This window comes from Lactuca virosa, chromosome 7, assembly GCF_052849685.1.
Source record: "Lactuca virosa cultivar CGN04683 chromosome 7, Lactuca_virosa_CGN04683_v6, whole genome shotgun sequence".
NCBI lineage: Eukaryota > Viridiplantae > Streptophyta > Magnoliopsida > Asterales > Asteraceae > Lactuca > Lactuca virosa.
The window spans coordinates 203,031,852-203,094,570 of NC_136432.1; the positions used below are offsets into that span (position 1 = coordinate 203,031,852).

General features: G+C 34.6%; 1 protein-coding gene across 1 annotated transcript; it reads left to right on the top strand.

Annotated features, from left to right (window-relative positions):
- The first annotated feature begins 39,877 nt into the window (after nt 1-39,877).
- LOC145127470 (uncharacterized) lies at nt 39,878-40,711 on the top strand. The gene has a single exon (XM_079062661.1). The coding sequence runs from the start codon at nt 39,878-39,880 to the stop codon at nt 40,709-40,711; it is 834 nt and encodes a 277-aa protein (XP_078918787.1).
- The last annotated feature ends 22,008 nt before the right edge of the window (nt 40,712-62,719 follow it).

Sequence of the window (62,719 nt, forward strand, 5' to 3'; positions counted from 1 at the left end):
AATATTTATAGGAGAATTTTTTAATAACAATCATAAAAAAAAATGTTGTCAGAGGGTAATATAGTCATTTTGCACTATCAGTCCGATGCAAATTCAAACAACAAGTTTGAATCAGAAGTTTACTCAGTCAGATTTTCTAACTCAGATAGCTTCTAACCAGTCAGTTCTAACCCAGTTAGAAATTGTCAAACGACCCCTTAGATAGCCATGATTCTTTTTCTTCAGGTGGCCGCCACTTAAAAATCTGATATTTTTATAGGTACCAAAATGACCCTAATAGCCATGGTATCGCCGATACTACCCCATTTCCCCTAACGGTGTTGCCCATATTGCCCAAACTTTTTGTAGTGTTTTTATAGAAATTCACATGGAAGGAATGGTGACAATGAGATCCCAAACGAACCTAATTATGTAGTGTATGGAATATTAAATGCCTTTGGATAAAATAGTTATTTTGGTAAACAAGCCAAAAATGGGTCAAATGGTATAGTTGTTTTATTTGGTCATTTTTTTTCTATAACGATATTATATATGTAGGAAATTATTTACTTTAGAGATGTTTTATTTCTAACATAAAATTTATTAACATAATAAACAAATAGGTATACAAAGATAATTATTTGTTGTAATGTTTACCCAATTATATTTAGGTCTTGAATTCGTACCTTATTATTACGTATTACCTAGTAAATTGGCATGTGTGTGTAACGGGCAATGGTAAATTGTCACCAAATTATTAGTTACGTCTTCATACATAAAGAAAATCTATGGTATTTAGAGTAATCCAATACTAGAGTTATAGGTCTCACACACGACTTTGAAAGAAAGTTTGTGTATGAAAAGACGGTTTTTCAAACTCTTTTTCTCCAAAATGATTATGCTAGTTATAATCAACAATGTTATTTCTATTGATTTAACAAGTCATTTCCATCGAATCAATAGAGGTTAACAATAATTTAAATGTTTAATCTAGTAATACTTGTCCAATGGTCAATTTTTTCGATGCATGAGAAATTATACTTTAATATCCTTTCTCATATATATATATATATATATATATATATATATATATATATATATATATATATATATATATATATATATATATATATATATATATATATATATATATATATATATATATATATATATATGGAAAAGTTCAATAGAGAACCATAGTTATTGGTTCTTCAAGGAACCAAATCTTTTTTTCAATTTTTAGAGCTTATTTTTTATCGAAAAAAAAAATCTAAAAATATCTAAATTCATATATTAACATTGTGAATGTGAAAAATATTTTTCGGATTCACATTGTGAATTTTCAAAGATTCACATTGTGAATTTGACGTAAAAAAAAAAATCGAATTTGATATCATTTGAAAAAGGATAAAAAGTTATAAATTTTTGTATTTTTAGTTTTTTTTTTATAAAAAATAAGTTCCAAAACTTGAAAAAAAGATTGGTTCCTTGGTTAATTATGGTTCTATATTGAACCTCACCCTATATATATATATATATATATATATATATATATATATATATATATATATATATATATATATATATATATATATATATATATATATATATATATACACACACGGAAAAGTTCAATGGAGAACCATTATTAATTAAGGAACCAATCCAAAGCGTCGGATTTAAAGCGATCAACGGCAAAATGAAGGGTTGTAAACTTTTATAATGGACGCACATGTACTAGATTATAACAAAACCCACTTCTTTTTTTTCATTTAAAATTTTTTTTAGGCCAAATTTGTTATCGAAAATAAAACCGAATATACCGTTGTTCACGATTTTTCATCATCTTTCCATAGAGATCCATGATGATATATAAAAAACGAACTTTTTTTTTCGAAAAAAATTCACTTAATTTTCTTAGTTTTTTCAATATTTAAGTTTATTTTTATAAAAAAAAACTAATTATACCAAAAATATTAATTTTTTGTACTCTATTAATAAACATCAATACCGATTAAAAAAAAATCTCGAACAGTGTAGATTCACACTGTGAATCTAAACTGTAAATATTTCAATTTTTAACATTCACAATATGAAAAATCTCGAACAGTTTAGATTCACATTGTGAATCTGAATTACTATTATGCACACTGTGAATCTGAGAAGGTTCACAAAAAAAAAACCTCGATCAGTATAGATTCACACTATGAATCTAAACTGTAAATATTTCAAATTTTAACATTCACAATGTGAAAAAGCTTCGATCAGTTCAGATTCATACTGTGAATCTGAACAGGTTTACAATATGAATCTAGGTTCACAATGTGAATCTGAATTGAAATATCGTTTTTTTATTATTATTTTTTATTTTTTTTAACATGAATATGAATCTATGTTTAAAAAGTACAAAAATATGAATTTTGATATATTTATTAATTTTTTTTCTATAAAAAAATAGACCTTAACTTTTTTTATCAAAGAAAATGAAGTGAGTTTTTTTTCGAAAAAAAAAGTTCGTTTTTTATATATCATCATGGATCTCTATGGAAAGAGGACGAAAAATCGTGAACAACGGTATATTCGGTTTTTTTTTCGATAAAAAACATGGTCTAAAAAAATTTTAAACGAAAAAAAGTGGTGGATTTTTTTGTAAAGCGTGGATGTTTTGGTATAATCCGGTGTGTGTGCGTCCAATGTAAAAGTGTACATCTATTTCTTTGTTCGTTGATCGTTATGATTTCCAACGCTCACGATTGATTCATTGGTTCCTTAATTAATTATAGTTCTCTATTATATATATATATATATATATATATATATATATATATATATATATATATATATATATATATATATATATATATATATATATATATATATAGGAGGTCATTCAAATGAATATGGTTCAATACATGTCTCATTTTTACACCATATTCGTTTGAAACTCTCGCCTCTTCAATTTACTATAATTAACTGAAAATTTTAACCTACATAAGAACACTATATCACATCCATGGTAACTTATATTTTCATCTCTTCTTTTTCGAATTATTTTATATGAAATACATATAAACATAGAAGAATGTTGTTGTTATTATATGTTTAAAAGAAAATTTCGACGTTGAAATATGTGATGGGTGATATGCTCTTTTTTGGATATATCAAAGATTTGAGAGATAGGGATATCAAAGTTTCTAAACAAAATGAATGATATGGCTCATTGCATCAAGGTTTTTTTCTATATTTTATAATTTTATAATTTTTTTTGGATGATATTTATATGTTACAAACATTATTATTAGATACTATAATTGTTTTGTTATGCTCGATTGTAGGAGTGAAAGACCTTGGAGTAACCAACAATCAACATTGATATATATTTCATTATGTTAGATCATTCTTTAAATCTAAGAGTATTGTTTCATAATCAATAAAAGAATTGGTTAGTTGTAATATAATGTTATAATACTATAAAAAAAAGCTTGGAAAAGTTAGTGGCATTTGTATCATGAACCAATTGGTATTATTATAAATATACTCTGTTATTTAATATTAAATATATATCTTTTTTATTAAAAAGTTTAATATTGACTTCTACCATTTTCTATCATAATATAAATAAGTTAAATAAGTTGTTAAATATTAAGATATTAACATGAATACTAAATAGTTTTATTAACATGGATATCAAATGTTTTTTTTTTATATATATCAATAATCCTATAAAAATATATAAATAAATTGTAAAAAATTAAGGTATTGATATGAATATTATATGTTATTTTAAATACTTAATTAGCCATTTAATTGACATGAATATTAGATATTTTTTTAGGTATTTACATAACCCTTTTAAAAATCCTTATTTGGATCATTTGTATAAAAAGTTATTTTATGTTTTTTTTTGTTTTTTTGTTTTTTTGGTTTTTTGTTTTTTGTTTTTTTATGTTTTGTTTTTATGTTTTTTTTTTTGTATTTTTATGATAAAAACTATTGTGATTTGAAAATATTCTAAAAAAAACATATTGATATTTATATATAGATTTTATTGAAAATTTGTTTTTAATAAAAAGTTAAGTTTTGACACACACACAAAACACACACACTCACACACACACACACACATATATATATATATATATATATATATATATATATATGTATATATATATACCAACTTGATTGCACCATTTACATTTACAACTCTCATTTGAACTCAAAAGTATTTCTAGCCAATAATTAATTACTTATCTACCACTCAAGAGTTTTGTAACGTATGTATACATATGATTAGTTATGTGTAGTTATGATTTCCACTTTAAAATTATAATCACTGCAAATGAAGTGTTTTTTTTTAATTTATTGTCAGTAAATGGTAATTGTTATTTTTAATTGATTTATATAAATACATAAATAATCCACATATGTAGATGCGATTGTTATAGTTTAATGCATAAGTTGGAGAAAAAGAGGATTTGAGAACACTCAAGACTCTACATTATGGTGAATGTATTCATATTGAATGAGAAAGATGAACATGCAAGTTTGGAAGATGCAAATTAATATAAGCGAGATCTACTCAACATCCTCCATAGTAGTTTCCTTGAAAGTTACATTTGATAGGAATATAAGTCAAACAATAAATTATTTGGATCATATATATATATATATATATATATATATATATATATATATATATATATATATATATATATATATATATATATATTGTTTTTCATTTCTTATAGTTACCTTTTGGATTTTGTTCATATTGTTTATGAAACAAAATTTATGGTTATTTTGTTCTACTATAATGTAACATCCCGTTTGTTAAATAAATAAATAGATAAAAGTGACGAATGAATAGTAGCCCTTAAATCCATAATAATTTAGCAAGGCGTTGGTTTTGGGGGTTAAAAGTTATAATTGAGAGTTTGTTAGTTAAAATATAATTCCCGGATTAGTTTGTAAAATTTTTTGGAGGTTGGGGTGGTTTAGTAATTTCTGGATTTAAATTGAAATAAAATCTTGAAGGAATGTTGTGGGGAGGGACTAATATTGGATAAAGGAATTAAAGTTTGAATGGACACGTGATTAAACCCGATACCATCCTTCCCTCCCGTTCTCATAATTCAACCCTAACCCTAACATGTTTGATGCAGCCGCCACCACCAGGAGAGCCCTCCCAGCCGCCGCCTCTTTTCCTCGTCCGTTTTCCGATCAGTCAAGGCCGCCAAGCGGCTGTTTCGTCACCGAACCGCAACCCCTGCTGTCGGACGTCGTGGGTCGCCGGAAGGGCCACCGAGACCGGTAACAGAAGCTGTATTTACCGCTGAGGAGGTCATGCGTGACCTGAGGGTTCTCGGTAAGGATAGCCACCTGCCACCTCTTCTTTCCTCTCACCTGTTCGACGTCGTAATTGCCACCGGTGGCCTTTGTCCGCTGATCCCGTCATTTCCGGCGACGCCAGCCACTTGGGAGGTGGCCGGATGTTTAGGTGTTCGAGTATATATACCATTTATTGTGTTTTTGGAGTTATTTGCGCAATGTATGGCCGAAAAACCCACCACCGTAAGGTAGTGGCTGCCGCCTCCTGCCACCGCTTCGCTACCACCAGCCGGCGTATGGTGGTGGATGTTGTGTATGTTGTGATGTTATGAGTATGTTGAGTAGAATGAGACTTTTTTAAACATTTTTGGCGGAAGGATTGAAGGAAAAACCACCACCACCGCTGTAAGGTGGTGGTTGCCGCCGTCGACCACCACCGCCCGAGGTGAAAGTGGGTGGTGCTCGACCTAATGAAGCCCTAATTGACCTAAAAGTCTAACCGTTTGACTAATTGGCATATGCTTGGGTTAGAAACCCTAATTAGGGTTAGAAAACCCTAATTTTGCAATATATTAGTTTGGATTGTCGGGACCCGCGTTTGGACCAGTGACCATTGGATTGCCAAGTGTTTGGACCAGAATAAATGGTTGGGCCTTAAGATAAGACCATATGAGGGATTTGGGCCCAATTTGGAAAATTGGGCCATAGTTGGGCCTTGGTTGATTATTTGACTTTTGTGCCTTCAGAGTATGAGTTTGGGCCTTAATCTTGGACCAAGTTAGGTTAGGGTTAAAATGGTCCTTTTACCCCAAGTGTGGATTTATGGTTATGCATTGGAAACCCGAATGGTTAATTAGGTTTTGTTTTGATGTTGACAGTTTAAGGATATGTCAGCCAGCAGCCAGAGATTTATTCGCGGGACTTCAGCAGTGCGAGGTGAGTCTTTTCCTGTAGGAACGGGTCTAAGGCACCAAGGTCGGCCCGTTATATGTGTTAGCTCCGGACTAAGGTCCGATGTCGGGCGGGGCCCGATATAGGTTTATATGTTTCCGGGTTGCGACCTGATGTCGGGGCGGTACCCGATGAATGTTTGTATGCATGATGTCTTTGTGATTCTTGCATGTGTTTGTATTTGTCTGCTTTCCGGACTCCGGTCCGATGCCGGCGCGGTTCCTGAGGAATGTTAGTATGCTTTCCGGATTTCGATCTGATGGTGGGCGAGGCCCGAGAAATGCATTAATGATTGTGTTTAGATGATTATGCTTATGTTTATGTCTATTAGTAGATATGCTCATATGTATGTCGAGCTTTGGTCGATGCCGGGCGGGACCCGATGCCGGGCGGGACCCGATGTCGGGCGGGGCCCGATGCTAGGTAAGCCGATGTCGGGCAGGGCCCGATGCAGTGGGCTAGGCCCAAGTTATGTTTATGGAATATGCATTGATGATATGCTTATATGTATACCGGTTCTCGGTCCGATGCCGGGCGGGGCTCGATGTAGCAGGGTGGGCCCACGATATGTTGATATGTGTATGTTATGTGATTATGTTATATATATGGTTGACATGTTCATATGTATACCGGATGTTGGTCCGATGCCCGACGGGGCCCGATGCCGGCGGGGCCCAATGTCGGGCGTGGCCCAATGTCGGACTCCAGTCCGATGTCGGACGGGGCCTGATGTAGTGGGCAAGGCCCAAGTTATGTGATCATGTGTATGGTATGTGGTAGTTTAGGGAGACTCACTAAGCTTCGTGCTTACAGTTTTCAGTTTTGGTTTCAGGTACTTCGGTTTTTCAAAAGAGGAGCTCGGGATGATTGCAGTGCACACACCATTTGTTTAGCCTGGGATGTTTTCACTCTGATATTTTGACACATGATTTTGGTACAGTATTTTGTTATGATGATTTGAGATACATGACTTATGATATTTATTGTGATGTTTGATGAATTATGGTTTTCTTAAATGATTTCAAAACGAAATTTTTGAACCGTATTTTTGGGATGTTTCAAGTTGGTATCAGAGCCTTGGTTTGAGGGATTCGGGCACACTCTCGAGTGTGTCTGGACTCAAACCGAGGACGTGGTATGAAAATTTTCAAAAGAATTTTTATAAAAAGAATTTTGAAAAGACGAACTTTGAAAAGGGAAAAGGGTGTGGTGTATGCAATGACTCAAGCTCAAGTAAGTACTCCCAAATTACACATACAAGTTTATGTTATGATATGTTTATGAGAACTGCATGCTAGATTAGTGTAAGGGTTAAGATGTTGTAATTAGTCGAAATATATTTTGCCTATTCGAATGTTTTGTAATGTATTTTACTATCGCACTTTTATTCGAAACTTTAGTGTCTATGCCTTAGTATATTTTTTGTACGCTTTCTGTTCCCTATAAATAGGGATATTTACTAGAGTTAGATAAGAGTTTTTACAGACCTGTCTTTGTACTCTGTAAACATTCGAAAGCGTAGTAGAGCTGAAACAAGATCATATTTACATCTGGTGTTCAATCTCGAATTCTTAATTGATTTCATACTCTGATTCGTTTTATACTTGATTCTATGATTCATCAATTAGTATCAGAGCAGGAATCACATCTGTGATCTGATTTTCATCCATTCAAATAGTTTTTGAATCAAATTTTTGGTTCAAAAGTTTCCGCACTTTTTGATCGTGAAAAATTTGTCTAGATTTTAGTTTGTGATTTGATTCTGCATTTGAATTGTTGAATCGAGTGTTCTTCTTGCAATTCCGATTTGATTCAACTAGTTTGTTTTCAAATTTCCAAATCTTCTTAAAAATTTTCAAAATCAGCTTCCGTACAACAATGGCGAGTTTCAATCTCAATTTGATGACCTCGTTTTCTCATCTGTTAGGATCATCAACCAAAATTCCAATGCTAATCCCTGAATATTATGATCAGTGGGCTGATCGTATGCAGGATTATCTGAATGGTCTTGATGAAGAAATATGGTCATGTATCACTGGAAATGTCAATGTTCCAGTGAATGTTCAAGCAATTGGATCATCTTCTACAAGTTCTGGTGTTGATAATCAAACTGATCGTCTGAAGAAACTGGAGAAGAGGTGTATGAGAGAATTGCGAGGAGCTTTACCTCCAGTTGTGTACAATTATGTAAGAATTGCGAGGAGCTTTACCTCCAGTTCTGAAAGATAAGTTTGAAGGAAGTGAGAAGACGAAAATCAATTCAGTCAAACAGTGTTTGGTTGAGCTGAAAGATTTCAGACAAAAAGAAGGTGAAACAATTGAAGTCTACTATGATCGACTGAACGAGTTAATCTATCGTTATAATCGCTATGGAATTACCAGGACTTCAATGGAATTCAATCTCATCTTTGTGATGGGTCTTCGAAAAGAATGGTGAAGCGTAAGTATGATGGTGAAGAATCAGCAAAGTTTTGATACATCAACTCTTAATGATTTGTACAATCAGTTGAAGACACATGAAACTGAGGTAAATGAAATTGCTGAGGAAACAAAGCTAAATTTGGGAGGTCCATTGGCACTTGTGTCAAAGATATCTGAGAAAGAAGCTGAAAATGGTGATTCTGAGGAAGAAGAAGGATTCATCATGAATCCGGATGATGAGGCAATAGCTTTTTACTCGAATAATCGTGTTAAGAAGTTTTTCAAAAAGTCATTCAATCCGAAGACTAAGCTTGCTGAGGAAAAAGGAAGTGCTGTGAGTAAAACTGTTGTTGAGGAGAAAAAGAAAATTGAGAAGAAAGATTCGAAAATGTATGAAGGAAAGATCGAGAAAAAGGTGATGATGGTATAGATTGTCATTATTGCAACGGAGCTAATCATCTTGCGAATGATTGTATGCTTCGGAAGAAGGATGAGAGGAAGAATAAAGTTAAAGATGAGGCGTATTATGCAGAGAGGCTTGAGGAGGTTCGTGCGAAAGCCAAAAACTTTTCATTGGTTGCAAAAGGTGGACATGAGGATGAAGATGGAACGTATCAAATCTGGTCATCCGGATCAGACGATGAAGAAATGAGGAATCCAACACATGGAGCAATGTATGCGAAAATGGAGGAGGACTCAGATGACGAGGAATTCAAAGTAAAAGGACGATGCTTCGTATCCAAGACAACAGACAAATCTCCAATGACAACAAAGGAACGTAAAATTCTCGAATCTTTTAATATTCCTACACATGCTTATGATTCTGAACTAATATCTTTTGATGAGACGGTTACTTATTTTGATGCAATTGTTGTGTCTGCTAGCAATGAGGCCAACAAGTTGTCAATGGAGTTGTTAGAGACCAAAAAGCGATTAGACATGAAAAGAAGTAAAATTGATTGTTTGGAATTACAAATAACAAATATTATGTGTGATAGGGATACTTTATCAAGTGAAGTCAAACTTTTGCTAGCACAAAGAAACATTTATTGTAATTCTGCTAAAAGACTTTATGGAAAATTAACTGATTTACATCATTCATGTGAAATAAATAAAGAGCAACATAGAAAATTACTACCTTTTCTAGCATACGAAAGAGCTAAGGTAGATAATATTTCGTATGATTGTGAGCAAATAATAGCTGATTTTGACAAAGTTCCTGATGATAGATATAAATATGGAATTGTCAAAATTGATGAATGTCTATATGCGAATGAATTAGTTAACATAGTGAATGATACTTTGACTAAATCTGAACAAATTCAAATTTTGAAAAAGACTGAGAATTCAACATCTGATTCTCAATCTAATTTTGCTGATATTGAAGATAATTCTGACAATATTAGTGAAATTAGTGAACTTGAGGATGTTGATTGTTCCCAGTTGTCTGTTGTTAATGTTGCATCAACATTTAAAGGGAAAGAAAAAGTTAAGGATTTGATGGTTGAGAAAGAAACTGATATACCTTCAACTTCGAAATTTTGTGATATGAACTTCGTGGATCTCAAAGACAGTCAAACTGATGATAGCGATGATGAAGATGAAGAGGAAATTTCGAAGGGAAAGAAATCTTCAAAGGAAGAAGAAACTCCACGAATAGTGGTTGATCAAGTGTATGGTGATACACAAAAGTTCGAAAAAAGTAATGACTGAAACAGGTGAACATTACCTTGAAACGAATACTGTGGTTTATCCAAATTTCAAGTGTACAAATGATGTCATTTTTCCAAATCAAGTTTTCGTAACTACTGGAAATGTTGAGAATATCAAACCAGAATTAAAGAAGTTAGTTGAGGAGGATAATTCAAAAACAACTAATGAAGGTTTTTTCTCAAATCAAAGCACAGTTGAAAACAACTTAACAAAGAATTCATACGTGTTTTAATGTCAAAAATCACAAAGAAAATGGGTTGAAAAATCAAAAATTGAAAAAGAGAATTCAAAACAAGTTGTAAAGGAAAATGAAAAAGTTGTCAAACTAAACTCCAAGGAATTCAAAGATCAAATTGACAAATTTTCGAAGAAAAACAACATTTCAAAAAGACAAGCTAGGAAGAAAATATTTTGGCAGAATATTGAGTCTCAAAAGATGTCTGAATCACAATCACCCAAAAATGTTTTCAAAGCTAAAAATTCCTCTTTTTCAACAAAAACTCAACATTCATCACAATCAAATCATTTAAGGTCTGAAGTGAATAAACAACCAAGGTTTTCGAAAGTTTCAGAAACTAATATTCCAAGAAAATTTTCAAATAAATCAAATCCAAATCAAAAATTCTTTCAACGACAACATTTTAAATCAACAGTTGATACATCATATGCTCAATCTTTTCTAACAAATCCAAAAGTTGATTTTGTTCCTCAAAAGCCAAATTTTCCTAATCATACGAAGAAAGAAACTATGAAAATTTCACGTGAAAAAGAAATGACTTCAAGGAAGAGCATTGATCATTGGCTTGAAGGCAAAGGAAAGATGTATCAGTCGAATACATTTTCAAAGGAGCAAATTCACGAAGCATATGAGAAGTATGTGAATACTTCATCAAACGGCAGTTCATCTTCTAAGGATTCGAACATATTAGTCAAAGCTTGGAAAACAGTAATAAAAGCAAAGAATGTCCATTCACAAACTCAGAATTCGAAGGGTAATGTCAGTGAACATTCGAAACCATCAAAATCTTATGTTTCGGTTCCTTTAAATGAAGATGTGAACTTAATTGATAGTCTCAAAACCAAAGTTTGTGATTGGGTTAAAAGTTCTTCATTACATTCGAAATTGAAATCTAATTTCCAAGGACCCAAAAATCCTTGGGTACCTAAATTTTTCCACTGATTGTAGGTATTATGTGACGAGTAATATGATAATAAATGGTACATTGATAGTGGTTGCTCTCGTCACATGACTGGGAAGAAGGAGAATTTATGTGATTTTAGAAGCCTAAAAAATGTTGGAGTTGTGAAGTTTGGGAACAATCAAAAATGTCAAGTCAAAGGATATGGGAAGATTACGAACGGACAATTCACAGTGAATCGTGTTGAGTATGTTGAAGGTCTTCAACATAACTTGATAAGTGTTTCCCAACTTGTTGTGGGCACTGGCAATCAAGTTCTTTTTAATGAAGAAGGAAGTGTTATTTCGAATGTCAACACTAAAGAAGTGTTACTGAAATCCAAAAGGAAAGGTGACATGTTCACTTTGGACATCAATCCGATAGTAGGGAAACCTGTTATATGTCTTCTTTCAAAAGCAACATCAGACTTAAGTTGGCTTTGGCATCGAAGACTTTCTCATCTCAATTTTCGAAAAATCAATAAACTTGTGGTACAAGATCTGGTAAGAGGTTTACCTGTACTTAAATTTGACAATGATTCTTTATGTGCAGCTTGTGAAGTTGGAAAGCAACATAAACAAGGTCATCCAATTACGATAGATTCGAAAATTGTCCCACCTTTGGAGCTCTTACATATTGATTTGTGTGGTCCTTCGACAGTTTCAACTCTCAACAAGAAAAGGTACATTTTAGTTATTGTTGATGACTTTTCCTGATTTACGTGGGTTTATTTTCTCAGGCTTAAATCCGAAGTTGCACAAATCATGATTGACTTTATCAAAAATATGGAAACAACATTGAAGAAGATTGTTCGAAAAATTAAGAGTGATCATGGAACTGAATTTAAGAACAATGTCCTTGATTCATTTTTGGTGGACAAAGGGATTCCGCATAACTTTTCATCTCCATACACACCACAACAAAATGGTGTAGTTGAACGAAGAAATAGGTCTCTATGCGAAGCAGCAAGGACTATGCTGGCATATGCGAATCTTCCACAATACCTTTGGGCTGAAGCCGTATCCACCGCATGTTTTACTCAAAACAAATCTTTCATTCATCGTCGTTTTAGCATTACTCCATATGAAATTCTCAACAATCGAAAACCTAACGTCAAATTTTTCCATGTTTTCGGATGCAGGTGCTTCATTATGAATCTCAAGGATAATCTTACGAAATTTCAAGCTAAAGCAGATGAAGGGATTTTCTTGGGATATTCGTATAATTCAATCGCATATCGTGTGTTGAACAAAAGAACATGAAAAGTTGAAGAAACTTTTAATCTTACATTTGATGATTACTACATTAAACAAACTACATCGCAGTTTGAAAATCATCCTATTTTGAAAAACATACAAGATGAATCTGAATCCTCACAAACCTTAGATATTGATTATGATTTAATTTTTGGAATTTCAGATCATGCAGTTGATGCTGAAATAAATGCAAATGATAATCATCTCTCTGAACTAACGAAGCTTACTGATGATTCAACATCAATTTCTCCAGAGAAAGGCGAAAGTATGCAAAACAATCCAGTGGAGGGGGAGCACTTGGATTCGAATACTCTAGTTGATGGAGAGCATTCTTTCGAGGGGGAGAATGAAAGATTGAATGCTGATGTTGAGGGGGAGCATGATGTTGAGAGGGAGCATAATGTTGAGGGGGAGCATTTAGAAAACATTGAGAATAATAATGATTTTGATGATCTTTGTTCGATTGCAGGTTCAGAGAATGATGATATATACGAAGATGCACCTTTGGAATTTAATCCAGCATATCCGCCAATGGAAAAATGGACAAGAGATCATCCGAAGGATCAAGTAATTGGGAATCCACAAGAGGGTGTTTTAACAAGAGCTCAAATTCGTGCAAAGAATGAGGTATTGAATACTCATCAAGAATTTTGCATGTTCAATGTTTTCATCTCTAAAATTGAACCAAAAACAGTTAAGGTTGCAATGGAACACTCAGATTGGGTTGTTGCGATGCAATCTGAATTGTCTGAATTTGAACGAAACAAGGTTTGGAGATTAATTCCTAAACCTGAAAATGTTTCGATTGTCGGGCTAAAATGGATTTTTAAAAACAAAACCGACAAAGATGGAAATATTGTTCGAAACAAAGCCAGACTTGTTGTTAAAGGATATTCACAACAAGAAGGAATCGACTATGAAGAAACTTTTGCCCCTGTCGCAAGACTCGAGGCGGTTCGTATATTTCTGGCTTATGCAGCTCACAAAGACTTTGATGTTTATCAAATGGACGTGAAGTGTGCATTTTTAAATGGAGAGCTTGAAGAAACAGTTTACGTGGAACAACCCCCAGGTTTTATTAACGAGGAATATCCAGATCATGTTTATATTTTAGATAAGGCAGTTTATGGTTTGAAACAAGCACCACGAGCATGGTATGCAACTCTTACTTTATTTTTGAAACAATCTAAATTTAAACAAGGATCTGTTGACCCCTCATTATTTCGAAAGAAAGTTGGGAATCATCTAATGCTTGTTCAAATTTATGTTGATGATATTATTTTTGGCTCAACTGACCCTGGTTTATCTAGAGAATTCGAAGATTTGATGAAAAGTAAGTTCGAAATGAGCATGATGGGAAAAATCAATAGTTTTCTTGGACTGAATATTCGTCAAAGAAGAGAAGGAATTTTTATTAATCAAGAAAAATATACGAAGAATCTGCTAGAAAAGTTTCGATTGACGAACAACACAAAGTTACGAGTTCCAATGGCAACTGGCATAAAGTTGACACCTTCGTTAGATAAACCTGCAGTTGACATAACTCTTTATAGGAGCATGATTGGTTCATTAATTTATCTTACATCAACTAGACCTGATATCATGTTTTCTATGTGTAATTGTGCAAGGTATCAGTCAAATCCACGAGAACCACATCTCACTGCTGTGAAGAATATATTTTGTTATCTTAAAGGAACAATTTCGTTAGGATTGTGGTATCCTTCGAAAACTGGGTTCTTTGTACAAGCATATTCGGATGCAGACTTGGGTGGGTGTAATCTTGATAGAAAAAGCACAAGTGGTGGATGTCAATTTCTCGATGGCAAATTGGTGAGCTGGCAGTTGAAAAAGCAAACATGTGTATCAATTTCAACAGCTGAAGCAGAATATGTGGCTGCTGCTGCTTGCACTTCACAAATTATATGGATTCAAAGTCAATTGCGTGATTATGCAATCAATATGAAAAAGATTCCATTATATTGTGATTCTCAAAGTGCAATAAGAATTTGTCATAATCCTGTGCAGCACTCGAAGACTAAACATATAGCACTTCGTTATCATTTCATCAAGGATCACGTGGAGGATGGAAATATTGAAGTACATTTCGTGAAAACAACTGATCAGTTAGCTGATATTTTCACGAAACCTTTAGATGAAAAATCCCTTGTGAAAATTATAGAAGGACTTGGAATGATCGATGTAAATTCTGTTCCATGTGAAAAAGGCGAATGATGAATGACCAGGAATGATTCAGAGGCGCTGAATGAAAGATAAAGAAATAACCGTCAGCATTCAGAGGTTATTGTTCATAGTCAATGCTTCGACCCCTTCGAATTTGTAAATTTGTCACTTATTTTAAGGGTTGATTCAGAGGTTACTGTTCATAGTCAACGCTTCGACCCCTTCGAATTCGTAAATTTGTCACTTATTTTAAGGGTTGATTCAGAGGTTACTGTTCATAGTCAACGCTTCGACCCCTTCGAATTCGTACATTTGTCACTTATGAGGGGATGATAAAATTTTGTATTTTTGCAACAACTACAGTTTATTTTCATTTTCGAAAAAGTAAAAATCCAAAAAGATTTTCTTTTGTTGTGTCATTCAATTTTCGAAAAATTAAAAATCCAAAAAGATTTTCTTTTGTTTTGTCATTCAATTTTCGAAAAATCAAAAATCCAAAAAGATTTTCTTTTGTTTTGTCATTCAATTTTCGAAAAATCAAAAATCCAAAAAGATTTTCTTTTGTTTTGTCATTCAATTTTCGAAAAATTAAAAATCCAAAAAGATTTTCTTTTGTTGTGTCATTCAATTTTCGAAAAATTAAAAATCCAAAAAGATTTTTGTTTGTTCTGTCTCTACTTTCGAAAAATCAAAACAACAAAAATATTTTGATTCTTATTTCTTTTTAGTATTTTGTTGCAGATAATCATGAAGATATACAGTGGATTATGCTTGCAGTTCTAGGATCAGGTACATTTTTCGTATGAATGAATACATTTTTCATCACTTGAACTAGCTAAGTTGTCCCTAGAAGCATGCTGTTGCATGTTGTCCAAAGCCTCCAATGACTCAATGTGTGTGTACGAAAGCCTTAATGAAATTATTCATACGAAAATTTCTTCCCAATCAGGCTTATATTCACATTAGTCTCTGAGCTACCTGACTCTTCTCAAAATGAGTTAAGAGTTTACTGTTTTGTCCAAATATAACAGAGGTACTTTTCGCGTCTTACATCAATCTTTTTCACCTATAAAGTTCTTACACGATCACACACGAAGACATATGTCCGAGAGGTCTCTGATCAAACCCATCGAGACTTAGACATATCAAAAATCCGTGTTTATGATCTGACATCTTGAGACCGTGATGAAAGTGAAACCCAATTTTCACTACACTTTTAAGGAATTGACGAGGAACAATGTTCTAGATTTTCACGAAACATTTGCTTCAGTACCAAAATTCGAAACTCCAAATCATATTCATTTCGAATGAGTGGTCTTGATCAAACATTCGAAACCCATGATGTTTGTTACCCAACAAGATCCATCACAAATTTTTTCATGAATATGATTTCCGTGTGAGTTTCATTCGAAATTCAATGTCACTTAAAATTTTTCAAAAAAAACTTGTCACTGACTACACTGGTTAAACAAATAATTTCTGTTACAATTTCTCACCTTATGTTTAGGATGACATGTAACGAAATTTTGTAACTACCCACGAAGCATAATAAAAGAAGCCCTTTGATACTTTTTTACAAGTATTCGATTGTATTTCACCCGAACCTACACAAGCTGTTGATCATTTCTCTTAAAGATTAATGAAGCAATCTTTGCCCGGGATTTTATCTGCCTTTGTGTCAAATTAATATTTTGACATCACAGTATCCCAAATTTTTCTTATCTTTGTTTCTCGTCTAAATTCTTTGGAACACTGCACTCACAAAATCCTTGAGGTTCTGAGTAATACCAACTCAGGCTGATGATTTCAAACATCTGGCATATGACTTCGCTTTTCATCCCAAAAGCGAAAGAGCCTTGATTCCATACGAAGGGTTCTGACGGTTACAATCTTCTTGGGGATAACAATACAGGCTGTTTATAAATGACGTATGGTATTCTGTCCGGTTTTCAAGGACATGTGACAGCTACTTTTTGACGCATGGCTACTTTTACGTAGTAATGGTCCGATTTTCAAGGTGCCACGTCGGATATCATTAAATACATATCCCGCTTCAAATTCAAACTTCAGGGTTACATATAAAAGGGGATTTAAGGGTTCATTATCAGTTTACGCTATCAAAAAGAAAAATTCCCAAATTCTCTGATCATCAAAGTCTTCAAACCCTAACAATGGCGACTTTTGTTCATGTTGATGCTGATCCTTCTCAAACCACTGAAGATGTCTCTTCATTACCAATAATGAAGATTCAAGAAACAAACTATTACTTGGAGGGTGATGTTTCTCAATACCCGGAAGAATTGAAGATGCTAATCGTTGCCTTGAAGAACTTTGTTTTGTCTAAGGCGATGTTCAGTTCATTCTCTATTCCAATGTCATGGCTTTCTCAAGTAGGATCAACTGCTACTTACAACAAAGCTTCTGATACAATTATTTTCCATCTGGTGAATGACAAAAAGGTCAGGCTATCCAACAAACTCTTTTGCCAAATTCTTGAAATTCCGAATTCACCTCCATATGTTGCTTTCACATTCCCTCAAATCGTTAATATGTTTAATGAGATGGGATATCAGCCTTCACTATCAAAGATCAGTGATTTTAAGAAATCTGGTCTTCCACGACTATGGAATTTCTTATTTGGTATTTTTCTAAGATGTTTAATTGGGAGAACAGTTGGTCTTGATAAAGGAAGAATGGAGGTTTATGCAATGGTTGCTGGTATATATTATGATCTTCAAGTGGACTATATTACACAATTGTGGAAGGAATTCCAAAAGAGTGTAGAACACACGAATGCTATTCATGGTATTTCATATGCAAGATACTGGAGCTTGATTTTGCAATACTTTTACAATAAGGAAGGGATTTTGGTACCCAACGATGAGGAAAAAGTTGTTTTTCAATCGTATCACTATCCGACGGAAGTCACAGATAGTGCTGAGGATTTTCCATCTGTTGCTCGTATTCCTGATGCTATGCTCAAAAGAGTTGATCCTTCGAATTCAGTCTTAGTGGCATATTTGCAAACTATTGATTCTACTGTTCCAACTGGGAAATTGTTGCCAAGGGAAGAAAAGAAATCTAAACGATCGAAGAAGCCTAAACCGGATTCTTCTGAAAAGCACACCAAGGATTCACAATCTTTGAAATCTCCAAAGAAGAAGCCAGTTACAGTTGAAGAGTTTGTGGTTCAAGAAGTGTCAATTGCAAAGACTCAAATAATTAAACCTGTTGTTCCTGAGTCTCAAGAGAAAGTGGTTATTCCTTCGAAGACTAGTATGTTTCGAAGAATCAAAAAGATGTCTTCGCATCTACGTAAGTCTCCAACATCTCATGTAGTACGAAAGCCTCAGGTTACTCATCAGGGTGTTTTGATTCGTGAAATGCCAGCGCCTGTTTCTCCATCATCAAAGAAGCGAAGGGCTACATATATGGCTAAACACATATCTAAGAAGAAGAAGAATAAGAAACGAAAGCTTATGCTTTCTACTGAGTCTACAGAAGATGATGATGAAAGAATTCCTGAAACACCAGACGTCACTCTTCATGTACAAAGTTCAACGACTGAGCAGACAATCGTCCTACCACCCGAAGATTCGGTTGCCAAATCAGTTTCTGAGGAGGTACGAACTTCAGGCATCCCTACAAATGTATCTGATACGGATGCAAATGTCAATATGGGTGACGGAGATGCGAAGATTGAAGCTCAAGGTCAATCTACTTCTGCTCCCTTTGAAAGTATTGTTTCTTTACCACCATCCATTATACCCATTACTTCAACCACTGATTCTCCTACATTCGAACATATTATCAATCAACCCTTTACTTCGATTTTTTGTTCTCAATCCACTGATACACCACACCTAATTCAACCGCTCAAGAAACTGTTTTTATGGAGACAGAAACTGATAATGAGGGTTTTGGGGGCATGTTTGAAGAATTAGAGTTTCATGACGAAGAAGAGGATTTTCCAGATCATATGCGGATGACAATGAAGCAATTTAAGATTTTAAATCAGAAGTTGAATTCTATAATTCAATCTCAAGCTGATCTGGGGGGTGGTTCGTCTGTTTCCAGTTTAGAGGTTGATTCATTGTTGAAACTGTTCGAAGCCAGAGTTGTAAGTAAAGTATCTGGAATGATTACAGACTCTGAATCTCGAATTTTGGAGAAAGTTGATCATAGTGATCAAAACAATGAACTATGAATTAATTCTCAAAATTCGAAGTTTGCCGGAGATTTGAAAGAATTAAAGAATGCAACAAAGGAAAGACATGTTCTCTTTATTCAAGATGTAAAGAAAGTCAGGGAGGATGTCAATTTGCAGATTCATGAACTTCGTGAAGATATGCAAAGAGAGATTGCAAATGTTCAACAATATTATGCATCTCTGAATTAGAAGGTTGATATCATTTGTGACGCAGTCACCAGATTTGTCAAATTATATGAAAGTGCCAACTTTTTGGAAGTGATTGCTTTGCTTAAGGAATTAAAGGAACTCTCTGTCCAGTCGGTTTCTTCTTCCCTGATTACTCCTGAATTTTTATCTCAAAAGTTCATACAATTCGAAGCCATTCTTAACAAGCAACTTGTTCCTCTCTCTCGCATCTCAAGCCTTCTTCCAACAACAAATGCCCCGCCTGTTTTCACAGGGGTGCAAGGGGGAGAAAGAAAAACTGGTGACTCGAAGGCTAGTGGTGATGATGCGAAGGTGGTAGGAAAGATGTTTTCTTCAAAGATCCCAACAACAAAGCCAGTTATAGCATCTGCTGGGCCGATTACTTCAACTGTCATAACAACAATGCCAATTACAAGACCAATTTCGAAAGGAATTGTGATTGGTAAACCCACTGATACTGTTGGTAGTAGTTCGAAAACTATGGAGGTGAAAGATGATTCAGTTGTGAAAGATAAAGGGAAATCAATAGTGGTGGAAAAATCGAAAGAAGAAAGGAAAGCCGACGCAGAAGCTGAAATCGAAAAGCTAAGATTGATTCAAAGCATAATGACTCAACGTGTAAGTGATCCGAAGGGAATGGACAAGGGTGATCCGGCCAAACATTACAATTATGAAACAATTGAGGCCAAGGTGGCTTTTAATCATATGTATTCGTTTGAGAAGAAACCAAAACAAAGCTATATGGTTACGAATAGAGATTCAAGTCAGCTGGATTTTCCTATAAATGAAATGATGTTCATCATGCCTCAACTTAAAGCAGAAGGTAATTTCAAAGATAAGGATGATGGAACACATATGAAAATTCGATTTCATGCTGTTCTTGCAAAAGCCCCTGAGGAAGTGTGGTCATTGATAAAGATCAAGAAAGTGATCAGTATGAAAAAGGATGTGGTATTCGGAAACATAGTCCAAAATATCAAGTATGTGGTTGCCAGGGCAAATGGAAATATTTGCGAATTTACAATTGCAGATTTTCCATTAATGAACTTGTATGATCTTATACAAGTTGCATTGATTTTAAAAGACAAATCATTTTCATATCTTCAAAACACAGAACCTGATGAATTTAAGCTTGGGGTTGCTCACATCAAGATTTTCATCGAAAATTATTATGAGTGCTTGGCTCTAACAGATGTGGAGTTAGCTATGGATAAAGGTATGGAAATTAAAGCTCCAATGGCTCCTACGAAGACTCAGGCAGAATTAAAGAAGTATGCTGATGGTGAAATCTGCTTGAAGCCTTTTGGATTGGTCTTCGCAAGAAAAGACAAAGCTGGAAAAGCAAAACGTTTCTTGTTCCAGGCATGCGAAGTGGAAAGGTATTCAATGTCTCAATATACGAACTTAATTGTTCGTATGAATCATTGTAAGAAGAACAATGAAGGAGATAAGAAAGATCTTAAGAAGATTATTTCCTGGTACACGGAAATTCGAAGAGTGATGTTGTATTCCATCCAGATTCTTACGAATTAAGATGTTCGACTATGATTACAAAGGGGGAGATTGTAAGGGTTAAGATGTTGTAATTAGTCGAAATATATTTTGCCTCTTCGAATGTTTTGTAATGTATTTTACTAAGGCACTTTTATTCGAAACTTTAGTGTCTATGCCTTAGTATATTTTTTGTACGCTTTATGTTCCCTATAAATAGGGATATTTACTAGAGTTAGATAAGAGTTTTACAGACCTGTCTTTGTACTCTGTAAACATTCGAAAGCGTAATAGAGCTGAAACAAGATCATATTTACATATGGTGTTCAATATCGCATTCTTAATTGATTTCATACTCTGATTCGTTTTATACTTGATTCTATGATTCATCAATTAGGACTAAGGATCTAGGAAGGATGCCTTATGTGCCTGCTCTATGTGTATCAACTTTATGAATTGCATGCTAGTGCATATTAGTCAGTGATATGATGTCTTGGTTAGGATATGCTTGATTATGTTTACTTGATGCTCGAATGTTGCTTGCTTTGTGCTTTTAGGAGTCTTAGTTATATTTAACTAACTAGTAAACGAATATGTTAAGTTAGATATTGCAAGGATTAAATAATTTCAGAAGGTTAGGTCTAGCTCTAGTTCGCAGCTCTTATTTGAGTCCAACCGTTGTAGGGTAGGATCTCTCATTCCAAGAACTATATGGTCTTAGTGATATGTAATAGTATTCGCGAGCTAGTTAGGGGGAGATAACAGAGACTTCTTATGCAGCTGATAGCAGAGAGTGGGTTGGAGATTACCCTAGCGCAAGCCTAGGATGAGAGTAACGTGAGAACAGCAGTAGCAATAGAAGGGACTTGGTGGAATCAAAGCAGTTCTTGAGAAAAGTAGGGATAGATGTGGAAGGTAGTATGTGTTGGATTAATGTCTAAGTCCATAACTATATTTGGTATGTACTTGACCCGACCCGGCATGGTCCATTTGGGTTGCACTTCACCGGCACAATTTATATGGATAGTCTTTTGAGAATAGTATATTTATGATTTATATTAATATATTATAAGTTCTAATATATTAATATGGAATCATATTATTTAATTAGTATTGATCAAGAATTAATTTAGAATTAATTAAGTGATCAAAAAGAACTAATTAAATATGGACTCTTATATATATGGAATGGGCCAAGTTCATTTAGGTTGGGCTAAGCTTTCATGGATGGTCCATGGAGCTTTTAACCCATGGATCCTATGTAAATGAAAGGTCATGGGTATTAGGGTTTACATGGATGTAACCCTAATCCTCCATAATATATAAAGGGTTCCTTGTCTCACAAAATTGGGAACAAGTGTGTGAAAATAAGAGTGGGCCGATTTTAGTGTGCATACATATTCTCTCAAGTTCTTCCAAGGTGTTTTGGTGATTTGTGATTCCATTTGAGGCTTCCACACTATTGGGGCTAAGCTCTTAAAGCTTGAAGACATCAAGCTACATCAAAAGGTATGTCATCTAACTAGAACTTTGTAGTATAGGTGCTTCATAATATGCTAGTTAGGATGAAACCTTGGAATAGTTAATATTTGCATGTACAATAGAGAAAACATAGATCCAAGGTTTATAGGGTTGCATGTACACCATATGAGTGTTAGAATGCTCAAAACCCAACAGTGGTATCAGAGCCATGGGTTGTTTTCTGTTATATTGATGTAAATGTTTTATTTTCAAAGTTGGAAAAAAAAAAGGAAAAAAAAAACATGACGTTTGTCAAATTTTAAGATAATTACTTGTTTTGTGAAAAACTAATTATTTGTAAAATTTGAATCATTTGCTATATGAGTTGAAGTAGGTCAAATTTAGTAAAAGATAAAATGATATGATTATTTTATTAGTTTTAAAAGTTTGATCTAAAGAGTTTTTTGAAACCTCCATAAGTTATGGATATGAAAAGGTTTTTAAAAAAATTGATTCAAAGTTTTTTATGGAGTTACAAAACTTGGTCTTAATGTTTTAAAGAATTCCATAACTTGTTCTTAAGTTATGGAACATGAAAAGTTTCATCATAAAACAAGTATTTAACTCCATAAGTTATGGAATCCAAAAGTTTTCAAGAGTTACAAAACTTGCCCTCAAGTTTTGGAATTTGGAAAAAGTTTTTTATGATAAAAAAAGAATTGAATTCTAAAACTCTTGGGTTCATAACTTAAACAATTAATTAAATGGTTTTAATTTTGAATTTAATAATTGGAATTATGATGTTTTTATTGAATATCAATTAACTCTTATGGACTTTATTAATAGATAATTAAAGTGTTTAATTAAAAGAGAATTAATAATTCCATAATGGCATGGTTTAAATTTAATTAAATTAAGAGTATAGTTTAATTAATAGATTAAACCACCAAGTATTTTAAATGTCTAAAATACACCCTTATACTATTATAATATTAAAAGTTTAATATATTATATGTATAAGAGCAAGTCGTCTTACCATTAGTAGGCCTCATTCACGAAGTCGGTCTATAAGGGGGGTATAAGGTTACTGCCTATAAAATGACAGTTTAATGGGTGTCCACTCTCACTCACCGCTTCCTTGACCTGTGGACGGTCGTTAGCCGAACAGGTAGGACAAGGACTATAATTCTCCCTTCATTATAAGTATAATGATAAATACTAAGTAACAAAACACTTATAAATTCCCAATCTTAGTTACTTAGGAAAATGTGAATAAGGTGCTAATCCATGAAATTACATTTTGCACTTTGTTTAAGTTGTTAGTGGAGCATGTGTGGTTAACCGGCACACTAACCTGGACTTAACAAGGTAGGCAAAGGGTAACTTAATGTTTATCATAGTATCGTTGGAGTGTGTGTGGTTAACCGACACATCGATTGAGGGGTAAATATTAAGGGTACCAAGTATATTTGCATGGTTACTTCACACCTTGTTTTGTGATCCTCGGCATCCCAGTCACAAAACCTGAAGGGCACACTCGAGATTGAAACATGCCATTGAAAAGTTCAATGAATCTCAAAAGAATCTAGGAGTTTCAAAACCAATTAAAACCTAATAATACATTTCGTTTATCTTGGTGGAAATTGGTGAATCGTCATTCACCTACCTTCAAATATTTTTATAGCTTGGATTACGGCATCCCTCTTCCAAGTTATAAAATAGTTTGTTGGGTCCTAGCCTTAATATATCATATTGGGTGTTATATTAAGGACTTAAATCAACTTTACGTGAATTTCTCCCATTGTTGATGTCTGGTTTAGACAACAATGATCTTCCCAAACCAAGCTTTCCTAATGAATATGACTTCCCGAGTTTGGCTCATGGAAGTCATACTTCTCTTCCTCCACCTCCTCCAATTATTCTCCCTAACCCACAAGTTCAAGGTCACTCAAGCCCTAATGGCAAGCAAGGTCTATGTGTGATCACATCTTAGAGATGAAGTCACATATTGACAAGCCGGGAGAGTTGGGTGTCAAAGTCTTGAGAAAGTTGGATGTTCAATCACTTTCTAAGTCACATAGTGAGTTCCTTTGGGACTACTATGAAACAGACTATGACATGAACCTTAATGATCATATCTATTTGCTTGGTGCTGCTGAATCAGCAATGATTTGGAACGATAGTAAAGCAAATTTGATTAGAAGATCAACTTCCCAAAAACTTTATGGACAGTACCAATGGTGACACTGGAAAATCCAGAAAAAGCATTCTCTTCCCAATGGAAAGGAATTGGCCATAGTCAACCCGGTTGACCAAATGGTAAAGAGAAAGGCTAAGTCTGAGATAGTCCCATTACCAAAGGGTCCATATGTTTATTTTGCCAAAGGAAGGGGCGTTGATTGCAAAGCTGCCAAATTTACCTAAGGATGTTAAGGTCAATAAGTTTGACTCTACATCAGGTAGAGCCCATTATCTAACTCTGTTAAGTTCTATTTTGAGATCCTCATTACATGATGTGACTGGGTCACATGTTGATGTTTTAAGAATCAAAGAATAGAGAGAAATCTTAAAGGAAGTATATGCTGATTCTGATCGTGAAGGTGGATTTCGATCGCATCAGAATTTTGAGCAGTTGCTTAAGAAGTTATGATATATTGCTAAGGAATAGATAACAACAATTTTCCATGTGGATTGTAAGGATAAGTTTTTCAGCAAAGTTTTAAAAATAAAAGAAAATTGTTTAATTTTATTTATTTGAAGTATCCTTACAATGGCATTTGTGGAAAATTGTTGCTTATATGATTCCACTGACAACAATATTGGAAAATGGATTTGATTCTTTCATTTGTGGTAGTGTCTAAATTTACCAAATCAGGAAAGTTCCTCATCACCCAAGTTTCAATTGGACCGAAACTTAGAATCATGCATGTTGAATAGTATGATGAATGAGAACTTTCAAGCATTGGAAAATCAAGACTAATTACTTGTTCACATGGATGTGTGAGTCAAGTGAAGGACTAAAGGGATCGAGTACACATTCTTGTGCACTGGTCATGTCTACCACAAAGCTCGTTAAGACTATTTGATTTACTAAACTTTAGTAAATATGGTTATACTTACAAGTTTAAGTATAATTCTGAAACATTGGAAAAGTCTCAATGTATGGCAGAACGAATTGGATTTGTCATTATCCTTGTCTTGTGACTATGGTTTTGACGATTCACATGGATAAGAACACATACACCATAAAATCTAAGGGTCATAAGGTTTCTCTCCGATTCATGAAAATGATGGTGAGGAAACACTTCCACCAAGTAGATTTGAAGCAGATGGCAAAAGGTCTAAACAATTGAGACTATGATTACGACATACCTTTTCATAGTTCTGAAATTGTTTAGACACACATGCATGCTATCTAAGGAAAGGTGTATGATTTTGATAAAGTTTTATCAAAGCATCTCGTATCAAAAATCTGAACTTTTGTAAGAAAGTCAATAAAGTATTGATTTCTAGAAGTCCAGCTGATTTCTGAGTACATGTCAAAGCTAGTGGGAGCATAAGTGTTATGCTAATAATCATCATGTTAGTGGGAGCATGATAATTATTGTTAGTGTTGCAAGTTAGCAATGTTAATTATAGAAAACAAAAGTTTCAATTCGTGAGGCTGCAGGGATTGAAAAAGTTGTTTTGCTATAATTAAGGGAGAGGATATACTTCATTTCAGTTCTAAAGGCTTAGATTGAGACCTTAATCATCTTTAGTCAAGAATATATATATATATATATATATATATATATATATATATATATATATATATATATATATATATATATATATATATATATATATGAATTTCATGTTGGATTGGTTCAACTTAAGGAAATTCTATATATTGCGTTCTTAAAATTCGATTATCACTACGACATCCCTCTTCATAGTCAAATTTTGAAAACATGGCAAATAAAAATATTGTAGCAAAAGACTGGTCTAGAATCATGTCTTTATGTGAGACATCATGAATCGTGTACCATTTGCTTTGGGTAAAGGATCGATTGCATGTGCTATAATATTTGTCATTTCTAAATTTTTCCAAATGCCTAGAGGCATTAAGAAGGGAAAAGGTCTAGAATTGGATATGACTAAAATGATTAAGCAATTGTCGAGGACAATCTGAGGTTTACCAAAGATTGGTTGCTCAGGGATAGTTGGAAGTATAGTGCTAATTTTGGAAGGACCATATTGACATATTCTGAAAAGAGGCATCTCTTATTCAGAAGTGATAGTCAAAATGAGAATATGGAGTTGTCTCCATAGGTGGAAGTTATATGTGTAAGATTAGAAAACTTAATGCAAAAAGCATGTCCAAAGCAATGTACTTTGAATATGTTAGTTTCCATGGAGTTGATCTCCATTGGAATACCTTATAATGACTGTTGACAAGTCTTTGTGACTTTGTACATATTCATTACAGGAGGGTCAGTGCATATAAGTTTAAAATCTAAACAGATTTCGATAAATGATAGGAATTTGAAATTCTCACATTTTTCGATAAGGATTTGGGAGTGTGAAATTAGAATCATTGAAATTATGTTCAATTGGTTTATTTCACAAAGTAAGGATCATAGACAAACAGAGAGTGCATACTTGGTGTATGGCAAATCTATTCTTTAAGAAAAACATAGTGTACATGCTTGGAGCATGGGACAACTAGTGTTTTTAATTCAAGTATAAAGTTGATAAAACCGAAACAATGAATAATGAGTAATCAGTATGGTGATAAATAAAAGTGTTTATTTATATTCATAGGGTTTGATACCATATTTGTTCATTTATTCTTGTGTTTCACTTTGCATGTTTTGACTTCCAGAATAACTAAGTCGCTCTTCCTGAATGATTAAGTTATTCAAACCATCCACAGTCGGTCATATGTTGGAAGTAGATATGAATCAAGACTGTCATGGGTTGGTTTGTAGAGGTCCAAGTTGGTGGACAAAGTGGTGCTACAACACTCATGAGTGCTCATAAGTTCTGAGTATTGGATTCAACCCGCGCTCATTTGAATCACTTCATGGATTTTATCACGAGTGATCATGAGACGATAATATCTTATATTCTTCAAACCTAGAGATATGAGTTGTTACTATGAGTTGGTTATACATTGATTGCATGAAAACGCATTTGGTAACTCGATGTTATAAAACGTGCCTTTGTGTATGATTCAACAAGTAGTAGAACAAGCCATATGCGTCGAAGTTTATCCATTCCTTTTACCTTCGGGATAAAAGCGATATATGTGGGCCCCTCGATGATTTAGCGATGACACATGTGAGTGCTTGGCCAACCCAGGACTGATTTGATTTGTTCAATCAGTCAGTCATCATAAATCGAAAATCGGGAAACAACAAATGGACAGAGAGAATGATTATAATCCATGTCTCAGTCTATATGATATCTAGAATGAGGAATATATGATCCCTTATCTAATGGACAAGTCATTGACAAGGTCAGAGTTCGACAGCGGCTTTAAGAGCTACGATTGCCAGTTAGGTTTTGAAGTCATACTCAATAATAGTTTTAGACTTATCCAAGTGGGAGACTGTTGGATTAATGTCTAAGTCCATAACTATATTTGGTATGTACTTGACCCGACCCGACATGGTCCATTTGGGTTGCACTTCACCGGCACAATTTATATGGATAATCTTTTGAGAATAGTATATTTATGATTTATATTAATATATTATAAGTTCTAATATATTAATATGGAATCATATTATTTAATTATTATTGATCAAGAATTAATTTAGAATTAATTAAGTGATCAAAAAGAACTAATTAAATATGGACTCTTATATATATGGAATGGGCCAAGTTCATTTAGGTTGGGCTAAGCTTTCATGGATGGTCCATGGAGCTTTTAACCCATGGATCCTATGTAAATGAAAGGTCATGGGTATTAGGGTTTACATGGATGTAACCCTAATCCTCCATAATATATAAAGGGGTCCTTGGCTCACAAAATTGGGAACAAGTGTGTGAAAATAAGAGTGGGCCGATTTTAGTGTGCATACATATTCTCTCAAGTTCTTCCAAGGTGTTTTGGTGATTTGTGATTCCATTTGAGGCTTCCACACTATTGGGGCTAAGCTCTTAAAGCTTGAAGACATCAAGCTACATCAAAAGGTATGTCATCTAACTAGAACTTTGTAGTATAGGTGCTTCACAATATGCTAGTTAGGATGAAACCTTGAAATAGTTAATATTTGCATGTATAATAGAGAATACATAGATCCAAGGTTTATAGGGTTGCATGTACACCATAGGAGTGTTAGAATGCTCAAAACCCAACAGTGGTATCAGAGCCATGGGTTGTTTTCTGTTATATTGATGCAAATGTTTTATTTTCAAAGTTGGAAAAAAAAGGAAAAAAAAACATAACGTTTGTCAAATTTTAAGATAATTACTTGTTTTGTGAAAAACTAATTATTTGTAAAATTCGAATCATTTGCTATATGAGTTGAATTAGGTCAAATTTAGTAAAAGATAAAATGATATGATTATTTTATTAGTTTTAAAAGTTTGATCTAAAGAGTTTTTTGAAACCTCCATAAGTTATGGATATGAAAAGGTTTTTAAAAAAATTGATTCAAAGTTTTTTATGGAGTTACAAAACTTGGTCTTAATGTTTTAAAGAATTCCATAACTTGTTCTTAAGTTATGGAACATGAAAAGTTTCATCATAAAACAAGTATTTAACTCCATAAGTTATGGAATCCAAAAGTTTTCAAGAGTTACAAAACTTGCCCTCAAGTTTTGGAATTTGGAAAAAGTTTTTTATGATAAAAAAAAGAATTGAATTCTAAAACTCTTGGGTTCATAACTTAAAGCAGAGGATCTGTACTCGAATCAAGGAAGGTTGAGATGAACCTAGGGAACTTGTAGTGTATGCGCTCCCTCGATTTATGGTGAGTATTCTTATATTTTTATAGTATATTTGAGTATGGTAACGCTACGGGGTATACCAAATGTCATATCTGGTGCCGGTAGGGGATCGGGATCGGACTCTGGAGCCGAGCAGCTTGATGATTATATGAGGGAGTTCATTCCATTTGAGAGTACGCATAATATCACTTACCAGACTCTTGTGATCTTTGTTATGATCAAGGATGGCATTTGGAGATTCTTGATGAAAGGTTGAGTGCATTCTGCACCGCGATAGCGGCCATGATAGGGACGTGTACCTTGATGTCTCGGGAGTTCAAAGCTAGTGAAGCTCCAGATTGTCATGGGGCTAGGGACCCCATTACTAGCAACAGATGGTTGGAAGATGTCGCCAACACTTTTCGTACCAGCCGTTGCCCGAGAGGGACAAGGTCCGACTTACTTCCTGCCTCCTAAAGGATAGGGCACGTGATTGATGGGAAGAGGTTGGTAGTGAGTTGGGTGATGATGCGGTCGATGCTATGTCATGGGATGACTTTTCGACCACATTCCGGGCAGAGTTTGCCCAGGCGATTGAGGTGCAGCAGTTGGCGCAAGACTTGTCAGATCTCCGCCAGACTACTGAGACTGTGGCAAAGAGCACTGCCAAGTCTCGGGAGAGAGCTTATTTGGTACCGAAGTATGCAACAAATGAGGAAATGAAAAAGGTAAGGTATCATGACATACTGAAAAATGATAGTTGGGAGATCGTAAGTATCTCGGGGTGTGAGACCCTTAATGATATGACTTCTAGAGCCCGAGAACGGGATATTGACTTGGAACACATTGGGAAGAGGGAACCAGATCATTTGCTTATATTAAAGGGTCTCGAGAGGAGACCCAAGATTTCGGATCAGCTTTTGAGAGGCCAGCAGGGCCAGATTCAGTGCAACATGTGAGGGAAACTGCACGATGGAGTCTTTCGTTCCAAGGGTTGGAGTAAGTGTAACTCTGGGTTTATCCTCTGTCTGTGTTCGAATTATACTTCCAAGAGATGTCATATGCTAACTGCATACCGAGAATTATTAGTGGGTAGCGAAACGTCATTTCCCTAATTGCGAGATTGGGAATGTACAGTGTCATCTTAGTTTATGGTCGAGATCGGATCAGGGGTGTTCTGTGGAGGTCTGCAGTCAGGATTCCACAGGATGGTTATCCAGCATCGACAGGATTCGGTTGTCTTAGTAACCGTTATTGATTAACTAGTAATGGAGCACTAGTTGGTAAGAGCTACTTGTAATTAGATCGATCGTTGGAAAGTGAGAAGGATGAGGAATTTTCCAATTTTCATGTATTGTGAAGACTTAGTCGAATCTAAGTGGGAGAGAATCGTCTAGGGATTCTGAAGAAGGAGCAGTTTTGAAACTGGGATAAGTTTCGCATCATTGTCAGAAAGGAAGACAGCCCAAGCGGTTATATGGATCCGGGATAATGTGAGTTGGAAGTTCGAAAAACTTGCCAATAATGAGATCGCGTTCTCGGAATGTTTGATAACAAGCCTTAGGGAATCAGGTTGGGGATTCTAGTCAGGACATGAGCTCAGTTTGGGATGACATCTCGTGTGTATGCTCGATGTTGGATGTGTTCGGGTTAGTAACCAGCAATTGATATAGTATGGAAAGTGTTTTAAGGATGCGGGGTAGTCATAACATTCACTAGCAGCCAGATGGTCTTAGAGTGTTGTAAGTCTGCGAGTGTAGCCGCAACATTCACTAGCAGACACATAGTGTTAGAGTGTTGTAAGTCTGCGGGTGTAGCCGTAGCATTCACTAGCATCCACATAGTGTGAGAAAGTGTTGTAAGTCTGCGGGTGTAGCCGTAGCATTCACTAGCATCCATATAGTGTGAGAAAGTGTTGTAAGTCTGCGGGTGTAGCCATAGCATTCACTAGCAGCCAGATAGTGCTAGAGTGTTGTAAGTCTACGGGTGTAGCCATAGCATTCACAAGGTTGGCAGACAGTGCTAGAGTGTTGTGAGATTGCGGGTGTAGCCGTATCATTCACTAGATTGGTAGATACCATGGGAGTGTTGTTAGAACGCGGAAGGAACAATAGTACCCCTCAGTTCGGGTGTTGTAGTGAGGGCGTGGCAAATCCATCGTTTGGTTTACGGATTTCCCCAAATAAATTAGACCTGTTTGAGCCAGTGATAAGACCGTAGGAACATCACTGTAGTCATGGGATCAAGGAAGTGATGGACCGTTTAAGGTCATTTGTGATATAAGGCTACCCTTGGTCATATGAAAATCACTTTTAGCCTTGGATTTGGTAATTTGAGGACTCGACGTATGGACCTGATCAGTTGGATCAGAATGTCGTTAGAGCCATAGTGGCAAGATAACTAGTGTCAACTGTTGACAGACAATTGTTTCGTTCGGAAGTCGTGTGGAGCGACCGTGTGGGAGTCTTTTGGCTCTGCAACGGGCCGGAACCTGGTATTTCAAATGACTGGTGAATGAATTGAGACCAGGGAGGTCTCGGTAGATTTTAGAAAGCAGCCATGTGGCTGCATGCTGTTCTAGACAGTTTCAATGTTGTGGCAGTATTAGTACTAGTGTTTTAGAATTTCAGGTATGGATGAGTAACAGGTTGTTAGGGTTATGCTAAGTCACTCACAGCGGGATTATCTGAGCCTTTGCCAAGTATAAATGATCTGCGGGGATAATTGGGTCCATGATGTTGTTTTCTAGTGGGAACCTCGAGTTATCAAAAGTTGAATAGCTAGTTGAAAGATAAGTGGATTGGATTCAACAATAATGATTCAGTATGGGCAGACTATTAGGGAGTCAGACCGTCTCGAGACTTCGGATTTCAGATTGCGTAAATGTGATCATGATGCAAGAATTCGTTCATTTTCGGGTTTTAGAAACCTGCGAGGGATGATTTAGATTGCCTTGGAAAGGCTAGGTTATGCTCGGGATTGTGGCCAAGTCGTTCAAGTTGTCGGGTGTGTAAGGGATGGTAAGGAATGATTTGTAGGATGAAATCTAATTTAAGTAGGGGGAGAGTTGTAACATCCCGTTTGTTAAATAAATAAATAGATAAAAGTGACGAATAAATAGTAGCCCTAAAATCCATAATAATTTAGCAAGGCGTTGGTTTTGAGGGTTAAAAGTTATAATTGAGAGTTTGGGGTTAAAATGTAATTCGCGGATTAGTTTGTAAAGAATTTTGGAGGTTGAGGGTGGTTTGGTAAATTATGGATTTAAAATTGAAATAAAATCTTGAAGGAAGGGGGCTGAATGGTAAATATTGGATTAAAGTTGAAAAGATTTTATGGAGGCAGGGGCTAAAGTGTAAGATTTGGATTTAAATTGAAAACAATATTGTGGGGAGGGACTAATATTGGATAAAGGAATTAAAGTTTGAATGGACACAAGATTAAACTCGGTACCATCCTTCCCTCCCGTTTTCATAATTCAACCCTAACCATAACATGTTTGATGCAGCCGCCACCACCACAAGAGCCCTCCCAGCTGCCACCTCTTTTCCTCGTCCGTTTTCCGATTAGTCAAGGCCGCCAAGCGGCTGTTTCACCACCGAACCGCAACCCTTGTTGTCGGACGTCGTGGGTCACCGGAAGGGCCACCACGACCTGTAACAGAAGCCGTATTCGCTGCTGAGGAGGTCATGCGTGACCTGAGGGTTCTCGGTAAGGATAGCCACCTGCCACCTCTTCTTTCATCTCACCTGTTCGACGTCGTAATTGCCACCGGTGGCCTTTGGCCGCTGATCCCGTCATTTCAGGTGACGTCAACCACTTAGGAGGTGGCCGGATGTTTAAGTGTTCGAGTATATATGCCATTTATTGTGTTTTTGGAGTTGTTTGCGCAATGTATGGCCGGTAAACCCACCACCACCACCATGAGGTGGTGGCTGCCGCCTCCTGCCACCGCTTCGCCACCACCATCCGCCGTATGGTGGTGGCTGTATGTGTATGTTGTGATGTTATGAGTATGTTGAGTAGCATGAGACTTGTTTAAACATTTTTGGCGGAAGGATTAAAGGAAAAACCACCACCACCGCCGTAAGGTGGTGGCTGCCGCCGTGTGCCGTCGTCGACCACCACCGCCCAAGGTAGCAGTAGGTGGTGCTCGACCTAATGAAGCCCTAATTGACCTAAAAGTCTAACTGTTTGACTAATTGGCATATGCTTGGGTTAGAAACCCTAATTAGGGTTAGAAAACCCTAATTTTGGAATATGTTAGTTTTGGATTGTCGGGACCCGCGTTTGGACCAGTGGATTGACGTGTGAATTATGCCCAATTACACTATATGATTGACCTATTAGATTGATGGATTTAATGGATTAAGTCCTTAATGGGTTAAGTGTTTCTAATTAACCCTAATCGCCATTTTATGTAAAAACCCTTATTTGGTTTGGGCCTTGACTTGGGCTTTTGTTGGGCTTTGGTGATTGGGCTATTGATGGGCCATCCACGAACAAGTATATGGAGTAGAATATTAAATTGGGCTTAGGATAAGGCCCATTGAAAAGGCTTGGGCCCAATTTGGAAAATTGGGCCATAGATGGGCCATACTGGTCTTGATGATTATGAGATGTTGAACCATTGGATTGCCAAGTGTTTGGACAAGAATAAATAGTTGGGCCTTAAGGTAAGACCATGTGAGGGGTTTGGGCTCAATTTGGAAAATTGGGCCATAGTTGGGCCTTGGTTGATTATTTGACTTTTGGGCCATCAGAGTATGAGTTTGGGCCTTAATCTTGGACCAAGCTATGTTAGGGGTAAAATGGTCCTTTTACCCCAAATGTGGATTTATGGTTATGCATTGGAAACCAGAATGGTTAATTAGGTTTTGTTTTGATGTTGACAGTTGAGGGATATGTCAGCCAGCAGCCAGAGATTTATTCGCGGGACTTCAGCAGTGCGAGGTGAATCTTCTCCTGTAGGAACGGGTCTAAGGCACCAAGGCCGGCCCGTTATATATGTTAGTTCCGGACTAAGGTCCGATGTCGGGCGGGGCTCGATATAGGTTTATATGTTTCCGGGTTGCGACCCGATGCCGGGGCGGTACCCGATGAATGCTTGTATGCATGATGTATTTGTGATTCTTGCATGTGTTTGTATTTATATGCTTTCCGGACTCTGGTCCGATGCCGGGGCGGTTCCCGAGGAATGTTAGTATGCTTTCCGGATTTTGATCCGATGTCGGGCGAGGCCCGAGGAATGTATTTATGATTGTGTTTAGATGATTACGCTTATGTTTATGTGTATTAGTAGATATGCTCATATGTATGTCGAGCTTTGCCCGATGCCGGATGCGGTCCGATGCCAGACGGGGCCCGATGTCGGGTAAGCCGATGTCGGGTGGGGCTCGATGTAGTGGGCTAGGCCCAAGTTATGTTTATTTTATGTGTTTATGTTATATGCATTGTTGATATGTTTATATGTATACCAGATCTCGGTCCGATGCCGGGCGGGGCCCGATGCCGGGTGGGGCCCGATGCTATACGAGGCCGATACCGGGCGGGGCCCACGATATGTTGATATGTTTATGTTATGTGATTATGTTATATGTATGGTTGACATGTTCATATGTATACCGGATCTTGGTCCGATGTCGGACGGGGCCCGATGTCCGCCCAATGTCGGACTTCGGTCCGATGTCGGGTGGGGCCCGATGTAGTGGGCAAGGCCTAAGTTATGTGATCATGTGTATGGTATGTGGTAGTTTGGGGAGACTCACTAAGCTTCGTCCTTATAGTTTTCAATTTTGGTTTCAGGTACTTCAGTTTTCAATAGAGGAGCTTGGGATGATTGTAGTGCACACACCATTTGTTTAGCCTGTGATGTTTTCACTATGATATTTTGACACATGATTTTGATATAGTATTTTCTTATGATGATTTGAGATACATGATATTTATGAATTATGGTTTTCTTAAATGATTTCAAAACGAAATTTTTTGACCGTTTTTTTGGGATGTTTCATATATATGGTTTATCATTTATCTATCTTAAGATATATGAAGCACACAAAACTACCACGTGAATCAACTATATACTATTTTCTTTTTCTGCACTAGATGAGATTGTCCAAAAAATGATCCACAATATTCACACGTGACATTTGTATTATTATAAATATGTTATATTTTTACTATAATAATTCATAGATATTTTTAAATGCATTGTTTTTGTTGGTTATATTAACATGTTGAAAATATGTTTATGTTTTATGTTCAAGTTTTCTGATGAAAATATTAATATTATTAGATCATATGCATTGTGATAACTATGTAATAATTAGTTTTGTATTAAAACTATATCCAAAATTTGTAGATTAATTTATAATATATAATTTTTTTTTATCTTATTATTCTACTATGTGCAACACGCATGCCTACACCATTTTAATCATCATTTATTTTTTCAATATATTATTTCCGTCTAGTAAAACCTATAATGGAGGTCATCCACATTAATTTGAGTTTTTTTTCAATTTGTCCCACATTGCTTTCGACATAAATCTAACCTTTCAAATTTTGCCTATATAATATAACTAACTTGTTTCTTTTATCTTTCATTCTTGATCATAAAGTGGCTTTTAAAGACTAATATATATTAGTGGTCATTTTATTATAAAAAAAAATTTTAATCTCAAAGTTTTAAATGATTATATTATTTAGTTTCAACTATTAGGAGTACTGAAACCTAAAAGTTATCATAAAAAATAGTTAAACATTTAAACAATGATTTTGAAAGTTCATAGTATGTCGTTTGCATAGTCTAATGTGTTGTGATACATGTAAACTTCTTTCGAATCATCACCATATATATATATATATATATATATATATATATATATATATATATATATATATATATATATATATAATTAACGTTTGAACATTGTTTAAAATAATTAAGTTAGAATGTTATAGTTATACAAATGTTGAAAAAAATCAACTTTTATATAAATGCTAAGATTTAAGATTATATACATTAAGCTCATTAATGTTTTTTTTGGCATTAATGGGGTAAAAAAGATTATTTTTTTTAAGGATTCTCATGGAGGTTAAAAACACTACTAGAAAAACAGCCTTTTACGACGCGCAATGTGTGTCGTAAAACGCTCAGACGACGCGCAAATGCGTGTCAAGGAAGGCCCTGTCATAACGAGAGACGACACGCTTTTGCGCGTCGTCTATAGACGACACGCATTTACGACGCACATTTATGACACGCATTTACGACGCGCATTTATGACGCGCAATGCGTATGAAGGAGGCCCCTGTCATAAAGGAAGACGACACGCATTTGCGTGTCGTAACCTTACGACGCACGTTTAGGACACGCATTGCGTATCATTAAAGCCCCTGTCATAAATGAAGATGACACGCATTTGCGTGTCATAAACTTCAGCAACCATTTACGATATACATTTATGACGCGTCTTTACGATACTCATTTACGCATAATATAAAAATATGGAAACAAATATATAACCAAACAATCAATTTCATCCATAACATCATGTCAAAAAATTGTAATACATTGGTATTAATGGGATCCGATTGTACATTGTTATTAAGAGGTTTTCCCTAACTATATAACCTAATACTACATTGCTATTAAGGAACATCTTCTTGTTTCTACTTCTTATTGTTATGCTTCTGTTTCCACATGATACCTGTTTTCATCATTAACACATTAGTATTCAGAAAGGCTTTAAGCATCATCAATCTATGTTATAAAATTTTAAAATTTAATACACATGTAGTAACATACCTTTTTCCAAGAATCCAAGCTTCAATACAGCCCATACCTGTATAAAATATTAAAATTTAATACACATGTAGATTATAAAAGTTAGTATGAAAGAGTGAAATAGTGCTACTTTCCCCCCCAAAAAAAAGCAACACTTTCTATTCTATTATATTATACTGCTTCAGTTTACTTAATATAAACCAAAAAGAATCAAATACAAAATATGAAAGTGAAAGTGAACAAGGGGACATACTTACTTTTAATAAAACACGAAAAGAATGTGGTTGTGGTTGTGTTTGTGAAATGCATTTCAGAAATCCAACCCACAATTTTGGCATTCTCTATACCTGTACACAACCACAAAATACAAAATATGCCCTTAAATTGTTAGATAAAAACATACCAATCCTGTAAAAAGAAAAATAGAAAAAAACAATTTAAGGAATATATAATTAACAATCACTATGCACCAAGTAAATCTACAGTCAACATCTTAGCTTGTGCAGAAGTGTGATGAACCAATGATTACTACCTGTAATAAGTTAACATTCCACTTTCCTGTCTTCAATTTATCTGCCACTAAAACATCAAAAAATCAATAACTATGGTGATGAAATGTGGAGCAAAAGAAGAGAAATTACATTAAGAATGTGTATATGAATATGAAATCTAGAGTTGATAAAAAAACAACCATGGAACAACTAAATTGTTCAATAAAATAATTGACTAAATAACAAATATAATTTTTATATAAAATTATTAGGCATACCAAATAAGTTCTGAAGGCATTTCCATGAAATATTCAACCTTTTTTTTGATAAAAAAGCACATCAATTCCCGAAGATGAAAAATAAGCATAGGTTTTAGGAACAGAGGGGTATATATGATTTTAGATTGTCTAATTAACGTTCTGAAATATATATGATTTTATTTTTATTTTTATTTTTTTTATTTTTTCTGATCAGGACTCTAACCCAGGCTAGTAAGTGCGTGGTTGATCTACCAACTCAAAAATGTTTTGTGAATAAAAATAAAAGTAAAGCATATCATAGAAAAAAAAAGTGTGCTGCTACTACTCACAATAGACGACACAAATTCAACCAAATCATAGGTATTATTTGAAACCAGAATAAAACTAGCTATCGTTATTTTAAAATCATGTCACCAGTTTGGTTTCATTTAGTTTATATAACTTTAATTACAGGATGGTACAGGGTGGCTAACATCTTCAAATCATTTGCAACGTGGAATACATGACAAACGGATGTTTTTAAAATATATTACTTTTAATTAATTAAGAGTGATGTTATGTCATTTTCAACAAGTAATATTATGATTTTAATTTACCTTTAATGGAGCATGGGTAGAGTGATCCATGCAAACCATTAATTGTATTAGCATCTGATGAGTTAGGACCATTACCATACTGGTTCATTTCAGTTTCTATTCCTTCAACAGGTAAATTCCACCATTCACCTGGCAAATATAAACAAGGATCAATCACTAGACTGTTATGTATACATATCGCAAGAAAGATCAAAATATGACGAAGAATAAGTATTACCGAATATTATAGGGATTTCTGCTTCGATTGGAGTTGAGAATGGGTACGGCATACAAGGGTATATGATAATTGCACCATAGATGGTTGCTCGCTACCAAGCAATGTAAGCATGCCACCAAAGGGTTCCTCTTTGGCCACTAACTGTGAACTTGTATGTATAAGACTGACCAGGTCTTATGGGACACTAGGTGACATATGCTGGCCCATCTGCCCATCCAGTTCTTAGTTGTTTGATTCCATGCCCGCTCACATCAGCAAATATGTTGGATGGTGGTGTTTATAGAAACGACTTATGAATTTATCATTTTATCAACTTCTTTCAGCTTCTCCTTGGACTGCTTTAACAAATGAAGAATCTCAGGTGTCTGCACAATTAACAAATCAGAACATTAGAAAGATAAAGTGATATGAAGATGTATAAGGGAAAATTAGTTATTTGATGATATCCATTGGAGCTAATAGCGTAACTTGTTATTTCCCACAATTTCCCTTAAAAATTTAACAAAAATTTGGAGGTTTGTTGTTATCATAACCAATTTGGTGATATCCATCATCATTTTTTTTAAAGTATATATCCTAATTGTTCATGCGATCACACAAATGTAGATATATCAAACAACATAGGGATAGTGCATTGTGTAAGTCATTTCTTGGGGGTAACATTACCTTGCATGTAGTCATCTAGTAATGGTGTCACCCTTTCTATCAATGATTACAACAAGTGTCACTTAGTGTAGATATTTCATAGATATGTTATACTACAATTGCTTGTGGTAGTACCTAAATCCTGATTTTTCAGTTACTAGCTACTTCCATACCTATATAGGAGATAATATTGACATTAGAATGTGTTCTAGACAATAAATGCATGTATGAAGATGATTTAATGATAGCATATTCCATGATAACATGACGCGTCCAATTAATAATATTGCTCCAGCTCTACCATCATTATTATCATGGTATAAGTGGTACATACATGAATATGATACATCTAGTCTTCATTTCTAAATCTAACGATGAGATTAGTCTGTTTCATTTTAAATCATTCATTTCCAATTTACATACACAAAAATCACTTTCCCTAATTTAGCTCTTCAGCAGGTATGTTGACTGGTTGTGACAACCACCTGTATACCAAAGGAAAGCCCTCAAGTCTCAGCATTTAGTACTTGTTGTGTTGTAGCCCTTTTGCACCCTTTCCCGAGGAGAGAAAGACAGGTGAAACGTTGAGGGTCGGCCATGGAACGCAAGAGGGATGAGGCCATTAGGGCAAAAAGACTCGTTGAGAAGAAATTGGCTGATAAAGATTTTGCTGCTTCAAAGAAATATACAGTAAAGGCCCAAACCATGTGTCCTGATCTTGATGGCATCTCTCAGATGTCCACCATTGTTGATGTGTATATATCTGCAGAAAACAAGTTAAATGGTGAAGTCGATTGGTATGGGATACTCGGTGTCAACCCGTGTGATGATGATGAGACAATCAGGAAACAGTATAGAAAGCTGGCTCTCATGCTGAACCCTGATAAAAACAAATCAGTTGGTGAAGATGGAGCATTTAAACTTATTTCTGAAGCATGGAGTTTGTTGTCTGACAAGGCTAAAAGATCAACCTATAACCAAAGGACGAAAGTTCCATCAGCTTCCCCTGGTGCTGGTGTAAACAGTTTTGCAAAGCGTGCAACTTCAAAAGTACAAAAGTCCCACAGCTCCACCACTACTTTTTGGATTGTTTGCCATGGATGCAGGATGCAATATGAATACCTAAAAATATACCTGAATCAAACACTCCTATGTCCCAATTGCCAGGAGCCTTTTTTGGCTAAAGAGAGTGCACCACCTGTTACTTTTAAGAAATCGGTTTCACACCAACACCAACAACATCAGGATTCAATGAAGCAATATCATTCATCAAACAACACAAACACAGATAGCTTCTGCAACACAGACCCTTCCATTGCATCACAAGCAGCAAATGTTATCCAGCGGGTGAATGAGAGATTGAAAATAGAGCGTGAAGAGTTTTCCATGGGAAACCACTCAAAAAATAGAAAAGCAGATGAGAAAATCTAGGTTAAATTTGGAAGAAGGTAAAAAATCAAAATCGAACGGCTGGAGCTTAACAAGCTCGTCTCAGAACAAACAAAAGACCTACCTGAATAGCTTCCCAAATGGCATAACCGTATGGTCGAATAACCATGGTACCACGAACAGGACCGTAATCAGCAAGCTCGTCCTGGGAAATGACATCGAGGTACCAAGCATTGAAATCCTGGGAACGAGGCGTTATGCCTTTCTTATACTTTCACTGCTACACATATCTTCTCCATTTCTGTGCACAACCCTAACAATAATTAAAATATCATATTGTTAATTTCTTTTCAGGTGTAAACTAAAATGGAACTCTAGAGAGAAAACAAGATGTAAAACTTACTTAGTTTCATCGGACGTCATCGATGGAGAAGTGCAGAGTCTCTCTCTCTTTCTCCGCCTTCACCCGCGTCTACGGTCTTCCTGAGTTCTGAGTACACACAAATCGATTGAACATCGATGGTCGGCGTGAGCGACGATTGAACATCGATAAAGACTTACATAATAGATGAACCTTTGACTAAACCTTCGATAAAGACTTGAAGATAAAGACTTATAGTTGCGGCGATGGTCGACGATTGAACATCGATGGTCGGCGTGAGCGGGAGTCGAGCAAAACCAGCGAATCGATTGAACAGGGAGAACAGATTGAGGGAGGGTTATGCGATACGAACTTGAAACCCTAGTTCAAGCAATAGTCGATTTTGTGGCCCTATGAATGTAAAGTGTTCGATATCTTGTGAGAAATGAAGCGATAGAGATCGATCTATGGAGGATGTGGGTCGTTCTTTGAGGGATTAAAAAAACCATAGTTTCCTAGACTTTGTGAGGACGGCGTTTTCTAGTTTTTAGATTCCTACAAGGTATTAAGGAGTGGCGGAGAAGCGGATCGGAGAGAAGAGATAAGGAGAGAGAGGGGAGAGTAGACTGTGAAGATGAAAGATAGAAAGAAGGTAGAAGACGGGTTTTCAAAATTTTGGGGATTTCGTTTCCCCCTCTACCAAACGCGCCTTTCATTAAAATTATAAAGCGACAGGAATAGAGGACGCGCGTTTAAAATAAAGCGCCCTCCGTGTTTTTAATTTCTTTTTCTAGAGACACTAATTTAAGGGCACACAATAATGCGTGACATAATCCTTAAAATTTTTGAAGAGATGACACTTTTTAATGTCACTCTCTTTTGCATAACATAAATCAATGAGTGTCGTGGTTTGCGCGTCGTAAAATGGTCTTTTTCTTGTAGTGAAACTAAGTCGAATGTTTACGATAATGACATTTTCATTAAATAAGGTCATATGTATATCATAATTTTATATTCTATCGATGTAGGACATCACAAAACGTAAAAACCAAGATAGTTCTAAAAAGAACTTTCATGGTCGACAACAATTTTCCTAGAATGTTGCATTTGATGTCTAAACTAGTTACAATCAAGAACACAGTCTATACTAGTTACAATCAAGAACACAGGAGAACAAACATATAAGATAAAATATTTTAGGCTATTTACTTATAGTTGTTTGCTTTCACTTCAACCTTGTTTCTTAAGCGTTGTGGGATAAAAAAAACATGACACAAAAATGCATATGATAAACAAATTTGATCCCATATCGTCATGATATATAAAACTTAATAAACTCTTTCATTCTTTAAATAAAGGTCTCCCTAAAGAGTTTGAATCACTACTAGAAAGCAGGACCTTAATGACATGCGATTTATGATCGGCAAAAGTGTGTGACCAAAAAATAATGTCTGCTCTCTATAAATTTTAAAGATTTAGGAAGTGCAATTTTGCGTGCCCTAAAATTAGTGTCAGAAAAAAAAACATGGAGGACGCTTATTATAAAATGTGTGTCATCTAAACATGTCGTTTTATAATTTTAAATGAAATGCCCGTTCTTTAGTAACAAGCGGGAAAAGAAAAGCTCAACAATTAGAAAAGTCTGCTTTCAATTTCCTCTTTTCCCTAAGTGTTCAACATGTAACCAAAGCTTCCTCCGACGAAAATTTAACTTTTACCACATTAATTTGAGTTTTTTTCTATATGTCCCACAGTGCTTCCTACATAAATCTAACCTTTCAAATTTTGCCTATATAATATAACTAATTTGTATCTTTTATCATTCATTCTTGATCATAAAGTGGATTTTAAAGACTAATATTTATTAGCAGTCACTTTATTATAAAACAAGTTTTAAATCTCAAAATTTTAAATGATTATATTATTTAGTTTCAACTTTTAGGAGTATTGAAGCCTAAAAGTTATTATAAAAAATAGTTAAACACTTAAATAATGATTTTGCAAGTTCACAGTATGTCGTTTGCATAGTCTAATGTGTTGTGATACATGTAAACTTCTTTCGAATCATCACAATGCATATATATATATATATATATATATATATATATATATATATATAAAATTAACGTTTGAACATTGTTGAAAATAATTAAGTTGAATGTTACAGTTATATAAATGTTAAAAAAATCAACTTTAATATAAATGTTAACACTTAAGATTATATACATTAAGCCCATTAATTTTTATTTTTTTTGGCATGTATGTGGTAAAAAAAAATTTATGGATTCTCATGGAGGTTAAAAACTAAGTCGAATGTTTAGGATGATGGCATTTTCATTAAATAAGGTCATTTGTATATCATCTTTTTATATTATATCGATGTACGACATCACAAAACGTAAAAACTATAATAGTTCTAAAAAGAACTTTCATGGTCGACAAAAATGTTCCTTGAATGTTGCAATTGATGTCTAAACTAGTTACAATCAAGAACACAAAAGAACAAAAATATAAGATAAAATATTTTAGCCTATTTACTTATAGTTGTTTGCTTTCACTTCAACATTGTTTCTTAAGCGGTGTGGGATAAAAAAAACATGACACAAAAATGCATATGAGAAAGCAAATTTGATCCCATATCGTCATGATATATAAAACTTAATAAACTCTTTAATTCTTTAAATAAAGGTCTCCCTAAAGAGTTTGAATCACTACTAGAAAGCAGGCCTTTAATGACACATGATTTATGATACGCAAAAGTGTGTGGCCTAAAAATAATGTCTGCTCTCTAGAAATATTAAGGATTTAGGATGCGCATTTTTGCATACCCTAAAATTAGTGTCAGAAAAAAAATACTGAAGGTGCTTATTATAAAATGTGTGTCATCTAAACATGTCATTTTATAATTTTAAATGAAATGCCCGTTCTTTAGCAACAAGCGGGAAAAGAAAAGCTCCAAAATTAGAAAAGTCCGCTTTCACTTCCGTGTTTGCCCTAAGTGTTCAGCATGTAACCAAAGCTTCCTCCGAAGAAAAGTTAACTTTTACCACATTAATTTGAGTTTTTTTCTATTTGTCCCACAGTGCTTCCTACATAAATCTAACCTTTCCAATTTTGCCTATATAATATAATTAGTTTGTTTCTTTTATCCTTCCTTCTTGATCATAAAGTGGCTTTTAAAGACTAATATTTATTAGCGGTCATTTTATTATAAAACAAGTTTTTAATCTCAAAGTTTTAAATGATTATATTATTTAGTTTCAACTTTTAAGAGTACTGAAACCTGAAAGTTATTATAAAAATAGTTAAACACTTAAATAATGATTTTGCAAGTTCAAAGTATGTCGTTTGCATAGTCTAATGTGTTGTGATACATGTAAACTTCTTTCGAATCATCACAATGCATATATATATTGTCACACCCCAAAACCGGAATGACGGAAACGTTCTGGGGTGGACGACTTCATGTTTAGTATCACAAGACATGCATTATAGTAAGCAAAGTAACGAACAACCATTTCATTAGAAAGAAAGTGTTTACAAAGTGTGTGTTCACAAAACATAGAATACATAAGCAAATAACAAATAAGACTTGAAGCTATAGTGCTCCATCTTCCGAATTCCCAGCACGAGTACCAGTCTACTAGGCTCCTGAGAATACAAGTTATTTGAAAGAGTTGATCAGCAATTAAGCTGGTGAGTTCATAAGATTTTAGTGATGTAAGTAAGTTGTAAAACGTTGTGGTAAACTGCTGTTGGAAAAATGTAGTTGAAAGATGTAGTAAGCTGTAAGTTTTGTTTAGAAAAGTTCGCCTGTTCCCCTTAGAAAATCCTATATTTCCTACTTTGATGAAAGATACGTAAAAATGATCCTACAATCCTTTCTATGAGTACTAAATGGATACAAGTGATATAAAACTCAGAGTAAACAAACAATCGACTGTGCGCATCTGCCCTAACTCACAACCAAACAAGGAACAAGAAGTAAGGCGGATAGCACACATCCCATTGTTTGTTAGATCATTGTTGTATATAACTCTGGTGTGTTCACTTGTTACTCATGGAGTTAATTTTAATGGTTCCTTTATATTTAATGAAAATATTCTTTAAGAAAACCCTTATTTCTTATAATAAAATGGTGACCACAGTGATTACTTCTATAATCACCTAGTTTATACTGGCTATATATGATCTAATATCGGATAGAGAGTTAATTGGGTGAATCTGCCCTAAGCCCACAACCAAACAAGGAACAGGAAGTAAGGCGGAAAACACACATCCAACTACCTATTGAGTATTAATGATATATACCCATGATGTATAAACTAAAGTATTATAGAGTTAATCACCTAAGGTCCTTTAAGTTATACTGGTTTAATAAAATGGATTAAACCATTAACTCGTAAGTTTCTAGTTTTGTATACCAAAAGTTCTGATTTGGAAAGTATGCTCTGTACTAGAAAACTGTGCATCGACTCTGTGCCCTATGACTTGACCCATACCTGGTACCTTTATGATGACTCAATGTATACTGGACATATATATCTAGAATCGAATAGATAATAGGCTGGGTGAATCTGCTCCAAGCCCACAACCGAACAAGGAACAGGAAATGAAGCGGAGAGCACACATCATATTACCTGTCGGATCCTATTGATATATATGTATCCTTTGATGTATACATTAAGGAATCATAAGGTTAGCATTATGGTCCTTCCTACTAAACGTAGCCTTCTACCAAGGCATCAAATGTTATGTAGGTATGTTTCTTGTATGAGTGTGTATTTTCCCCGAGTGAAACTATCATTAACAAAATATAGTTTATACATTAATGAATATGTGAGAAGATCACAAAGTAAATGTAATAGGGAAAATAATGTTTTACCTCAGCAGTGACACTGCTGGTTATAAGGTAATAAAATACAGACACCAGGTAGTATTAAATGTACAATACACCTCGGGGAGTCTAAAGTAGCCTTTAATCCCTGGCTATAAAGTAATAAAATACAGACTCCAGGTAGTATTAAATGTACAATACACCTCGGGGAGTCTAAAGTTGCCTTTAATCCCAAAATGGTAAATTAAAGGTTTTAATGTGAACTCGTATGTAACCATGCTGATCGACGACTGAATAAAAGATGACCCTCCTGTGTCATATGTAGTGAGGTGACATTTGTCACCCCTTGGCCTTATTGGCTAGGACTGTAGCTAGCGGTCAGGGTGTGGGAGTTTCTGTCCCGTATAGATCTATACACAAGATGCCCGCTCTCCCTCCAGGAGACTCTGGTTACAAATTGATACAACACAGTATCGTTGTATCCTTAAATGGTTTGTCACATTAATTTATCGTATAACAGTGTTTGTATAGTAAGTCATAATGTAGTAGTGTTCACTCTGTACTAATGTATAGTGTACTCTCTTGTATAGTATGTACTAGTTGTATTGTATGTTCTCTCTGTCTAGTATGTATGTATGCTCTGTTTGTTTCTCATCATAGGATGCTTTGACTCATGTATGAACTGACTCTAAACTATACCTATTATATTTTACTAGTAATGTACTTGAACTGTTGTGGAAAAGACTCATTTTACCACTAAGTTATGCTGGTACTTTAAAAACGGACTTTTGTTAAACTATAAAGTAACATAAATTGAAAAGAGTCTTTGAGATGTTTTGACAACTTATAAATGACACAAGTAATCCTTTTGAAAATGTTTATAACAAACAATTACACAATTAACATTGTGTTCAACTTGTATTCCCCCCTTAAAACAATTAAAAGATTCATTACGGGGTATGAACTCACCTGATGTGGGTGATTCAACGGATACGCGTGTAAGGATGAGAAGTTCCACGAATGAAGTCCTGAGACACAACAAGTCCTAAATGACATACATTGGCATATATTGACATAAATATAGTGCTTGGAAGCAACCAAATGCAAGGAAACACCTCACGGGGCTAGGGAACACTTTGACCAAGTGTTAGAATCACATGTGATTCATCTAAAGGGTGTTTATGGCCATGGCTTGGTGTTTACGGCCATGTGTTTACGGCCAAGGGAGTTTACGGCCGTAAACTCATGGTTAAAGTTGCATATGATGGTGTTTGAAGGCTAGGGAAGCTTGAGGGAATTTTGCTCTACACAAGGATGTGAAAGACCCACTCAATGGAGAGTGTTGAGGTGTTTACGGCCAAGGGAGTTTACTCCTGGCCATAAACTCTCTTAATGGTCACATTTAGGGTCTCAAAGGTAAGGAGTTTCAAAGGCTTACATGTCCCAAAAGTTAGCAAAGGCCTAGAAGAGTTTAAGGTCAAAGACTTGACCTTAAATGGAGTTTACGGCCAAGGGTGTTTACTCTTGGGCCGTAAACTCTCTAATGATGAGTTGGGTGATGATTCAAGGTCTTACAAAGCACAAGGGAGTGTTCTAGCCTCAAATCCAAGCCTTAGGAAGAGTTTATGGCCAAAATGGCACCTTTATAGGGGTTTACGGCCATGGTAGATGGCTTGGCCGTAAACTCCTTTTGGTCCTTCATTCTTGATGTTTTCAGGGTCCTAAGCATGAACCTTAACTAGATATCATGTGTAGGGAAGAGTACTTACGATATAGAAGCTTGAAAGGGTCGATTTTGGCCAAGAACACTAGTATGTGTTCTTGGTGTTCTTGGTGAAACTTGAAGAATTGAAGATCTAGTTGAAATGAATGTTTTCATGGATGGAATCAAAGAGTGTAACTAGGAGATGAAGTGTAACAACAAATCAAGGAAAGAACACTTACGTTTTTGATGATCTATGACGAAGATCGGGATGATAGTTGAGAGAGAAATGGAGTGTTCTTGAGGTTGGAATGTGAGAAATGGCTGGAAATGATCAAGGACCACATATATACACTTGAGTTTACGGCCACATGAGTTTACGGCCGTAAACTCATTGGCATGGTGGCCGTGAACTCCTTATAATGAGGTTAATGCTTGATTTGTTACACAGTGTCTCAAGCAGGTACATTCTAACACTCATTCCTTAAGTGTACTAGGCTTAAAACTCTTTAGAATGACCTTTAACCAAGCTAGAACTCATTACCAATGAGTCTGACACTCTGTTGAGTTGACTGAATGAGCTTTAAAAGTAAAAAAAATTTGGGTTGTCACATATATATATATATATATATATATATATATATATATATATATATATATATATAATTATCGTTTGAACATTGTTGAAAACAATTAAGTTGAATGTTATAGTTATACAAATGTTAAAAAAATCAAATTTTATATAAATGTTAACACTTAAGATTATATACATTAAGACCATTAATTTTTTTTGTCATGAATGTGGTAAAAAAGTTTTTTAAGGATTCTCATGGAGGTTAAAAACTAATTCGAATGTTTAGGATGATGGCATTTTCATTAAATAAAGTCATTTGTATATCATCTTTTTATATTATATCGATGTAGGACATCACAAAACGTAAAAACTATGATAGTTCTAAAAAGAACTTTCATGGTCGACAATAATGTTCCTTTAATGTTGCAATTGATGTCTAAACTAGTTACAATCAAGAACACAAGAAAACAAAAATATAAGATAAAATATTTTAGCCTATTTACTTATAGTTGTTTGCTTTGACTTCAGCCTTGTTTCTTAAGCGTTGTGGGATAAAAAAACATGACACAAAAATGCATATGATAAAGAAAATTTGATCCCATATCTTCATGATATATAAAACTTAATAAACTCTTTCATTCTTTAAATAAAGGTCTCCCTAATGAGTTTGAATCACTACTAGAAAGCAGGCCTTTAATGACACGCTATTTATGATACGCAAAAGTGTGTGGCCTAAAAATATGTCTGCTCTCTAGAAATATTAAGGATTTAGTATGCGCATTTTTGCGTACCCTAAAAATTAGTGTCAGAAAAAAAAAACACGGAAGGTGCTTATTATAAAATGTGTGTCATCTAAACATGTCGTGTTATAATTTTTAATGAAATGTGCGTTCTTTAGTAACAAGAGGGAAAAGAAAAGCTCAAAATTTAGAAAATTCCGCTTTCACTTCCCTCTTTGCCCTAAGCGTTCAACAACCAAAGCTTCCTCCGACGAACACCTCAGCTCTCTCTTCATCAACGTCTTCTTTTAATAACCAGCTCATTCCTCGCTCATGCTCCTCTTCCGCAACTATGTCACTCTCAGGGGCTTATGGTGACGACTACGATTCCAGATCCATTACTCCTGGTGTGGCTAGGTCAGATTCGATGTATTCCAAATGAGGTTACGGAGGCCGGAGGAGGTGATAGCATGTCTGTAAAGATTCGGTTTCGGCTATTGAGGTAATTTGATTTATTGATGGATCTAAAATTGAACTTAGATCTATAACTAATCTTGATTTTAGGTGAGTTAGGGTTTTGAGAAAACGTCGGTGACATAATATCTAATTTTTTGCTATTGTAGTGAACGAGAGTATCAGAGAGGAGACAAAATTTCTTGGTACACCAACGGAGATAAGCTTGTTCGAAACGAGTACAATCCAATGAAATCCTATGCATTTGGTACACAATATGGCTTTCTCCATGATTAATCAAGGAAATAGAAAAGAATATAATGATAATATGAAAACTAAATATCAGAATCCATATTTGATACTGTTATTTGTTTATGATGACATGACAGATAGAGTTTTTGGACCCTCTGTCGTCACTCAGTAAGTGTATGAAGTACCTGCTCGACCTGTTGTGAAGAATGCTATGGAAGGACTAAATGGTGTGGTAGAAGTAGATCAAATTTACTAATCCAATTGCATTCATTCGCTGCTAGTTTGTTACCTATTTCTAATTCATGAGGGATTGAATGAAACACTAATTGTCTAAGCTAATGTAAGACTGCTAATGCAGGCACTGTCTTTGCTTATAGTGTTACAAGTAGTGGGAAGACACATACAATGCATGTAAGAGAAATTTCTACTCTTGTGATATTATCAGTTTCAAGGGATATTTCTGATTCAATGATCTTTGCAGGGTGATCAGCATTCTCCTGGAATAATACCATAGGCTATAAAGGATGACCACTTGCAAATTAAACAAGAAGCAAATTCACTTCATTATGCACTTTTCACAGCCAGTATCATGTCACTACTGAAGCTTACGTATTTTATCTTGTTATCCTATACTATTGTGCCAGGTCATCAATAATTTGCTCGATGCAGCTGCATACAAACCTGCGTGTTCAAGAAGATGCACAGGTTCCTACAGTAAACTATATGCAATTTAGTTCTAAAAGTTAATTTTTTTAATCTTTTTTCCATCTGTCCAGTGTAGTATGAAGAGAATAACTCATAATCTTGAAATTATGTCTTGTAGATAAGTTTAGATACAAAATTGAGCCAAACAACGATAACATCCCACCTCATGTTCTGCAAGTTATTGAAGAAGAATTGAAAAAACTACAACTTTTGGAAGCCGATTCAAGTTAATTCAATGTTACACGTAACTATCTTGATTGGTTGACAGCCTTACCATGGGGTAACTACAGGTATGTTAACAAGTCTTATGCTTTTGAAAAATTATGTTATAAGGAAAAATATTGTTTAACGAACTTCAGTGATAAGAACTTTAATGTTTGTACAAGCTCAACAAATTCTTGATGAGGATCAATATGGTTTAACTGATGTTGAAGAGAGGATACTGGAGTTTATTGCAGTGAGAAAACTAAGAGGAACATCACTAGGTTAGTTTTTTTTAATCATCTATGCTTCAACTGTGAAATGCAAAACTTATAATTTTTTTTGCAGAAAAAATCATTTGCCTTTCTGGTCCTCCTGGAGTGGGTAAAACCAACATAGGTCATTCGATTGCACGTGCTTTGAATAGAAAGTTATATAGGTTTTCTGTTGGTGGATTGTCTGATGTGGCTGGAATCAAGGTCAAAAAGAGTTTTCATTAATACACTTGATTATTAGAAGTAGCATCTTTGTTATTAACATTTAAGATTGTTTTATACCAGGGACATAGGAGGACTTATATAGGTGCAATGCCTGGGAAAATGGTGCAGTGTCTGAAGAGTGTGGGAACAACAAACCCTCGTGTTCTAATTGATGAGATTGATAAGGTATAATGTTACATTTGTTTTAAATTATGTCACAAGCATTTGGAAATGGTTTTTAGAACGTTGTGATGATAAATTTTTATATGTTATGTTGGGTGTAGTTGGGCAGGGGACATGCGGTTGATCCTGTAAGTGCTATGTTGGAGCTGCTTAATTAAGAGCAGAATGCAAATTTCTTATATCATTACCTTAATGTTCCAATTGACTTGTCAAAGGTTAGTGTTTCTTGTGATGATAGATTAGTTACAATGGATGGTTTCTGCACCCTTTGCATAATGTCATGCTATGTTTGATTCTAGTAGATTTGGTTATGATTAATGTGTTAAGTTTGTCTTCATTGAGCAACTAATCACTTAGGTAAGCATTCTTATAACTTAGGTGGACTAATTGGACTGTGAAATATATGGTGCAGGTTTTGTTTATATGTACAGAAAATGTAGTAGAAACTATACCCAATCCAATCTTGGATAGAATGGAGATAATTCACAACTAATCAGAACTTTTTAATTTTTTTTTATTTTGTTCAGAAGAAACCTGGGAAGATGGAAATCAGTTAAAGAAAAAAGTGTAGAGTATCTTCATTTTGGAGGTAAATAATAAATAATATATAATAGTTAACAAAACATACATCCTATTTTGTTTTTTGGTTTTCATGTTCTTAATACTAACAACATTGATTTCACATGTGCCACCACCAAAAGTGAAGAATGATGGGGGATAGTGGCGTCCATCCATACCACCACTTTTGCACTTTTGACAAATGCTACAAGAACTTGCCATCCATACCACCAGGTCGACAACTGCCAATGTCACCACGTTCAACATTTTACCTGATACACCTTGTGGCAAACCAATGACACTAAGGATTTTTTTTTTGTTTACATTTTATATGTGAAACATGCAACGCATTACATTTATTTAGCATTTAAGAGATTATTTGTATTTGAAATACTTATATAATGTGAAATGGATTGTTTTTTTTTTGTTTATGAAATATTATTTTCTATGATGGAACATTAACTGTCATTTAATTTGAAAGAAATAGTAAACCTATAAAAATATATATTTTTTGAAACATTTAAAATTATGACATGCAAAAATGTGTGTCGTCTTCCGTTATGATAGGGTCTTCAATGATACGCAATACAAGTCGTAAATATCCGTCGTAAAGTTACGTCACGCAAATGCGCGTCGTCTTCCTTTATGACATGACCTTCCTTGACACACAATGCATGTCGTAAATACGTGTCGTAAATTTGCGTCGTAAGTTTACGACGCGCAAAAGCGTGTCGTCTTTCGTTATGACAGGGCCTTCCTTGACACACATTTGCGTGTGGTCTGAGCGTTTTACGACACACATTGCGTGTCGCGAAAAGGGTATTTTTGTAGTAGTGAATAGTAACATAATTCGTTAATCATTTTCTACCCTTAGAAACGTTTCAAACTATTAAATTTCTTGGAAAATAGAAAGGAAGCATTTTTGTTTTTACCACATTTATTTGAAACTCACATGACTTTTTAGTTTCTTTCTAATAATTCTATAAATTAGTTGAGTGATGTTAAATAAATAAAAAAAAATATCCACTTAACCATAAAAGAGGTCATCCAAATCAAAATAGTTCAAGATAAATGATTTATCTTTTACCACATTAATTTGAGATTTTTTTCTATTTTTCCTAAATTGCATCGCATACAAATTTAACCTTCCATATTTCTCTTATATAATATAACTAATTTGTTTCTCTTATCTTTCATTCTTGATAATAAAGTGGCTTTTAAAGTTTATTATTAATATTCATTAGTTGTCGTTTTATTATAATTCTGTTTTTTTTATCTAAAGCTCTAAGGGATTATATTATTTAGTTTCAACTGCTAGAAGTATTAAAACCTCAAGGTTACTAAAAAAACAGTTAAACACTTAAAAAATGATTTCACATGTTCATAGTATGTCGTTTTCCATAGTCTAATGTGTTGTGATATATGTAAACTTCTTTAGATTCATCACCATATATATATATATATATATATATATATATATATATATATATATATATATATATATATATATATATATTGTATGCATTTAGGATTGATTGTGGACCAATCATTTTAGTTATTTTACGAAAGTAATTAATGCATATTAAATGTTAAAGATATAATGACTATTAATTAAATCTTCAGCATTTAATATGCATTAATTAATTTATTAAAATAACAAAAATGATTGGTCTACAATCAATCCTACATACACACAATAGATAGTAGAAACATTTGAACATCTCTCTCTCTCTCTCTCTCTCTCTCTATATATATATATATATATATATATATATATATATATATATATATATATATATAGTTTTTTTTATAATGAACGTTTGAACATTGTTCAAAATAATTAAGTTGAACGTGTAGCTATATAAATATTTAAAAAAATCAACTTTTATATAAACGTTAAGACTTAAGATTATATACATTAAACCCATTAATATTTTGTGGCATGAATTTGGTAAAAAAAATTATTAATGCTTCTCATGGTGTTTAAAAACTAAGACGAAAGTTTACGGTGATGAAATTTTCGTTAAAAAATGTCACCTAAATAACATCATTTTATATTTTATCGATGTATGACATCACAAAAGGTAGAAAATATGATAGTTCTAAAAGACACTTTTATGGTCGACAACATGGTTCTTGGAATGTTGCAATTAATGTTTAAACCAGTTATAATAAAAAAAACTCAAAAGAACAATCATAAAAGAGAAAGTGTTTTATCCTCTTTACTTATAGATGTTTGTATTCCTATGAGTTTTGTTTCTTAAACAACGTGTGATAAAAAATTTCTTAGCCTATTTACTTATAGTTGTTTGTTTTCAAATCAACTTTGTTTTTTATGCAATGGGGGATAAAAACACGACACAAAAAGGCAAATGATAAAGTAAATTTGATTGCACATCATGATGATCTACAACACTTAATAAACTCTTTTAATCTTTGAATAAAGGGCTCCCTAAAAAGTTTAAATAGTAACATAATTCATTAAGAGAGATGAAAAAGACTAAAATCAAACAAAACTAAAATCCATTAAAAACTTAACCTATTGTGTGTACTTTTAATCCATAGTCAACATATTTACATGTGATTTACCTTTAGCACCCTTATTTCATTTAGAAAAAAAAACATTATTTTATTTTATGTTTAAGCCAAGAATTACTACAAATATCATTGTTTATATTCCGTTTAGTCCTAACATTTATTTGTATTTGAACTTCTTATGCATCTATTCATAAGGAGTATATTTTGGAGAATAAATTTATCTCGAAGCCATGTTATATTTATTTATCCTTAACAAGGCAATTATCAAGGATAAAAACATAGATGAGTGACAAATAATAAATACAAATTGCCAAAAAAGGATCTAGAATTGAGTTGAATAACTAATGAAAAAAATTTAATGAAGTTTGGGTAAAAAACATAGAGATTATCATTGGTAGAAATTCAAAAGTCATATTGGACAGTATTGACCAAGAAATTAAGAATTTAACTAATGACAATAACTATAGTTATACTATTATTGGGATAATCGTTTGATGCAATCGAATTTAATAGTAGTAACGGAAATTTTTTGATCAACGAGATGAATCAAAAGACATTTTTTTACTTTATCTTTTGCTAGATAGCAAAAGAAGAAATTGTTTAGATGTTTTTATCAATGTATTTTAGGCAAATCATTTATTGCATGTTTATCTTTAAAAAATCATATTATTGTATAGCATATGGGTTTTTTTTATAATCAACAAAATTTTATTAAAAAAAGTCAAAACCTAAAAGAAGAAGGCATGACACGAAAAAAGAAAACAAAAAAATAGAAAATGTTGAAAGGACAAATACACAAAGTAGCCCAATTACAATTTCAAAATTTATCCCTATATTTTACGCAACTAACAGTATGTTACACAACTAACACTATGGAAATGATATTATTATTGCCAAGCAGGAAGCAGAAACACAAGTTTTATTAAAAATCTTGTCATTTTAGCCGAGATGAAATACGATTTTGGGGTAATTACTAATTGCGATACTAACACGGGGAATTATTGCGACTTTTAGTCTTGGACATGAAAAATCATTGGACCGGCTCCAATCCAAACGAATGATATGGTTCTATAACACGTTCCAAGATCTTAAGAACCGCGGGTTCCAATTTCAGTGTGATTATAGATAGAAAATTACCAAAAATATATAGGTAAATTTGTTAATTTCAAAATATTTTAAACATGTAATTGTTTTCATGTGCAACGCGCGGGTATTCGCCTAGTATACTATAAAAAAACATTTTCTATTTCACCAGAAGCATTTAGAAACCCCCCCCCCCCCAAACTCATTATATTTCATTCTAATTAATACGATTTATTAATTTACATATGTTATTAATGGTGAAATATTGTCATACTAATGATAAACTTTTTGAAATGTCGATATAAATACTTAAAATATTAATTTAAATATCAGGTTAAATAAAAAATAAAAATCATATATATATATATATATATATATATATATATATATATATATAAAAGTATTCAAATATTATTTTTTAAATAGTTTAAAACATTAAAATATTTTAAATATAAAACTAAATCGACATGTATCCAATAAATTAGATTATGTTACCTTACAATAAAAAAATATGAAATAAATAATTTCTACATTAGTTAATCATTAGGTTAAAACTAACATTAAATCGAGAATTATATTTAGTTTTATTCACACGTCAGATGCTAGTAGAGGCCATTAATTGATATGATTTAAATTTATATTATAACATGGTTCAAAATCATTACAATTTTACATAACATATTAGTGTAAGAAGCCTGTTGACCCATTTTCAAATCTTGATACTACTCAGCCTTTATGGCCATGGAGGTCCGTCTGCAATGGTTCCAGCGCATGAGACATAGCCTCATGTTCGTAGCGGGGGATTACTCGGTGCGCGAAAGCTGGCTCGGAAACCCTTGTTAGGAAAGTTCCCTTTCTAAAAAAACATATTAGTGTAAAAAACTATTATTTCATAGTTAATATTGATAACATAATTACTTTCAACATATATTTGCCAAATTTTAAGTACACAATTTTATTCTGCGCAACACGCATATATTTGCCAATTGTGTGTATGTGGGTGTGTGTGTGTGTATATATATATATATATATATATATATATATATATATATATATATATATATATATATATATATATATATATATATATATATATATATATATATATATATATATATATATATATATATCGTGGTGATATTGAAACACACTTTCTTGTTTTTATGATGCATACTTTGTTGTTTGTTGCTGGTTTTGCATGATCCAATTTTAGGCAATATATTTTTAAAATAAACAAAAATACAAAAAAAATATGTTAGAAAAGGTCGAAATACTCGGGTCATACGTTGCTTGAGGACCGAAAAGACTTTGACATATACAACAACATGCTTCTCGGGACCTAAAACTAATATACACAAAGTAATAGCAAACAAACCAAATCCAACATTAATTCATAAAAGGAAAATAACATCAAGTCGGTTGGTAGTAAGGAGATACATCAATTCAGTGTTTTACTTTTGCATATTGTCCCATGAAGAAGTGATACAAAATATCAATGTTCTTGGTCTTCAAATGTTGAATTGGATTTTGAGTGATGAGAATGTCACTCGTATTATCACAACATATCAGGGACTTGGTCATCTTGAATCCATATTTATGAAGTTGGTTTTGAATCCAGAGGATTTGAGCACAACATCTACAACCGTAAACAAAATATGCTTCAACGGTAGAACATGCCACCAATGATTATTTCTTGCTAAAGCAACTTATGAGTTTGTTGCCCAAAATTTGACATCTTCCAGATGTTATTTGCTTGTCTAGAATGCATCCTACATAGTTGTGTGTAACTAACTAAATTAAACTCATAATCACAAGGATACCATAAATCAAGATTTACAATGTACTTCATATAACGGAAAATGTGTTTAACAACTAGGAATTAAGATTATTTTAGATTTTCTTGAAGAAGATTGCACATGTTAGTTGTAAATATGATGTCTAGGCGACTGGTTGTTAATTAAAGCAGGGATCCAATCATTCACTTGAAAAGTGAAGGATTCACATCTTTACCTGATGAATCAATAAATATCTTTAACATAAAAGCCTTGGGAGTTTTGATAGGATTGGAATCAGATAAATATAATTTTATTAGCATATCGGAGTTGTATTTGCTTTTAATAAAAAAAATACCAACAAAAATGCTTTTTATAAAAAAAGTAAACCTTGTTATTAGTATTATTATAAAAATCATTTAGTTACTATTATTGGTATTATTAATTAAATAACTATTTAAATTTTTTACTAAAATAATATAATTATTATTATTTATTACTATTTATCATAACTATTGGTATCAATAATAATAAAAACAACAACAACAACAATAATAATAATAATAATAATAATAATAATAATAATAATAATAATAATAATAAATTATTAGAATAATAATAATAATAATAATAATAATAATAATAATTAATAATAATAATAGTAATAATAATAATAATAATAATAATAATAATAATAATAATAAAATAAGAATAATAATAATCTCGTTGTTCAAAATATATAACAATAATAACAACAACAATAATAATTGTAATAATAATAATAATAATAATAATAATAATAATAATTATTATTATTATTATTATTATTATTATTATTATTAATAAGTAGTTGCTGTATAATAAGGTTTTGAGAAAAATATAGCGAAAAAAAATTAACGTTTGGTGCTTCATAACTTGTAAATTAGAATTGAAATATTGGTTTCGATGACGTACACGAGTGTATGTATGTGTATAATATCTATAAATTAGTAACATATTGTAATTGATGTCTAATATATGTGTGAGAAAAATAAAACGGAAAACACGATGTATGATCCTTGAAAACTTGAAAGTTAGAACTATTCCGTCAGAAATCTATTGGTAATTAGCGACGGATTTCCAACGGAATAGTTCTAACCGTATTTTTTTTCAGGCACATTCATCATTTTTTGTAACATCCCCCTCAGGCACGTATCATAATATTGTCCGCTTTGCGCCACTCGGCACGAGGACTTCCCAGGGGGTCACCCATCCCGGTACTACTCCCGCCCGAGCACGCTAAACTGCGGAGTGCTTATAGGATCTGCTGCCCTCACGACTTTAAAACGCGTTGTGACAAGGAAGGTATCCACACCGCTTATAAGGAAATGTTTCGTTCTCCTTCCAAGCCGATGTGGGATCAGGTGCAGCTAAACTGCCTGTCTTCACCCCCCATTATCGGTTTCGACGTCCACGTCGAACAAATCGACCGGTACCCCAGCTCTGATACCATTTGTAACATCCCCATCTGGCACGTATCACCATATTGTCCACTTTGGGTTCCCTGTACGAAAACCTCCCAGGGGGTCACCCATCCCTGGATTGCTCTCGCCCGGGCACGCTTAACTGCAGAGTTCCTATGGGATCTGCTGCCCTCACGACTTTAAAACGCGTTGTGTCAAAGAAGGTATCCACACCCAATTTTAAGGAAATGTTTCGTTCTCCTTCCAAGCCGATGTAGGATCAGGTACAACCTACCTTCACCCCCCCATTATACGGTTCGACATCCACGTCGAACACATCGACCCGTGTCCCAGCTCTGATACCATTTGTAACATCCCCATCTGGCACGTATCACAATATTGTCCGCTTTGGGCCACTCAGCACGAGGACTTCCCAGGGGGTCACCCATCCCCGGTACTACTCCCGCTCGAGCACGCTTAACTGCAGAGTTCATAAGGGACCTGCTGCCCTCACGGCTGTAAAACGCATTGTGACAAGGAAGGTATCAACACCCCTTATAAGGAAATGTTTCGTTCTCCTTCCAAGCCGATGTGGGATAAGGTGCAGCTAACCTGTCTGTAAACACTATGTGACTATAATCTGTATACACTACGTGACTATAGGAGGGCCCGGTAAGGATCATCATAAAATTTTCAATAAAGATACCTTTATTAATCTCATAGATTCTTTAGACCATCCCATTCTCGCATGAACGACATAGGTAGAAGTAGCCACTTCACTACAACCGTCAGCAGAAGAGTAAGGAGCTGGAGAAATCATCAAGGAACCTTACCCTATCAAGAGCAGATATAAGAGGCTCGATCGAACATCCATAGTCAGGCTCTCCATTATGAAGTAATGGAGATCAATGACAAAAGTCAAAGCCTGATGGAGCGAAAATTCAACATATCTATGAGGAATAAGAACACCATACGGATGCCCGGAGACAACGAAACTTACAGCTGAAACTAGGACAATCATAACAAGGATAGAAATGCAGAGAAGACTACTCACGAGGTGAGCAAGGTGGCAGAGCAGCTCATGCGTCACTCTAATAATTAATAAATTAATATATAACCTAGTGAGTTAGTGATTACACTACTCACACTATGTGCTAGGCTTATCTCCTCTCTCATCGCAACTAGTAATAATAAATCAAGCGAGATACGCCATCCTAAAACCTATAAAACCCAAGCCAACTTAAGGTTTTGATATCTATAATCTATTTGGATACCTTAACATTTGTACAATACCTATTTCTACCCTCTACCATAAATATATCATAGGGATGTAGGTCGAAACATTGAGAATCGTACAACAAAACGTGAAATTTAGATGTAAATATAAACAGATAGAATACAATTATAAATAACCATAGTTACTTACGAGCTCGCTTCTCATCATGCAACATAACCATGTCTTCCCATGGAAATAACCAGTACACCGACGAAACACCATTTCTACAGACAGACAACGCTACATTCCAAGTCGCCGTAACAGCTGCCGTGATAGCTGTCATGGTGCAACTCAACGCTAACAACACCAACGAAAATGGAAACGATGTTGACAATTCCAACCGTAGCGACAACCAATGAAACCAACGAATGACTACCTACAAGGACACCCCAAACCCCAAACCTAGGAACATGAAACGAAAGTTTGGGAACGAGAAAGGGGGCAGTTCGAATCAAAGGCCTACCAAAAGGCAACAAGCTGCAGCAGTCCATACCCCCCACTGACCCTACTACCTCAACCCCGAGAAAACCATATGCTGGAAACCTCCCAAACTGCAACAAGTGCAACTACCATCATTTTGGAGTCTGTCGTGTGTTGCATTGCAATAACTGCAACAAGAGGGGGTGCACCACCCGCTTTTGTAGGACTCCGTCCCAACACACCACTCCAACCCCCAACGCTGGAGTAAGTCCATCATGCCACACATGCGGTAACACATGACATTTCAAGAAAGATTGTCCAACGGAGAAGAATGACGGAGGAGTGGGAGGAGTTTAACAACAGGACATGAAGAAGCAACGAGAAACCCTACTAGGATTTTCGGTACGTTCCCCAAACAAAAAAATTAAGCATCAAATTTTCACAAATTTTTTTTTCCAAAACAAAAATATCATAAATTGTTTCCTTCATCCGAACAAATCATATCATTCATAGAAAAACTAAAGATCCTTGCAGGTGAATTATGATGGCTTAGTGTAAACGCAGGGTCGTATATAATTAAGCTTCTACAGACTAAGAGTGCGTGATTCCGCCTTAATTCATGTTCCTTGTCTGGGTGTGGATTTAGGGCAGGGCCACTCAGTCGACTGTCTTTTTTTAATCTAAACTATATACGACTAGTTTACACCAAACTATCATAGAGAGACCTAGTAGAAATCAGACTACAAAATTTCATCATTATATATCAAAGTACTCGTACTGCTAGTACACGCTAAATCTTGTACAAAATATTCACAGTAGTAATAATGAGGATGAAACTGGTTGTGTTAAAAACACGTACATTGAACACACAATCATTCAAAACAAACATCCCTTCCAAATCGACTTAACATTTGTTACAATAATAAGTCCAACGTCGTCATTTGACATGGACTGGCTTGATCCTCACCATACCAATTTCAAGCACTGCAAAGAGACCTTTCGCTTTAACCGACCGATTAACAAAACCCTTTCAACCTATAACGACAAACCTCCACATCATATGCAAGAGGTACCATGCTCCTTCCTAGCCCACAATAGAAACAGGAAACAAGAATTTAAAGACATCAAGGGTAACCCAGAGATTTATAACCTTTCCAAAGTAGTTCCCAGAAGGCCTTTCGGAAATATCACCCATGCACCTAGTTGAGTTCGGAATCGACTCAACTCTTGGAGACATTCCTGTAGCCAAACCCCCAATACCACCTAGCACCAACACAAAAACAGACATTGTCCGGTCAATGGAACGACCTAATAAATAAGGAGGTTATCAGACCAAGCCTCTAACCCGAGAGAGCACCCATCTGACGCATAAAGAGGAAGGGAGAATTGTCCATAGGACCACTGGCGACTAAGAGTCAAACAAATCCATTATCAAGGATCGATATCCCTTATTCCGAATCAACGACCTATTCAACCAACTTTAAGAAACAAGCAGAAGTCGATATCCTACTAGCTTAGAGTTCCGTAGGAAGAAACTCCCAAGACAGCCTAGGATTCATAATTCAGCTACACCACACGCAACTTTAACCTTGGTAACGATAGTTCCATCCTTAAGGTCTAGGAACACTACCTCTAGGACATCAGGAACACAATCTTCATTAGACCATTCGAGATCCTCGCCAGGATCGGTCTAATAGCCCATAGACTTCGGATACCACAAGAACTCAGTGTCATTCATCCCACATTCCACGCGTCCAACCTAAGAAGTATCTGACCGTCGAAACTCTCGTAGTCCCAGTCGAAGAAATCAAGGTAAACAAGAACCTACACACCGAAGAGTAACATGTGGGGATCATGGACATGGAAATCAATAGAATGAAAAAAAGTCAAATACTAATAGCGAAGATCCGTTGGAACGTCAAGCGAAGGCCCGAATTCACTCAGGAGCGCGAAGATCAAACGAAACGGAAATACCCACAACTTTTCTCCTAGTTTCAAGAACCTGTCCAAGATGCAAATTTTGGGACGAATTTTCCTCTAACGGGGGGATGATGTGGCAACTGGGAAATTTTGGATTAGACAAAGATTAAAATGTAACATATTTTGAAGTAATAAAGGAATTATTTGAGCATTATGTGAATTTATGTGCTTTATACTTGTTTATAATAGTATAATAAATCAAGAATGAAAATAAGCATAAAAAATAAAATGTTAGATAAGCCCGATATCCATAAAGAAAGTTGTAGTGGTCGTTACAAGGATTCCGGAGATATAAAAAACGCCGAAATCCGAGTTGTAACGAAGAAGTTATGACCTGTCAAAGTTTCGCGACAAAACCGGCACGACGTTGTGTGACGTAAAAAGTGAGTTTATGATAAAGTGCTTTTTAGCCTTATCAATCTAAAAAAAATTCATATTTATACGATAAACCTAGAGCATGCATAAAAACAACGTCCAAATCTGACTTCGTATGAGGAAGTTATGAATTTTCTAAG

Coding starts and splice junctions, on each gene's coding strand:
- LOC145127470 (XM_079062661.1), top strand. CDS start 39,878: ATGGAACGCAAGAGGGATGAGGCCATTAGGGCAAAAAGACTCGTTGAG.